Genomic DNA, 72,089 nt, shown 5'->3' with positions numbered 1-72,089 from the left:
TAATAAGTTGAATTGTACCCTTACCAATACAAGCTTGTTATTTGAACCCCTAATTAATTAGTTATTAACATTTACTTGAAGCTTCATTATTCAGTTCGTTATTTTTTTTATTTTCTTTCCTTACAGACAGTGGTATGAACCATTTTTTCTGACAACCAATTTTATTCAAAATATAATAATTATATACTAAACATCATGAATCAGATATTTTCTATCATCTACCTCTGCGTCATTGTATCTGTACTTATTCCATCAGTCCCAGCCCCTGTTCCTCGATGTTCTCCATTTATCATAATCAACAAATTAGCAGAGTTTTCAAATTTAGTTTCGGATTCAAATCCTTATTTCCCTGTTCCACCTTGTGAGTATGGTGGCCCACTAGAGGCAATCAGAGCTGGTGACTATGAGGCGGTATTCGTACTTGCTCGTCCTGAGTTAGTTCCTCGTCACAATTTCTATGAATTGGTTTGGTTCCTCAAGTTTGGAGCTGAGAGACTGGTAAGTCACGTTATAATATTGATATTTTTAGTAGATGCATTACTAATTTTCTGATATATACGAATTTAGGGTCGGATTCTGCGAGGAGAAGAAAAATTTATAGCAGATCAAAATATTCTTCGTGAAGGCTATCAACACTACACTCCGTATGTTCGTACACGCCAAATCGGTCACGATACCTTTAGGGATCCAATTATTATCAATGATAAAAGACTTTATAATCGCATTGTTGGAAGCCGATTACGTTGGCTATTTGCTGATAAAGGTATTACTAGAAGGCATGAGGGACAAAAAAGGATTAGTAGGGAGGATCAAACGGATATAACTTCTCATAGATTAGATTAATTTTAAACACGGGTTTTATCATTAGTCCTTTTATAATTGTTTGCCTTCCATTTACCATATTTTTGTATATCGTTTTTTTATACAGTTGTCCATACTTATTTGAATATATATTTTATTTATTTTTACGGAAATAAAATATATAATATTTATTTTTTTAAATAGTTTTGATTTATTTTATAAATACTTAATTCCACTCCAACGTCTAAAGGTTAATCATTCATATAATGTAGACGATATCTACTTATTCCATAACAATGATAGAAACATTATTTATAGAATAAAATAGTACAGCGGTTTTCAATGTGGGAGGTGCGCCCCCAAAGGGTCCTGAGAGTTCTTGAAGGGGGTTTCAAATAGGGAAATACTATTGATAATGTAAATCCCGTTATTCCCAATTGAAGAAAATAAAATGTGGGAATTATGATAATATAAGTAGAAAGGCTTCAGAGGTGCCTAAACCAATCAAAAGTGGGGAGGGCGGTAATTTCATCATAATGACGTCTGGATGTACGAAAATGAAGTCAGTGATCATGTAACTTATTATGATTATTGTCTTTTAATAAGTGAGAGGACAGTGGCCACTTAGTTGGGCCCCCTTGAAGACAGCTGTTGATTATTTTTTTTATTTTTTTGGAGAGGAGCTCGCTTTACCCAATGTTATTAGAACCAAAATACTGAGGGATATGTCTCTAAGTATCTTGATTAGAACAAGGTTAGTCAACGAGAAAATGATAGGGCAAATACCAAGTGAAGAAAAATTAATAAGACCCTCTAAAAATAAAATTTTAAATAGGTGTTAAAGATTAAATCTTAAAGTTCTGATTATTTTTGAATAGCTTAGATTCTCAGTGTTTGATTGTTGTACATGTTGTAAACAAAAATTGTTTATATGTCGTGATGGAGGCAAGAAGAGCAATCATAGACAATTAATCTGCACCTGGAGGACCACCTCGGACATCATAAAGGAATTACACGTCAGTAAAGCCACAGTCTGTTGGGTAAGAAATCATTTGGCTGATGGGGACAACCTTAAGGACAAACACGAAGTGGAAATACCATCAAAGTGAAGCCTAAAGACGCCTTTAAGGTCAACCCAACAATGAACACGTCAGAGTACGCCAAGAAAAAGAAGGTGTATCTGTCTACTGTAGGCATGACCATCCGAAAAGCTGTAGGAAGGTCGCTTATAAAAATTGAGAGGCAACTTCTGTCTCAATGTCAAAAAGAACTCCGTCTTCAGCGATGTCAACAACTCTTGAATTATCTGAAGCACAACAGCAACTGGGTAATTTTTTTCTCTGATGAAGATACCTTTAATGTTGGTCTCGTTTACAACAAGCAAAATGATTGGGTGGTATGCTTTGGTAACATCATCAGGACAGTCGGAAGGCCAAACATGATGTTGGGGTTGTGGCATCAACTGGAGAATAAATTCTTCCAATCTGGTTTCCTTTTGGATACCTGTGGATGACTACTTGATGGTATTGAAAGTAAATGTGGTCCCTTAGATCACCAAGACCATGAAGAAGTCCAAGGATATATACGTATTTCCGTAGGAAGGGGCTCTGTCCCATACAGCTAATATTATACAAGAGTGAATGGATAGCAACATGAACTTCTGGTCCAAGAACCTTTAGCCCACTCAGAGCCAAGATCTGAATCCACTGGATTACTCCATTTGGTGGGCAATGGAGAAGAAGGCCTGCAAAGTGTTTCACCTATATATTGATCCCCTGAAGACCTCCGTTAACCAGCAGTGGATGATCATGAAAAAAAAACTACGTTGCCAATATGTGCAAGAGGTTCCGGAGGCGGTTGGAGGGTGTCATTGAGGGTGATGGTGGCCAAATTTATAATTAATATACATTGTTATAGTAAAAATATTATAAAATAAAATTTCGTATATACAACATCATCCTCATCATTTATGAGTATTTTAATGACTACTTAGAGGGAAGTCTCAGTACTTTTTCTATACCCTGTACTGCAGATTTACTAAGTAACTATCTTTCTCTTTATAGTGACGAAATTGAAGGCATTTGTTGGGGGTAAATTTAATTAGTGATGGGACGATTGATTGGAATGTGGAATTGGAGAATCGGGTGGTTTTTTTCTAGAATCGGGAAGAGCATCGACAAAATAATGGTTCATTTCCAATTTCGATTTGCATTTATTACTGATATTTAACTATATATCAGTTTTTTTACATATGAAAAAAAATTAACCCCCCCCCCCCCCAAATTAATTTTTTTATTCCATAAAATTTAATTTTTGTAAATAGTAGTGGTTTTTTGATTAAAAAAAAAAAGAAAGAAAATAAGTTATATTATAATTAAAATATTTTTTGATAAATTTATTGTTTGAAATTACTTTCCAAAAAATTTAATTTTTCCAAATTTTTTAGAAAAGGAAGTAATTCAAAAATCCATGGCTATTCCCAAATATTCAATTTACAAAACCCCTCAAATAGTGTATACGAAAAACCGTTAAAAAATGGAAGTTTATCAACATTAACATCAAATCTTACAACTATTTTTCAAAATTTGAAACTTTTGATTTGCTTAAATTTCTTAACAGAACAATGTTTCATAGGGGTCTTCAATACAATATTTATAAAACTATAATATTATAAAATTTGAAAATAACAATTTGAGAATAATAAGTCCAGTTAAATAGATTATCACAGATTCCATGAATGAAGAGAGTGTAATAGGTAAAGGAGGTGGAATCACACAATAATCATGTTCTTCTTTAATCGGAGAACTATCAAACTATTTTATTAAGGAAATAGCTCCTGAGTCTATTTTCCAGGAGTAAACATTATGTTGTCATCCACAGTCAATCAGTTTTCATACCCTCCTTAACTTCATCATGGACAAGAAGCCTTTTTTTACTTGCTTAAAGGGATGAAAAAATTTGGGCTTATAAGCTAAATGTTTTATATTTATCAAGTATAATAAAGTTATCATTTTGGCCTTAATCTGTCATTTCGATTTTTTAGATACATATGTATTAATAAAAATATTATATTTTGTAACTATTAATTAAGAAATAGTTAATCATTATTATAAACACGAGATATTAATAAATATTTTTTAATACATATATTCAGTTTTTGAACTGAATTTTGCTCCATTAAATCAAATATTAAAAATCCATATGAATTTTGATTTATAAAAAGTATAAACGCAAAAATGTACATAAATTTGTTTCTCATCTGTCGATTGATCTACTTTTTTCCACCTTATCAGTGTTATAAACATTGATTGGTTACATTGGAATTAGTGCATGCTAAGTTGTGAACAATTCCGAACAATTATTGAATAATAATTCTATAGTTTGGAAGGATTGGCGAACTACCAACGGATGTCTGTATCTTTTCTACTTTGAGGTCCAAATACATGGGAGTAGTTCACCATTTATTTAATCTGAATTAAAAGAGGTTTTTATTATTATTATAACACTTGGTTGGTTAGACTCTCAAGATGGCTGACATGACATGAAAACACTCTTTAGATTCATTAACATATTGTATCAATTAAACTAGGTATTTGAATATTTTTTTAAAAAAGACAAATTGTCTTTGCTATTAAACACTTAAAATATTACATATCCAATTAATACATACAACAATGGAATTATAATTTATTCTCTAGCTGTAAGTTAAAACTAATAAAATATTGTTACAATATATTTTGACGTATTATCTAATTAATTTTGAAATATCTATACAACAAATGGCTTAGAGGGACTTTATCAACATTTACACAATCATTTTTTTCTAATTGAAAGGATTCCAACATTTAAAGAATCTGACTATATGATGATTGACTTGTATTATTGAGTAGGTACTTGAATATTTAACTCCTTTAGGGGAAAGCTGAAGACACTTTGCTTCTAATGGATTTATAAATTAGAATATATTGACATGTTTGATTTTTGAAATGTATAATTAGAGCATTTAAGATACTAAGGATAAGAAAATAAATCAAAAGTTATCAATAATAAATTGAACAACTTTTCCTAACTTTTACAATGTGACACAAGTTGTTCTACTTTTAAAGTTAAAATCAATAACTTATTTATGAAATTTTATAAAATAAGTTGGTACCACTGAGTTTTTTAGGCTATTATCTTTCAAAGGATGTATCACATGCTCTAATTGGAGTAAATATGTCAATGCAAACACAACAAAGACAACGAATAGCTGATATTGTAGTACAACGGTCAAGTAGGAAGATTGTAGAGATCGTAAAATCAAATATATGGAGAGTCCTGCTTATCAAATACATCTTAAAAGATGGGTAGAAGCATGAAGAGGTTGTCAGCTATTTGAAAGGGGGTGGTAAATCTCATACGGATTATTAGATCCATTAAATAGGATACAACTATGTCCATGTGAAGAAATATGGAGCAAACGTTAACAAAAATCTTATTTTCGAAAGATTTCTTAGTAAATCGTTAACTTTTTTAAAAGATATGACTTATTGACCAAGTCTACAACAAATCTAGTGACAGATACCTGGCATAATCCACAGGTGAAGTTTTTGTTCTGTATAGGACAAAACATCCAGTACAAGCTATGGGTTTTACCTAACGGTAAAGAGAATGAAGACCACAAGGACTCCAGAGTGATATGTGCATATTTATAAGACTATTTCTCTTAGGCGCTTTTGAAGAAGTCGTTGGTGAGGTTTCAGATCCAGTGAGCTAGGAGGACACTTTTCCTTTACCCAAAACATAAATGTCTTAAAAATGTTGGGGTTCTCCGAATCAATCCGGTTTCAATTACTTAATTTGAAGCAACTGCACCAATTTAAAATTATATCACAATTCAAATCAACATAATTTATGTAGTATAATTAGTTATATAATTATTTACGTCCTTGAGCGTGTACCTGGCACGGAGGCAAAAAATAATAGCCGCATAGCGCTCGTAATCGGAGGACATCTTAAGAATTTTATATTTTTTGATACAATTTTGTCAGCTGAATCAGATAAGCACAGATTTATAAACATAGATCTCAGGGTTGTCAGGATATTTAAGCCTAAACATGTTCCGGATTTCAAATTGCCACCCAGTATTTGGCCAGTTGTCTTGGTTGTGTTTACGTTGACATCTTTCATCCGACGGGAACATGTAGGTATGTTACAAAAAATTACAAATTCATTTTTTTCTTTCTTTTAAACCTGTTTTATAGATATCTAATAGATATTCTAAACAACTCAACTTTCTTAAACATTAAAATAATTAAATGACATTTTCAGGAATTACAGAATACAGTATTGTAGAAAAGAAAATACTTTTAAAATACCTGGAATTGAATTGTATAATATGACATTCCAGTATATGAATATCTTCCCAAACGCTCCAGACAATGAATGATAATTATTAAAAGAAAAAGAAAAAAAAGAGAGATTCAAAATTAAGACGAAGTACTTTTTATATAAGATTGAAGGTGTTAATGTCTGATTCAAATTTTTGTATTTTGTGTAGACAGATTGATTAAAACCTTTACAAAATTCTAGATAAATAAATGCTTTAATGCCCACTTTTGCTTTTATTTTATTCATTAAGCTTTATTTGTGATTTTAAAAGGCAATTTTGAGATGATTTATTTTCCAGCAAGTGGTGCGATTCAACAAAAAACAAATTGTTTTTTTTTTTCAATGGGTACAATATTAAAACTTGATAAGTTTTTTTTCCTCTGCGTAAATCGGCATTTTGAAACGGGAACAGATCCCCATACCCCCCCCAACAAACTATCCTCTGGCCTTTAACGCCTGACCAACTACCCTTCTTCCTTTAACCCCCGACTAACAACCCCCCCTATACCCTTTACCCCTAATCCTTTTCTATTTTTATTATTGAGAAGTACAGTTAGTAAATGAAAGAAGGCCAAAGTAATAAATGAATGCTATGGTTGTTTGGAGCGGTTGTTGAGCATTAAAACTTTCAAGTTCGAATCGAAAAGTAATTATTTAGCCTGATTGTTTTGCAATAGGCATGACATATAAGATACAATAAATATATTAAATATTCCTAGCCTAATTTCCTTAAACACATGACAAAAAATTACCAAAAAATTGAGTTTTAATGGATTATTTATAAGATGGATTTAGTGGTAGATTATATTGAACGAGTATACACATTATGTTATAATAAATGCCCGAGAAGGGATTTTCGGATAACTCCTTAAATACGGTGAAATACAGTCATGCATATCCAAAATAAATAGGTTAATTATATATAACTTTTAATATATGTGTTTCAAAATCACAAAAATCAAATAGAATCATCAGAAATCTTCTCAAGTAATATCAACGGTATATTTGTAATGGAAAGATTTAAAATACTGAATTAGATGCATATAATTATTATATCGTATTTGATGGAATATATGAAATCTTCATATTATGAATATGAGAAGAGATGTATAACCTAGAATATCCGTCTTTGTACCCCCATGATTAGAAAACTGGAAGGTCCTAAGTATTAATTGACAATTGTATTAATTTATAATATACACAAGCTTTAAAACTGGAAGCTTCTTGTGATAGTGATAGTATAAAGTGAGCTCTTGCTCTAAAAACAATCTTAATTGGATATCTGACAAATTATTCAGTTGATCAAAGGAGTGAAACCCATCTATTTGTTAATAATTCCAATGATTTCCCGTGTCTTGCTTCTAGAGACTCCCATTTCGTATTTCACCTTTAGCAAGATTAAGGAGTGTGTTTTGTGTACAAATATCAATGGAGCTACATTTATCTTTTTTAGTTTGCTTTTTTATTAGTCCATGACATGTCAAACGATAGGATTTGTTGATAGATAGGTTCTTCTTCAAAGTCTTTATTCAAAAATGTAATGAGCCCACACTTGAATTCTAGTAGGTGTTTAATCATTTATATATATATTTAACCCATAGCTTCCAAGGATTTTGGAATGTTGTTTCCACTACTGCACCTTACGACACCAACATTAATAATTACGTTTGTATGGTTGTTCAAAGATAGAATGTTGGGGGGGGTAGATGGCCTGGGAGTGAAAACCTTGGGCATAAAAGGAGGTAATTGATTGGGGGGGTAAAGGACGGGGGGGTAGTTGGTTGGGAGGTAAGAGCCCTACAACCTTTTATAACATAGATATTGTAACATTTGAAGACTGATAGTCTACGTAATTTAGTCATTCCAATAGTCTCTAAATTCTTTTATAATTATACATGATACTGAACCTTGAAAAAGGGACAACAAATATTTGCTAACCTGTTATATATCTCTATGTATTAAATTAGTTAATTCGTTTCCTGATAAAAATTTTATATAAAATATTAATTAACTTTCTATAAAGAAGAACTTGGGCTGAATGTATTTTATGTTCTTCACAAAATTGATATTTTAAAGGGATGCTTCATATTACGTTACGTATTTCTTTTAAAATTAAAAAAAATGACATACAAAAAATAGTTAAAAAATGACGTCATGTTCAAATTATTAACTTATTTTACTTTTAATCATTCTATTACATTATAACCACGCACCTTATACAAGTTAATATCGGGGGAGTTGTAATCAGGGGTGCGGACTCGGTAAATAAAATGTCCCACTCCGACTTCAACACACAATTTTTGAATAATATATTTTATAGTCAATATAAGTACTATTTAGTCATTTGAGTCTATAAATATTGATCTAATTTATAGGTAGACGTGGTTATTATTTATATGTAGTCAATAATTGTGCCCGATATAAAGAAAATATTTGAAATAAAATATATTTCACGAGATAAATAACAAATGAAATGGATCAAAATCTATCTATTGCTAATACATGCATAAGTTTTTTAACATAATTTATGTACTCGTGACCGAGAAAAAACAACACGAACAACCTCTCACTCCAACGTTACTCTTCACTCTGATGACATTGACCATTCGCAATACAAAGTAATGAACTAGCATGCCCAGTGACTATGCTCAACCCAGCATAATAATTTAGACTTTAAAGATGTTCGGGAATTATGATTACATAAACAATAGAGCACCTTTGAAATTTGTGAACTAAACTTATAAAGAAATTAACTTTCAAGTTTCAAAAACAGATCTTCCTAACCAAACATTCGGATTTAGTTCTTCTATGGACACCTTTGTCCTTCAAGCATTTTTTCAAAGAGTTGAGTATGGATATCCAAGGATTGAGATGATTTTTACGATCTGGACCAGGCCGTATCGCTATGGATGAAGTTAAGTGTGTATGAACATAAGAAATATAATATCGAATTGTACATAATACGTTGAAAACAACTCTAATCTACTACTTTTGATAAATATTAGAGGCATGAACCTAACTTTGGATGATTATGAAGCTTTATAAGGGGTTTTATAATATTGGATAAATAGCTTATTGGTCGAAGGAACTTGTATATTAAATAAATGACTATTATCTAATAATACTTACAATACTTGTAAAATGACGTACTTTATAACTATCATTGATTTGTTCTACTAATTACTTGAAGCCCATTTGCATCTTCTCAATTTTCATGTTTTTATTTGCAATACTATTCTTGAATTAAAAAAAAAAAGTTTTATAAATTATTAGTACTCAATACGTTAAATTTATAACCCTTTAGGAAAAAACTTTACAAACCCTCAATGTAAGCCTTGGATTATGAATTAATTATAGTAATTATTCTAACCGGAGTTGGCACACATGCTCCAACTCCTGACGATCAAAACAGTGCTAAATAACGGTCGAACTCGACGATTTTCATTATATTTTCCACAAATTCGACAATTGACTTTCAAGAGCGTGACATCTTTATCATCAAAATTACTGGAACGGAATCGACGAACCCAAAATTGTATACTTCTGGTTGTACACGGAATGAGGCTCTTAAACACTATTCGAAGAAAAAATGTATAATATAGCGTATTTACTCTATGCTGATGTCTGGCTTTGACTCAGTTCAAACAAAACTTTTTTAAGTAGGAAATTTCATGGAGTTGTAAACCGATCGCACATATACAACGCGTGATAGACATTACTATTGGTAAACAATTAAATTAGTTTTACTACCCCTATTTGTAAACAAAAACACAGAGAGTGTTGCAGCAAAATAATCGCTATTGGCCAATTTTCATCCTGCAATTTCTCCTCTGTGCTACGGATGGACAATGGGGTCAGCAAGATTATATTTTAAGGGGAAGGCTTGGTTTTTGGATTTTTTTCTCGCAGAAATATCCAAAAATTAAATTTCAAATATAATTTTTTTTGGCATTTAAAAAAACCAGCTGTTCACAAAAAAAAATTTCAAAAAATTAAATTTCAATTTTTAAATTTCTGTGGAAAAAAAAATCAAACCTTACAATTGTGTACAAAAGATTAAATTTTTGAAAAATAAATTTAAAAAATCTACAGTTCACAAAAAATTTCAAATATTAAAATTTCAAAAATATACAGCTGGTTTAATTACAAGTAATAGATATTATAGAAAATATAACTTCTTGGTAATAAAATTTGAAAATTAAATTAAGAATTTCTAGTGAAAAGCCAAATTCCTTTATTTATTTATTTGCTTTTATTCGGGGGGGGGGGGTACAGGCACATCCAGGTCACATCCTGCGGAAAACCTTGGATAAAAAAACTTCTTTTTTTTTACAGCTGTCGTTTGGCTGTGTAATGAAAAATTGTGATTAAAAATAACAGGAATAAAATCGTAAGTAAATGCTTCAATAAGTTTTGGGTCCCCACTTTATATTTTCTAGATGAATACATGTCTATTGATGAAGAATTGGAGCATTGTTCAATTTTGTGTTAAATATATTTTTTTATTTATGTGTGTGTTTTATTCCAAATTGTAATACCCAACAAATATAAGGCTTATATTTACAACACGACCTTGAATTTAATATTATTGTATCTTTTTGAGGAAATAATGAAATAATTTTGAAGTTAGAGTCTTTAACATTAATTTTTATATATAAAAATTGATGAACCAATGTATAAATTTTGAACTATATAGTAAACTTGGAATTTGGAGCTGTTAAGGGCATTACAACACAAGTAACTCTCCTCTTTTCAGTCATGTGGTAGCTTGCCTATCAGATTTTAAATCTTATATGTATATTTTGAAGAGGGCAAGGGAGGGGTAAATAATTATTTCATATAAGGAATGTTAATTATTGTTTTTAATTCTGTTATATTTTCTTCTTAAGTGTTTTAACCGTATTAAAAAAAAATTTGTCAACTCAATGCTTCAATATTATGTTTAGAAGAATAAATGGCTTGATAATAATTTTAAAAAAATCACCTCTAGATGAAAACGGGTCATTTATACCCTTAATAGGACACAATGGTAAATTACTCAAGTAGAGACATGATTAATTATTTTAGTCATAATAAACTTTTTATATCTGATAAATTATCCTTCATTTGTTTGGCAGTATATGATAATTATTTTTAGATATACATAGATTTTCATATATGTACATGTTCTTTATATGTAGACTGAGAAGTTATATGATTGAGTGAACTAAATTATATTTTGTATGCTTCACTTTTGGTACATTAAATGGAGTCATTTTCAGTCATCTGATGTTTTGATGGTTGATTTTTTTTATTTTTGCAAAAGTTCTTCTCATCAGAAAAAAAAATCAGATCATGGATAGTTCAAGAGGGTGCTTCAGCTTTTTCAGAAAACGCTTGGATTTGTTCAGTCTCCCTTCCTTTGTATTTTCTGTCAGAAGTTCAGCTCTTCGTATCTTGTATGATCTGTATCACAAATCATCTCACACACACTTCCTGATCAGCCTATCAAAAGAGTAGAAATTCTTCGCAATGGCCTTCATCGATTTGGATGGTTCATTATCAGTGCTTTTTTTATCCCTCTCGCAATTTGACCTCATTTGCAATCAATACGCTATGCTGTTGATTTATAATCACTACCAATTCATTCCTGACTCCTCCAGACAAAGAACTTGTACAGGTTTAAGAAGTTTGTACTCTCAACATTGTCTCGTCTGGCGTGGATCGCAACAACGGCACACAGCCTTGTCCACGATTGTGGAATAAATAGATCATTGATCGATGTCATTTCTTAAACTGACAGAAAACACTTCTGGCTAGCCGTCAAACAACAAGCAAGGGCCACACGTTGTATAACAGAATAATGTAATCAGAAAAACCACCCTCAATGACGTCGCAAGGGATTTATTTACCTTCTTTAAGGTTCGAGAAGAGGAGAGGATCTTGATACTAAATAAGGACCTACACAATACTAATTAGGATAGATGCTACAATCAGGATTGACAAAAGTTTTTCTTCATTTTTGGTAATATTTGTCGAATATCGACATTGTTTTAATTGAGGGAGATTTAAATATTTTCCTACACTCATAATAATCCGTGGGAGGGGGCGGGGGAGGCTCTGTACCATCGACTCTGAGTACTGGTATCCTCGAGCAACACTTAAATAAATAAAAACTAATTCACTGAATGAAAAAGCTTCTATTTATTTAGTATTTCATTATACTTCAATACATTTTTGGTCAAATCCAAATTAATAAAAAAGGTATTGTACGGATAGACATATTAGATATGAACGATATTAGATGGAATAAAAATACGCAACATTTCCTAAAATATTTTTTTAAAATAAAATACCTGTCTTCTAATATATTAGTATATTTGCTTATAGACTTTGCTTAACAATTTATATATTAAATCCTAATGGTAGTGTGTGTGTTCGTCCAGGAATCACGGCCAACTATTACATGGATTTTAAAGAAATTTGTCTTGTATGTTTTTTAGACTTAGAAGATGATTTTGATATTAAAAAAATCCTTCAAATAGCATTTTTCTTTATAAAAAAAATGACAGAAAATCTTCTATTTCACATAAAACAAAAGAAATAAAACTTTTAGAACTATTCTCGCTGCATGTTACTATGTGTTTTGGTACACTTTTTTTAGGAGATTATAAGGTTAAAATAAAGGAAAAAAATGAAAAGAGAATAAGAATACGGATTTTTACGATAATATGGAAGATCAGTCAACGATAGTTCAATCTCAATATTTCTTGGATTCATTGACATTTTAACATTTTGATTGATACTAACAATTTCTAGTACAGAAATTATACTTACATATGAATGATGATGCAATCAAAAAATGTCTTTCTATATTCCCCTACATATTTGATATATAGCTATATAAATATAACATTTCTTTTTTGTTGGAAATCTTTCATAATTGTTTGTTTAAATATTTACATGGAAAAACAATCACATTTTCCGATCCAAGTTTGTGCAATCTTTTTTGTTTCTCAACCATTCCTTCAAAATTAAATAAAAAATCCTTCAATTTAAGAATGGCAGAGGCGTCCTCCGGATTATATTAGGTTTTTTGATTATTTAATATAACAAAATTTATAAATTAAATTTTGGAAATATATTCTAAATATTAAATTTTCAAAAAAAAAAAATCAAAATGTTCAAATTTTTGAACAAAAAAATGCAATTATTAAGTTTTTGGGAAAAACAAATTAAAAATTCAAAGCTATTCTCCAAAAATTAAATATTTGGGGGAAAAAATTGAAAAATTCACAGTTATTCACAAAAAAGTAAATTTTTTTAAACCTTTTTCAAAACAAACAAATATTCACTAAAAAATGAAATTTTTTCTAAAAATTTCAAATATAAAAATTTTTGGAGAAAAATTTCAAAAATATTTAGTTTTTCTCAAATAGTTACATTTTATTATAAAATGCGCAGTTGTTTAAATATTATTACATTTTTTGGTAGAAAAATATCAAAAATTAAATTTCAAATGTAAACATTTTGTAAAAGAAACTTCAAAAAATGCATTTTTTGAAAAAAAATACAAAATTAGTAGTTTTTTATAGAATAAATTGATAGAAAAAGATTTGAAAAATTAAATTAAATTTTAAATATTAAATTTTTTGAAAAAAATTATTAAAATTTTTTGTACAGCTCCTTCATCCTACCTCTTTTGGACGAAATAATAATGTCATTTTATTCAACGATTTAAGTTACTATTTTTTGAGTGTTCCACTGACGTTACATACATTGCTTATTTTACAGAAAACGACACTATATAGAGCATTTTCACTTACGTTATCAATTTTTGTGGCTTACAGCCGATATTTTTACCATATATAATGGGCAAATTTTAAATCAATCTTGATGAAACTTGATTTATTAGCTTCAAGAAAAAAAAAATGTCTCAATATCTTCGTTGAAATTAATAGTTACAAAAAATCCGTGAAAGTTGTTATATTTTGTGTAATATTTTTTTGGAAAAAATTGAAAAAATGAAATATCAAATAAATATTAAATTTTTTCAGAAAAAAAAATTCAAAAATTTATAGCTATTCACAGAAAATTGAGTTTTTTGGGGAAAAAAAATTGAAAAAATATATATCAAACATAATTTTTTCAAAAGAAATTCTAGAATCCAAAAAATATGGGAAAACAAAATTGGAACATTAAATTTTTTGCTCACCTACATAATCTCCATTATTTTTTTAAGAAAATAAATTTTTCATAAAAACCGGTAAAATTTATTTATCTTGATACTTTTTTTTAGGGTGGGAGCTATAGCCCTACAGTCCACCTCCTGCAGACGCTCTAAATTGTTAATTTCTGTATAAAAAATGGAAATAACTTTATATAACGATCCAATAGGAGATGTTTAATTCATTTTCAACCCCAATTTACCAAAAAAAAAATTTTTTTGGTGGTAATAATTTCAAATATTAAATTATTTAAAAAAATAATTGCATAATTTACCCTATTAACAAAAACAATTTCCATGTTTTTTTATGGGGGGAGAGGGGGGACAATTAATTGTAATCGGGTACATAATGTTTAATTTGCGATTTTGATTCTTATTCAATATTATTTATTACTCTTTTGAGTTAAAAAAAATAACATTTCACCAAATTAACGAATTTTTACTTTTTACTTGAATATTTACATTTGAAATTAAATTTAATTTCTCAAAAAATTTATTTTCGATGAATTAATATGTATTTTGGAAATGTTTTTGCTAAAAATTTAATATGAGAATTTTTTTTTTAAACAAATCTTATATTGGAAATTAAATTTTTTAAATTTTTTGGTATACAGTTGGAGATTTTTGAAGTTTTTGTCCAAAAACTTTAATATTTTTTGTGAACAGTTGTAGATGTTGGAAATTTTTATTCAAACAATTTAACTTTTATTTAAATAGTTGTGAATTTAAAAAAAAAAAAAAAAATTGTAAACAGCTGTGGATTTTTGAAAATTTTGGTAGCAAGTTTGATTTTTTCACAATGGTTATCAATGGTTGTAAAAAAAGTTATTATTAAATTGTATATTTGAATTTTTTTTCAAAAATTTATATTTGAAGTTTTTTTTTTCTTAATTTCAACCAAGCCCGCTTCACCCCCTCCTAAAAAAAGGTATATATAATCCTGTGGACGCTCTTGATAGTAAAATTGTATTTTTGAACTATTTTTTAAAATATGTATTAAAAAATTAGAATCGACATTGAAATAGGAATCGGGAATTTTTAGTAGAATGGCATCGAGGTTTTTTTTTTTTTAAATCGTCCCATCACTAATATGTACCATTTTGATTAAGCAAAATATAACAGTTATATCCTTCTAATAATTATCAATAATTTTTAGCAGTAAAACTGTTCTGGGGACATTAATGAGCAATTTATATTTGATTGATTATTAACATACTTGGTATAACTATACCTGATTCATTTTTAGACATGAATGACTTTATAACAGTTACATTTAATGTCATATAACTATTAATCAAGGGATTGCATGTTTTTACATTATTGATTGCTTCTCCATATCGGTATGTATTAGAATTATGATAAAACCATATTACACAAAACAAGACAAGGACATTGAGTGACCAAGATCGATTTTTGAGAACCACATTAGTAACATGTACTTTATACAAATACCTTTTAAAGAAATACGTTTGACGTTATATGACCTATTCTGATATTATTGACATTTGGCATTCAACTTTTATTGAAAGACCACGGGTTTAACTTTATATCTATTTATTAGTCTTTCCTTTGACTTCAATTACATAAAAACTATGTTTTAGGTTGATGCTTTATTTTTCTTAATTTCATCTATAACTTATAAGAAGAAAACCTTAGAAAAAAGATTTATTTAAAAAATATGTATTTTCTAGGATTTTTGTTCCATTTTGTAGGGATCCAATTTTTTATTGGGGTAAACCAGGAAATAGTCAACATTATCATCCTATTTTTTCCAATTTCAATGCCAATTTCATGACGTCATGTCTCACAGGGATTGGCAAATGGAATGGAAGGTGGCCACATTGATTTGTCCCAAAATTGAAAATGCAGTTCCAACCAATCTTGAGTTCGGCGTCCGGTGTGTATGGAGCCCCATCTTGCTGGAGAACGAACAAGGGTTTACTTTCAAACTATGGAAGCACGACAGGTTCTGAAATCCTTAAGATGTAACTCTCCTGGTTCAAACAAAGACCTTTCGGGCAAAAAAACTAAGGGGATATTGTCTCCGGAACTCGAAACTCCGTCCTACACCTTAAGAGCTTGTTAAGAACAGGTATGGTTTTATCGTTCAAGAACAAAACATTGGACTTGTACTAAATCCGATTGTATTGTCTATTGAATTTTTGGTTCAAATCCCATTTTTTTCAAAAACAATTTTCGTCCTCGGCGTACAACCCAACAACGTTTGACTTTCTTCGCTCTGGTACTCGTATTGATGTTTTGACTGCATCTTAACTTATGGAGCATCACCTTGATTGATTTGGGGGTAAAATAATTACTATGAGAGGTTTAAAACTTTTGAACAATCGTGTATATGGACTTCAAAGAAAATTCCTATGTAAGATAGTGTAAATATGGTACTATAATGATAACTTATACTTAATTCTGCAATTCTATCTAAGAAATTAAAATAACATTTATAAGTGATAATAATAATTCCATGCTATTTGACACATTTCATAGTATATTACCACATTGTACTTTTGTGCACAGCGTATTATTATATTATTTTACAAATTTAAGTAGGTTTACACATTTCTTGAACATTTTTGAATAGAAATAACGTTGCAAAGATAATTAGTTATTGATTTTTTCTTGTACATACATTCATGGAACATTTGTCTATATTTGAAAAACACCAGTTGTGGATTTATTCTGGGAATTTGGAACATTAATGGTTTTACATTATTAAAGTAGTTTATTATAATTGTGAGTTCAGTTTCTGAGATCAAGTTTGACGTCATCATTTAATTATACTTAAGTCCACCTCGGCTAATTTATAGTCGTCTTTACAAGTCCCCAGTCCAAATTTTATCATCGTCAATCTTAAAACGTAGTCATATTTAGTATATATTCAATATATTTGATTAAAAAATGTTACGTGAATCGGTTCACATTTTAAAGTTTGTTTTGAATTTATAAGTAAGTTTTCTACGTATTTTGCATCGATTAATGAATATTATTTCAATTACTCAGGAGTTCATGTTCTGGGGGTCCCATCATATAACAAGCTTAGTATTTCCTTTACAGAGCGTCTGCATGGGGTGGGCGTATGGGGTGTGCCCCTCCCAAATCCAGCAATTTTTGTTTTTCATTCGATTTTTTTTTTTTGGTCCGAATGAAATTTTTTTACACGAAAATAGGATAACTTTAGTTTTTTTAAATAATTATTTTCTTTCCATTTTTTTTTGTGAATTGTTATGAAGTTTTGGAATTTCTTTTCACAAAAGTTAAAATTTCAACTTTGATTTTGAAATTTTTTGAAAATTTTGAAATGTTTTCAAAAACTGAAAATTTTGAAATTTTTTTCAAAAAATGGAAATTTTGAAAAAAAATTTTGAAATTTTATTTGTGAATAACCATGAATTTTTGAAATTGTTTTAAAAATAAATTTAATTTTTGATTTAAAATTTTTTTATTTTCAAATTTGTCTGAAAAAAATTAAAATTTAATTATGAAATTTTTTCTAAAAATTAAATTTTCCAAATTTTTTAACTTTTCTAAATAGCTTTTTGTTTTTGAAAAAAAAAAAAAACTTAAATTTTTGTGAATGGTTGTTGATTTTTAAAATTTTATACAATACAACGTATTGCCTATTTGTGAATAAATTGAAAAAAACAACGGACGAAAAACTGTGTTTCTTTGCTAAAAATGAGAGGGAAAATTCAGGACATATATTTTATTATTGCAAATGTGTTACTCAAGTTAGGACTGCGATTAATGCACTGATCCGGAAGGCGTACGGGATTCAGCCAGAAAAATCCGACTAGCTGGTGGCAGCAGCCAAGGAAGGATATAAGATTGAAACAATCATAGCGCAGGTGCTCTTTATAACTTATGGTGCGAGGTCTTCCGGGTCAGCTATGCCTAGAGGGTTGGAAGAGCTAGTGAAGATACATATAAGAATTTTTGGTGTTTTCGACGAGAGAGGAGCAACGGTGGGTTTGGAATTGTAATGTGTAAATTATAATTTAATTAAGCTCTAAGATAGGTTGTGATGGGATATATATATGCATATGTGGACGGTTACTGCATGAAATTAATGATATTATTAACAAAAAAAAAATAATAAAAATAATTTCTGATTCAAAATGGGTACTAACGGTTGGGCCGGTATTTTAAAAAACTCATACTTCCATTTAGTGGTAAATTAATTAATATTTTCCCCTGTAATAGGTTAGTATAATATGCCTTACAGGATATTTAAGTCACATTTTTATTATTATTATTGGGATATTAAACTTCAATCTCTAATTTGATCTGACCTATGTGCCAACAAGTAACATTCAAGTATGATCATAAAAAAAGTAAAAAAATATACTAAGCTATTTACCTAACACATATATGTATGAATGTCCTCTTTAATTTTCCTCATTGATGATAGTATAATCTTGACCTTCCTAATAGATAATAAAGGAATGCTTTACAAAAGTTATTAAAGTCTGACATGGCCTTCACATTGAACATTACTATTACTTACTTTTTATTAAATAAAAATCTTGTTCATTCAAATTTGTTCATCATCTGTGATTATTATTATTTCTACAGCATATGCATTTTTTTAACCAAGAACATTAAAGTAATTTCTGAACGACCCATTTACTCCATGTGTCATATTTAAGTTGAAGATTATCTTTTAAACTTTATTAAAAACTAGTTCGTGAAGCCAGGTGAGAACTAAATTAAGTTTGTTTCCTGTAAAATATAACTGAAATAGAGATTTTTATATACAATATGCCCTCCCTCAGCCTTAATGAGGGCCTCCAACCTTATTTCTTAAGGCGGCACAAACCTTTAAAAACTAAAAATAAAATCTAATAACAGATTTCTAATCAACACGTTGAGTATAACTTGAATTAAAAATTAAAGAGAAAAGATTTTGTTTGTTAACTAGAGTATGAGCCTGCCCGTTCCAAGGACGCATAGGGATGATAATGACAGTGATATGTGAAGTCAATAAACTAACTTACACCTGAAACGTTAAAGAAAAGATTGAATTATCATAAGTGTTCATTCAATCTAAGCCAAAATACTTAGCTGATGCAATCATCCCTTCATGTTACTACCTTAAAAATGATTGAGGAGATTTAATTGTCATAAGTGTTCATCCAAGACGAATTAACTGGCTAATGCAATCTCCCCTTCCCTTCTAATTTTAAATAGTAGAGTGAAGAACAAAAGCTGTTGCTAGGCGGAAAAAACGGAGGAGTAGGAGGAAGATTCAAATGTGTATTTTTGTATATATAATATGTCGTTAAAAAGTCTGTAATGACTTTGTGTTCATGATTGTTAATTGGGTAGATTTATTGTTTCAACATCACTACAATTTTAAGAATATTTTGAATTCAATTTATTAGTGTTGTATTGGTTCTTGATATACGGCTTAAAGTCATTTCAGTCACTTTTATCGATGAAAAACGTTCCAAATTTTCAAAATCCCATAACAAGGCATCCTTTTTACTAATATTTTATACAGGTAATATTAAATCAATTGAATTCCTTCAGTAACATCTCAAGTAGGGATTAATGATGACGGCATGGACTAATATCTATTATACGCCATAGAGTAAAGACTGTTCTTCTTCCTATCGGACTTACTGACGGCGTAGATGATGATCTTGGAGATCCCCCACTGATTTACGCAAATGGAAATTCGTCGATCACGTTCATGTGTCATTATCTCGACTCTATAGCTAAGATTTATTTAGTTTTCTAAATAATTGCTTATGCTTCAATATATCAAAATATGAAATAATTCCAATCACTCATCCTTAATTAATTATTGAATTAGTAAGTGTTCAAATTTCAATGGACAACACAGTATTCCCGAATGTTGTTAGTACCCGGCGTTAGCTCGAGTTATCAAGCACCGTTGAACAGACAAACTTTACTTTGTAATTATATTAATATCTAATGTAGACCTTGCTCCTTCGTTCTGTCCTGCTCCAACTATAAAACCTAAAGTCCACCAATTTAAAAATGAATTAAAAAAATATAGACAAAAGCAAAAATATTATTTTCACCTAATTAACTCATTTTAATTTTTTACAATACTTGGAATGTCCGATATTTAGAGGTCAATATATATATAGAGAAATAGCAAACAATATTTCATTAGGGTTAGGAAAGACATACAATGAATGGAATATTTAGTTAATGAGGTAAAGCTATAAAAATGACGTGTTTAAATATATGTATGCCATTTTCATATACTGTACATCAATGTCAAAATAATAATTTTTGAATTCCCCTTTAATATTTTATGTGTATGAAAGATTATTCAGAGCCTTTTCCAAAAACTCCTGATGATATGAGGCTTCTTCTGTACATCTGTTTATTTTTCTGTTTGATTCGTTCCTTTTTTTCAAATACATGATTTGGATCAGGTCGTCTTTTTTTAAATAATTTATATGACATCCTGAGATGTTTTTTTATTTCTTTTTTTATCAAAAAGTATGTACTTCAAATAAACTGATAGCAACATATAAAAAATCTTATTCATGAAGAAAAGTTTATCTGTATGCCCGTATGAATGTCGATAAAACAGTCACAGGGTACCCTGTACATAGTATTCCTTGATCTACTGGACAAAGGCAGCAAAACCTGGACTGTTAATTAAATATTTATTTTCTCATTAATATGAAAACGTATTGTGATTATTTTTAGATATTCTGTTTCCACCGTCCTTTTTAGAAAAACAAATTATACTAATCATTCAGTTATTTCATCGTCATGAGCTAGCAACAAGCAAAAAGGAAGCACATCTAAAATCTTCTAGATGTTGGAGTTGATGTGATGCAGATTTCAGCTATTAAGAAGCCTAGTTTTTATGTGGACCAAGATGAAAAAAATACCTCTCCATGATCCCAGGAAGTCGAGGGCATAATTTAAAGAAAGATATAAAGTTCTTGTTAAGTTGGAGAAGAATATAAAGGAGAATCACTAAATCGACTCCTTGTGGCTCCCAGGACCATCAAGAGGGCTTTAAAGTACCACTTGGCATTAGTGTCTTTCACAAAGACCCCACGACATCTTTTCACAGAGGGAATGAAAGCCAGGAGGCTCCAGAGGTACAAGAAAATCTTCACATGATCAACCCAAATGTATCAATTGTGAAAATTTTCTTGGACAAGAAGATTTTCACAGTTCTTCAATTCCACAACCACCGGATTGACCGCTGGCTTGTGGAAAAAAAAAAAGAAGAGGTTGAAGGGGTTAACCACACCATATATCCGGCCCAAAAAATGATCCTCGGTGTTGTGAATCTGATAGAAAGATAGTCATCTATTGTGGCTGCATGTGACAACTTTTTAGGGACGAGTTTGTCATCAACTTTTGCATGGCAAACAGGTAACATAAACGTAACGTGTAACGACTGTGATTCATAATGAAGTTGACCATATTGAGTGATAAAATTTTTGCAAAAACCTTTAGTGGATGGTTTGATGACATTATTTTTTGCTTATTTTTGAAAATATGAAATTATTGATGTTTTTCATTCCATATCGCAAGTCCAAATTTTTATATATAACAATTACAGAGGTGCTTGCCCAGAACATTCACAGGGGGTGGGCTAGATGGGCTGTAGACTCCCTCCCAAATACGCAAATACCCAAAAAATTTAGTTTTTACAAAAAAAACACCAAAAAGTTATTCTTCAATTTTTTTTCATGAAAATTTAATTTTTTGGTAAGAACTATCGATTTTAGAAATTTTTTACAATAACTTAAAAAAAATTACGAAAAATTTAATAATTGAAATTTTATTTTGAAATTTTAATGGAGAAAAACTTAGTTATTATAATTTTTTTGGAAAAAAAATGAAAATTTTGAAATAAAAATTGATATTTTTGTAGTCAACTGTGTATTTAAAAAAATATATTTTTATTTATTTCAGCTAAGGATTTTTGGAATTTTTCTTTAAAAAAATTTTAATATTTGAATTTATTTTTTTCAAAAAATTTAATATCACAAATTGAATTTTTGATTTTTTTTTTACAATAAATTTCAATTTTTAGAATTTATTTCCAAAATTTCCCAAAACCAAGCTCCCCTAGGGACACCCTGAGCCGGCTCCTAATTGTTTGGGTGTCGGCTCCCGTCCTTGACTTCAAACAACCGGCTCATAGAGCCGTTACGTTTCTAAACAACACATCAGTAATAACCAGACACAGTTTCTGTTCGTTTTTGTTATAACTCTCTTATGTACAGGAGGTACCCGCATAATGCAGTTTCAAGTACAGCAGATTTCGCATAATGCAGTTCCTTGAATCATTTCTACTCCTTATATAGTGTAGTATGTTCCTTTCATATTTTTTTTATTATATATAATTTTATAATTTTGCATAGGAGGAGGGGCTTTTATGGATTTGATTCGAAATGGCTAGATTGATTGCTTAAGGGCACTAGAATCGCTTAAGATTACGTCAGCTTTTGATTGACGCCATTGTAATCATTAACTATTTTAATAATATTTCATCTTCACAAAATTGCAATATTGTGGTATTTGTAAGTTGTAAGATAGTTATTAATTATTATTATGATTTATACATACGCCATTGTCTTGTGGTTTCCCTGGGTGCTCGAGAGGAGGATCATTTTGATTCCCTTCAAATGAAGGTAAATGTCTTAAATAGCGGATTACCCTGAGACGAGAAGGCGATAATGGTTCATTATGGAGGACATCACCATACTCAGTATTATGTGAAAAACACTTCAAGCCAGAAGATTTCCGAGTGTCGAGATAAACTCTAGCCTCGGTGGGAGGAAAAGTGTATCAACATTTGAAACGAAATTCAGCCCCATCTCTTTTTCCTTGGTCACAAGTTAGTAATAATCCTGTTGAAAAAAAAATTCGCTGATCAACATTGAAAATGGGGCAAGTTGAAAGACTTTAAATCTTCATAAGAAATTTTAATTTATACTCCCATACTTTTTTATAGAAGGGTAATAAAATTAATATCAATGACAACAGCATGAGCAGCATGACTCCTGATCAATATTTGGTTGTGTTAGTGGAGGAAGTACAGACTGAGAACATCAACGAGGGTATTTTAACCCCAACACAAGACGAAGATGACCAATCAGATCCGTTGACCACAAAGGATCAAAATGTTCAAAATACTTGTAACAAAGAAAAACTCCTTCGACCTATGTTCACGATCCAAGACTTTGTTAATAATCCATCAGGTAGATGAATAAAATACTATATATTCTATAGGAGGATATTAAAGTTGCATTTTAAATCAACATCTATGGTTTTTGTAAAAGAAAAAGGATAAAACGCATTTTTTTTCTTTTGTAACGTTTTTTAAGAGGAATATTTATGCATCTTTAAAATATTTGACCTATCCTATAGACTACTATGAATTTGACTGTAAATAATTCAATTCATTTCAGCAATCCCCTACTATACAGGACTGAGTAACTACAGGCACTTAGAATGTTTGTATTTTTTTTCTTGGACTGGCTCTTGATGTATCTAAACTATAAAAATGAGTCCTCAACTCAAGAGGATGATTTTTTCCTTACATTGATGAAGTTACGCCAAAACAAGGATGATATTAAGATTATCATTGTGTTCAAAATGCACCGTACATCCGTTTGAAAAGTCTTTAGAATATAATTGCACTTTATGTATTATCAATTTAATGATCTGTTCTCGCCCAATTACATCATAGACCTCAACATTCCCAAGGTCTTTAAGTCAAAATTCTCAAATACGAGAATGAGTTTGGATATTATCAATTTCTTATCAAATATTTAAAAGAAGTATTGTAATCCTCATCATCTCTTTCCAGATGCACTTCATCTTCTTAAATTATGAAATTGTGTACGTAGGATGGAAATCTCTATTTTTACTAATTTTCAATAATATTATAATATTCAATCAAGGGAGGAAATTAGGTATTAGCCACAACCAATGGATTTTATAATACCCTGATCCAAAAGGATGATGGCTCTCCGTTATTTTGGTGAGTCAGTCCTTGCTCACTAAAAAAACCAGATTCTGAGGATTGAACTTATTTGACATTAGCATCAAAATGAGGAGAGGCAGTCCATACTCATCAAGAAACTCTTTCCGAAGAAAAGGAAACAATTTTCTTGTTCCTAACCTTGAAATAGTAACATTCACTAATAGATTGATTAGTTTTAATGTATTTAAATCCAAATTGTAATTCAAGGACTACTAGCAATTAATACTTCAACTTTTTTTTCTTTTTTGATAAGAGTAAATTCTTGAAATTAACTTCTTGGGTCACTTTAATTCAAAAGACTTTTAATTTAATTATCACTTAATATAAATAGAATCACTTTAATAAGTCTCAAATAATAATGAGTAATAAAATTAAAAGAATTTTGTCAACAAGTGACACAACTTCGTCTAGTTAGTATTCTTTGGCCTGAAAATCCTAATTATTATTTAGGGAGGTTTATTATTTTTCCACAATGTGGCGCTACTCACAGATTGTGTGTTTACAAACGAATGTAATAAATAACGTAGATGCCCTATGAACGTCGTCCGTTTTTTGTAAAGTGTTCCAAAATATCAAGCTCCAAAAATAAAACAACACATATTAAAGTATGAATTCAATAGATATTAAATTTAACATCGCACATTTTTAAATTTAATATAGAGAAGAAATTATATTTCATTTAGTAAAAATGACTCTTCTTAGTGTCAAATTTAGTTGTAATATTATTTTTACTTATAATTAGTCAATGTAACTCCATTTTAACATTTTATGGAATATTTAAAAGATGTAAGCTTAAATCAGCAGTTGCTAGTGCTATTATACAAAAAAAAAAAAAATACCCAGTATTTAATAAAATACCATGAAGGATTTTAATAAATTGAAACATTTTTATGTAATTGATTTTAAAAATTGTGAAGAAATAATATCACAATTATAGTACAAATTATTTAAAAGATAAATAGCTGTTGGTATGATTTACTTATTTGGCTAAAGACCAAATTATTTCGGGTTTTTCCCCCCTTTCTTTTTGGAAGAAAGGTTTCGTGATACAATAATAGTAGCAACAATAAAACTAACAGGTTATATTTTTACTTAGTTATAGAATTATAACTAGTGATGTTTAAATAATCCATAAAGTGGAACTAAATGTGCAAATAAAAAACTCAAAAACGCAATGTAAAATGCAGAAAAGTGGCAAAAATGCAAATAAATTAGGTAAAATAGGATGTATTCTGGTAAAAAAATCAATAGTTAATTAAAATTTCTTAATCAAGTAGGCCCTTGTTCTATTCTATTATCATCTGGTCCCTCAGATGAACATCCGTCTCCTTATACCTCTTATTAGTGAGGAAATCTTTGAAAACACTGAAGGCTCTCTCACAGTCCACGAATATGATGGGGGTACAGCTAAAGCTTGCCATGTTGTTGGAATCCTCTTTCATGCTTGGCAGATTCTCGATAGAGAGCACTGAGCCAATAAGACTCATTTTCTCAAATGCTGGATTTTTTTCCCGTATATCCCCAAGTTTGCTCGAAACTTGGGGATGGTCAGGCTCTAACAGATATTCTCAATGATGGACAAGGCCTGTACAAAAAAAGTTATTTCTAAGAGAGTTAAGTGATACTCTTTTTTAGTACCTTGAAATTCGCTTTAGCGCTAAAGTTGCATAGAAAAAACATTCAGGCACATGTGTCTAAATTTTGTTAACTCCAAGCTCCTTAATGAGCACTGCAGGGTCCACTATCTTATGCATGGTCAATTTAAAAGTTGATATGTCCCTCCGAATGAACTTCAATGTATTGAAAACAAATTCTTATGAATACCTGTTGATATTTATAGAGAAAAAACGGATTGTAAAAATCAAAATATTTTTTGTGTCAAGATGGATATAATATATTTTTGAATATCAGAGTACAATTCCCTGTATAGTTAATGGCGCAAGTGGATTTATCCTTTCAACTTCTTCTCTTACTTCTCCAATACTCGTACTCAATCCTCCAATTACTCTACTAACTGAATATTTTTTTACCTAAAAAGGACAGGGAAAATGCCAAAAAATGTAAATAAGTGCCACTAATTCCAAATAAATCTTATTTGCATAATTTGGACATCACTAATTATAACTAAGTAAAAATTAGTAACTAACAAAACAAAAACAAAAACCCTCAATAACGTCACGAGGGATCAATTTTACCTTCGTTAAGGACCGTGGTCCTCGGTCTTATTTAAGGACCAAAACAACACTAATACAGAAGATTTATTGGGGAGTTTTTTTCTGGTATAGTATTTTTAGCAAAGTTAGTCTGTTTGTCGACGCCTCATAACTCCTAGCAATACCAAGTGTTATTGCTAGTATTCAATATATTACTATATTCTTAGATATATAATCCCAAAGCGATGACGTCACGTGAAAACACTCTATTTAGTGCAGGGTATAACATCAAAATAATAACATTTCATGTGAGAATCCAAATATGAAGATGTTATTTTTAAACTGGGGTGAAGAAACCATATATGTTCATTTACTTGTATATACACCATATATCTAAATGTATTAAATGGAATAGATTTGTCTTCTTATGATTAGCATTTTTAATCAATAGAGCCACCCTCAGTGGCGATGCTGCGCTCAAGGCGAGGTAGGAAGGCGGCACATGTTTTCCAAAGGCACTTGGCGGACGTTGAGGCCCAGGTACTATCCACCGCGGCCATGATGTAGTTCGTATGGGGTAGCAAAATTTACTGGCCTTGGCCTCAATATACGCCTAGATGCTGTAGTCCAGTGGGATGAGGTCAGAACTCTGGGGAGGAAAATTCCTTAGCCAAGTAAGCAATGTTCTCGGGAAGATTCTTGCCGAGGAAGTTTTGGACGGCTTTGGCTTTTTGTGCGAGGGACCTGTCCTGCTGGAATACGACGGACCCCTCCTTGGATAATTTTCAGAGCCAGGGGACTACATCATTCATGAGGATGTCGAGGTAATTGCCAGCCTTAAAGGGGATATCTGGTCGGAAACTAGATTGGTTTAATCTATTTCCCGTTTGGATGCAACGAGACCCATCATCATGGCGTACGCGGCATGCTTTATGGTGGTAACGTACCTGTCAGAATAATCCAGGGGTACGTAGGGTCATGACAATATCCGGTCATTTTCCCGGTTAAACACCAGATCCACCGTGAAAGTCTTCTGAACTGAAAATGTTTGCTGGATTTCGCTTCCTCGCGTTTAAGAGTTTTTTGGCAATCTCAAGCCTCTTGTGACGCTTTTTTTGCGACAATAACGACATTTCAACTCTTCTGAGGGATTTGCTGCCTTTTTTTTTATCCAATTTCAAATAGGGTAAGTTACGTATCGTCGGACACATCGAAGAGGTGTTAATGTTCTTATACTTTATCGTGCGTTATTTTGGGAGATTTTTTTAAATAAACACTTTGATAAATATGCTAGTGAGAAGTTTTGTATCAAAATATTTTCATTGATATATCGAATAAAGAGGTTATTAAAGGTTTAAAAACACTATCCAAAAATACCCATAATTCATAAATTCGGACAAGTTTCAAATCAAAAAATTTAATTTCGGACGTTATTCGAATCATGTTTCTTAATTTCAGACACCATGAAATAGTAAAAATATAGGAGATAAATATACAAAGGAGTGCAAATACTGTTTGAATATTTATCTCTGGTGGGGATAAAATTCAAAATACAACGTACCTACTCTTGTACGCAGGGGACTGCTTCATTATTTGGCAATCCTTGAGATGAAGGATCTCATATTATTTTATGAGAACGAATAGAGGGAGAAATAGACACACGTGACATAAATTAGAAGAAGAAATTATAAAAAGAAAAAGAAGAATCATCACTCTTCCTTTTGTTGTATTAATGATTAATATAATTTATATAGGATCATGTATGTGTTTCCAATTTAGTCCCGGGAAAAAATATAATGGACCCAGTTCTGGGATATGATATGATTGGAGTCTTTCAGAGTCCAACTCGCTTCACTTCAACTCATGGAACCTCGGTAAGTAATTAACTTTGCAAAGATGAGCTATAATTCTCGTTTCTTGTTGGCTCCTATCGTCAACTCCATAAAGTTAAATCCACATTATTTTTGATACGGTGATGAGTTGGAGGGAAGCGACTCGAACTCTGAGTTCTGTTGGATGCACGGATATAAACATGATCCCTTTATTGATTAATATGATTGATGTGAGGCGTGAGGGAGTTGAATGTACCGTACGTCTCTTCCTCCTTTTCTTCTTCCTAATCAACTGATATTTGAACGATTTTCTCTTCGGTATTTAGCTATTTATTTGGCTATTTAGTGAGCTTTTTGTTATTCTATTTAATTTAAAGCACTGTTCAATAATATTAATTTTTAAATTATTTGGTTCATATTACCAGACAACGATTATTTCGCAAATAATATGACAAAAATCCAGCAAATAAATAAGATAGAAGTACTAAATAATTATTGCGAATTAAGAACTTAAGTGTCCGACATTTTGAAACGTCCGACGATGTATAACTTCCCTATGACATTTTTTGGAAAAATATTTTCAAAAATTTGATTAAATTTTCATTATTAAATTTTTTTCGAAAAAAAATTGAAAAATTAAATTAAATTTCAAAGCTTACAATTTCTGACAAAAAAACAATAAACAAATCTTCAATTTTCTAGTTTCAAGCTACATCCCCTCTAGCCCACCTCCTGTGGACGCCCCTGAGTTTCATATATATAGTAAATCTGGAGGACAGACGTATTGAGTTTACATAAAATTTGAAGAAGATGGTGGAGGGGTCCTACCCTCCAAATGTGCCTCTACAATAAAGCATGATTTCCATTGTAAAATATATAAAAATAAGTTCATACTTAAAAAATTACATTAATTCCCATCTAATTAATGACTGAAAGAGTTGAACGTTGATAATAATTCATTTCATTTACTCAAAAAGTGCTACAACAGATTTTTAAATATACAATTAAACATGAAAATATTTAAAAAAAGGACATATGCACTGAGATTTTCATGTTGTAATGCCAAATATTTTTACAGACAGTGAAAATATGTATCGTAAAACCATACTACTGACCTTGAAAATGAAAAATTTAATTTATTTTGCTATTCTAATAATTTCGCAACTTCATTCTTCTTAGGTAATGTTTTTTTTTTTTATAACTCTTTCTTAAAGGTAATTCAAAATCAAAGATCCATGTTCTCAATAACTATTTGATTTTTAGCGGTGTAATATGCTTATTTGATATCAACCATAATTCCAAAAAGATAATGTTTCGGCAAAAGACTCCGTTTCGACTTGGGCCTAGTCTTCTTTTTGCATAAAACATTATACACATTAAATACTTTTCTATGGACAAAGATCAAATAGACCAATTTTCCTGAATTAAAATATAGAAGAGAAAAGTTGTGGACAAGACTGAGCCATACTACCTCATGAAAGGCGTCCGCAGGGGATAGGTTGGAGGGGCTAAAAATGGTAAGGATAAAAAAATTAGTCAAAACTAGGGTTATTTTTTTTTTTTTCTTAAAAAAGACAAAACGGGATAATTATACAGCAGAGCAAAAATTTAATATTCGATTTTTTTTTCTGAAAAAATTATATTTTTGTGTTTAAGTATCGTTTTTTGTAATTTTTTTGCACAAAAATTTTTTTTGTGTTAGGGGTATTGTTTTTGTTTTGTTTTCTTTCAAAAAAATTTAATCTTTTTTGAATATTTATGGATTTTTAAAATTTTTTCACCAAAAGTTTGATAATTATTTTTTTTTTTAAATTGATTACTAAATTTCATTTAAAATTTTTTTTGATAGAATTTAATATTTAAACTTTATTCTGTGAATTATTCTTCAAAATAATATAATTTTTTGTGAACAGTTGTTGATTTTTTGTCCAAAAAAAATTTATTTTAAAATTATTTTTCTACAAAATATATTTTTCTGTGGAGAGCTATTGATTTTTTGAAATTTAGAAAAAAGAAAAATTTGGTCAATTTTTCAAAAAAAATCTATTAACCAGGACCTCCAACATGTCCCAAACGTTGAAGAGGAAGAAGGGCTCTGTCAAAAAGGCCAAACTGGAGCCGGAGGAGTTAAAGAAAACAGCATAGGCCAATACCCTCAAATCCTCAACTTTTGACAGTAGCAATAAAAGAAACCCCTCTCATTTGCAAGAGTCTTTTGAATTTTTTAAATTTTTTTTTACACTTTTGGCCTGATTAAAGGTCTTATGCCAACCCCCTCGATATGTATACAAAATACCTGCAGTGTCTGTAATCCAACCGTGGAGGCCCACAAAGATAATGTCACTGAGAACGGGTACGCCCTCACAGAGGACTAAATCCACAGCAGATGTCAGGCCTTCCACCACCGCCCCCTGGAACCCATCATTGCTGCTAAGGGCGGCTACATTAATGATTAAGTGAGCTCAGCCACACATATATTTATAGTATTAATTTTGTTGAAATTCTATTGTTAATTAATAAATCTTGCTGAAGTTTTTTAATGTATTAGTGTTTTCTTTCCCCTTGTTTTCTTCTCTTATTTTCTTGTATATATATGTAAAGTACAGTCTTTTACCCTGATTTTAAGTATAAATAGTTGTGTATTCTATGTATGTATTAGAGTAGGTTTTTGTTTAACTAATAATACAGATGTTCCTTTAAATAAGTATTGTCTTATTCCTCCACGCCATTCCTTCTCCTCATTTCTCTCGGTCATCCTGCATCTCTCTTCCATATAAATAATTGGAACCTAGTCACCTTCGTTAAAATACCCCCCCACATCTTCAAATATCCAAACTTCCAAAAAAATAATTTAAAATTTTGATTTACCAAAAAAAAAAATATTAAATTTTTATTTACCAAAAAAAAAAAATATTAAATTTTTATTTACCAAAAAAAAAATAATTTTCATTCAATAGCTCTAGATTTTTGAATATTTTTCCAAAAAATTTAATTTTGATTTTTTCGTGAACAAGTGTGGATTTTTGAAATTTAAAAATAAAAAATAAAATATTTTAAATTACATAAATTAAGTTTTTTTCTAAAAAATTTCACAAAAATCTAATTTCTCTATATTTTTTCCATTTTTTTTTGTTAATAAGTGTAGATTTTTGAAATTAAAAAAAAAAAAAAATATTTCAAATGACATAAATTAATTTTTTTTCCAAAAAATTTCACAAAAATCTAATTTTTCTAATTTTTTTTCTATTTTTTTTGTGAACAACTGTGAATTCAAACAAAATTCAAGTTTTTTTATTTATTTCAAAAATTCCATAAACCAATAAAAATAAAATAATATATATATAATATATTCATTCAGACTCCCTGACTATAGATTATAATGTTGCAATTATGTCTCAAATTAAATGTCTATTTCAAGTAGAAAGTACAATTATTAGTCATAGAATTGCAAAATAAATAAATAAAATTCACTGCATGAAGAAAGTGTTTTTATTATATGATGTTAAATACATTCAATGTGGGTGTTCCTTTTTTTTCATCATGGTACAGCAAATAAGTGCCAAAATAGGAGAGAAAACAAAGGGCATTGTAACAGTTTGGTATAGCCTACATAATTTATTGTCATATCATTGAATTTTAAATTGATTCATTTGCAATATTTAAATTAATGAAAATTCTACATAATGACACTCTTGAATTAAATTCGAATTTTAAATGAGTTTTCTTATTAATATATAATACATACTTACACTGTATCAGTTGTCAATGTTTCTTCTTATTTCTGCCTAATCTATGTACTGAAATTGCCTGGTAAATTAAAATGAGCTATTGAGGAACGATTGATATAAAATAACGTTAGTAACAAAATAGTTTTTTTTAACTGAATAATTAGTCCATTCCTTTAATAACTTTGATGTATAAATTAATATTGAGGATTATGTCTATAAGGTTTAAATTTTTCTGAGTGCGTTTTGCAAAACAAAATGGGCAGATACTCCTCTGGTGATTAAAAAATTTGGCTTCAACCTCCAACGTTCTTGAGAGTGAGCAATATTTGAACAACCTCTCAGTAGATGTCAAATATTTACTTTTTATCACTTTGATGGTATTATATACCGGGTGTACTTAGACCTGCCTCTAAGTAGTCATTAAAATACTCATAATTGATCAGTATGATGTTTACATAAAATTTTTTATTTTACCATATTTTTTACTAAACCAATGCATATTAATTATAAATCTGGCCTCCATCAGCCTCAATGACACCCTCCAACTGCCTTCGGAACCTCTTGCACACATTGGCAACGTAGTTTTTTTTTTTTTTTTTTCATTATCCTCAACTAAAAAAAATGAGGTCTTCAGGGCATCAATATACGGGTGACAGACATTGCAGGCCTTCTTCTTTATTTGCCACCAAATGGAGTAATCCAGTGGATTCAGATCTTGACTTTGAGGGACTAAAGATTCTTGCACCAGAAGTTCATGTTGCTATCCCTTCACTCTTGTACAATATTAGCTGTGTGGGATGGAACCCCTTCCTGCTGAAATACGTAGGTGGCCTTGGACTTCTTCATGATCTTGGTAATCTATGTGACCACATTTTCCTTCAACACTATCAATTAATCAGTCGTAGGTAACCGGTATCCAACAAGAAACCAAATTGAAGGCAATTTTTTCTAGTTGATTTCGCAATCTCCAACATCATCACAGAGGCCGGCTGTATGGTCTAGGTGACTGTCCTGATGCTGTGGTCGGCCTTGCCAATGCATACCACACGATCATCTGCTTGTTGTAAACGGTGTCAACGGTAAAGGTATTTCCAAGAGATAAAAAAATTACCCTGTTGCTACTGTGCTTCAGATCATTCAAGAGTAGTTGACATCGCTTTTTAACGTTGGGCCAACAATGGCCTTTCAATTATTCTAAACGACCTCCCTCCTGCCTTTTTAAAACCATTGCCCAGAGTAGACCGATAAACCTTCTTCTGCCTAATCTGAGATCTTCCTCGTTTGGTTGACCTTAAAGGCCTCCATATTGTCTTAAGGCTTCATTTTTGTGGGTCTTCCACTCTTCGGGTTGTCCTTAAAGTTTTCCTTATCTTCCAAACAATTTCTGACCAATTTTTTTCCATACTTTATGTCGTAATTAGTTAAATTATAATTAGCTTTTATTGAGCTTTTAAGGAGTTTCAACAAATAAAGAAATTATTGTAAAGCAGGAGCTTCCGTAGGGGTGGGCTGGAGCGTCGGTAGCCCCCCCCAAAAAAAAAAATAATAGGAATTGTGTTTTTACTATAAACTTTTTTCCTCATTCGGACAAATTATCAGAGCAGAGAAATAAATTTTATGTTTAAAATTATACTTGAAGAAATATAATTTTTTTGTGAATATCTATTAATTTTAGAAATTTCCAAAATTAATTTTTTTCAGTTTTTTGAAAAAATTTAATATTAATTATTTTATTTTAAAATTTGTTTCCAAAAATTTCAATATTAATTATTTTATTTTAAAATTTGTTTCCAAAAAATTTAATATTAATTATTTTATTTTAAAATTTGTTTCCAAAAAATTAAATTTTATTTGAATTACTATGGATTTTTGAAGAAAAAGATCCAAAAAATTAAATATTTGAAATTTTGTAGAAGAAATTTCATTTTTTAAGAATAAATATGGATTTTTGAAACTTTTTTGAAATTTTTTAATTTTTGGATATTTATTTCAAAAATATTCCAAAATCCAAGACACTGTTCCAATATATATATATAAACTTGTGGACGCCCATGCATAGTTAGGAAGAATTGCGTCACTAACGACTTAATTTGATGAACATATACAATATTACATCGTTTTAATTCTTTTAGCAGATGTCAATTATTCTACCTCTTTATTTATTTCTGAACGCTGATTGATTGAATCTGAATTAAAAGTTGTTAAAATATAAATATTTACCTTCTACTAAGAAAAAACTAGTCAAAAAATTGGTAAAAATAAACAGATAATCAACTTATTCTGTACCTTCTGTCTTTCTCTTTTAGAAAGAAAGGTTGAGAGATAAGAATAATATATGAATAAATCATGACTTGCATGACATTTTTTCAAATCAGTGTCCTTAAAGACAATTTAACTTATATTAAATATACTATGTAGATATTCACGCAACAACAAAATATCACTTTTCGCTAACTACTTATGTAAAATAAAACCTTGAGACATTAACCTATAAATGTCTCAAGGCTCCTTTTTATATGAATATTTAGCCAACAGCCTATTAAAAAAAGAAATAATATTTGACCTCAAATATGAAATTATTTAAGCTAGTAAATATATTATTTTTACGCCGTGAAATCCAGATATTAATATAGGTAAATAAAATTAAGAATGTATAATACAGTCTGTTCGTTCTATGCATGGAAATAGGGGACGAGCCCTCGATTAAAAATTGGTACTAATAAGTATGTCTTAGGAATAATTATTCGTACATATAAAAGGTAAAATCATGTTGAGGAATGAAAAAAAGACTGAAATACTTCTGTTAAGTTAAGGAAATTCAAAATGCTTCTGTTTTTTAATATTTAAAAAACAAATAAATGTTAATCGCTGTTGAATATTCAAGTCATGAATAGAGGGGGGATATTCAAATTGGATAATTAATAGTTAATTATATAATTTGTCTCATCATCGTTATCAATAAAACTGATACCCTTCTTATTAGCATTTTGTGATAATATATAATGTATTTAAAAGCTATAATATGATATTTGGATTACCAAAATCCCTCAAAAATTATAAATATCTATTAATATATTATGTAAATTCAACCCTTAAAAGTCAAAACATAGAACAAAAAGGTTGCGTTATTTTTGTAGAAATATATTCCGAGTTAATTATTTCTTACTTTATTAATTTCAATTCACTTGTAAGTACATAGGTGTGTACCACACAAGGCTGTTGAGTCGGATTTTGTGCCTTTTTATGGGAAGTCGAAGTGGGAAAATTTGTAAAGACTTCGACTCCGGCTACAAAAATTATTATAATTCATGTAACTAAAACTTATTTATGATCTAAGATTTAAATTGAGTGTTGTTTAAGTTTTTTCATAATTAGTTGTAAATTATACTTGATGATTACTATTAATTTTTGAAATTTGAAAGCAAACAAATTTATAAATTTATTTTACATATTTCAAACATAGATCACAATTCCCCAGTATTTATAAAGTCTAAATTATTATGCTATACTAATTCAATCCTTAGTCTAGTGAATTAAAATTGTCGTCAGAGTAAAGAATAATAGTGACGTGAGAGGTTGCTTGTATTGTTGTTCCTTGGTTACGAGTGCATATATTATGTTCAGAAACTTATGACTGTTTAGCAGTAGATAGATTTTGATCCATTTCATATATTGTTCATCTTGTTAAATATCTTCTATTTCAAATATTTTATTTATATCTAGTACAATTATTAACTAAATATAGTCAATCATTGAACAATAGTTCCGTAGTTAGGGGAATTTGTCTAACTACTAAAAGTTTTTGGGCATTATTAATTCTTTCTTTTTTGAGAAATTTTTTCTGATACAAAAAAAAAAAAAAAAACAATTGCGTAATGTAATAAAGGTGACGACATGACCGGTAGGGTACAAGGGAAGGGGTTAAAAATTGCATAAACAAGCTTTAATAAAAGAGGCGTCTGCAAAATTATATTTTGGTAGGGGCTAGGTTTTTGGATATTTTTTGATTTTTTGAATTAATATTTCAAAAATTAATTTTCTTGGACAAAAATTTCAAAATCTGTAGCCATATACTAAACATAAAATTTTTTGGAATAGAATTTAAAATATTAAATTAAAAAAAATAAAAAAAAACCATAGTGATAATCAAAAAATCAAAATGATTTGGAACCGAATTACAAAAATCTACAGCTGTTTACAAAAAAATAATTTTTGGTGTAAAAGTAAATGTATCAATAAATAAATTTATTTGGAAAAAAAATTGGAAAAGTTTAATTAAATTTCAACTATAAAACTTTAAAAAAAAAATTAAATTGTAAAATTTTTCTAGTAAGAAGCAATAATTCCTGTATTATTATTTTTTTTTTTTTTTGGGGGGCCCTCCAGCCCTGCTGCTGCGAGTTTCCATGAATAAAGTACGTACATTATCTCTACTAAATACAAATATAGGGGGAGTGGGGCACAAAAACCCACAAATTTGCGTCTTTACATTGTGAATGCACCTAATTTTAAACTGGGACATTCCAAGTCTACCACTCAAATATCCTAATTTAATTACTTTAGCATGTATATTAATTTTACTTTGAAATAAGAACATAAATTAAATATTTATAGTTGAGAAAAAAATAGTATTGTTGTACAGATAAAAACCGGGCAATAATATCAAAACAATGTAAGCCTTCAAACATGTCTTTAATTCATACTTTAATATTCATTCAATTATTTTTAAATCCAGGGTTGATTTTATCTAGTGTTACACATTTTATTATTTTCAATCAGAAGTAGGTCAACAAGACATCTGATCTCTGAACAGAGGAAGCTAATACGGATGGAATGAATAAAGAAGTATGGAAATTTTCGCCTTTTTAGATGAAAAAATGTTCTCTGTTCATGCCACTGTGAATAAGAAAAACAGCCACTACGTCACAACGGAACATCCATAAAATATCTCAGCTTCAGTGAAACGGGTTTTTAGAACAAAAATCTAGTGACGAGCACAGATAAAGTCCATTCCATTTCATTTTTGTGGAGAAGAAGGAACCGCTTAACGCAGATGCTTACATCCAACTTTTGGATTAGAAAGTGATACTTTGGGCTAGAAAAAAAGTTCAGGAACAATTTTGTTTTCACTCAGGACAGAGCTCCGTGTCATTGCCTTGCTAAGACCAAGGCCGTCCTGAGATACAACTTCTCGGACTTTTGGGACCACAACATATAGCCCCCTCCTCTCCAAACGTAAACCCCTTGGACTATTCTATCTCGGTGCGTCTGGAGGAAAGGGTATGCGATACTCCTCACAGGAGTGTCTAGTCTCTAGAGGCTTCCATCAAGAATCCGTGGCCCACGCTCGAATCTGACTATATAGTCATTGTTTGCAAGGGATTCAGGCTTCGTATTGAGGCAATTATTAAAAGGGAGGTCTTACATATTGAATAAAACCTGTAAATTTTAAATAATTTAATAAAAAATAATAAAATGTGTACCATTAGATAAGATCAACCCTCTAAAATAAGTTTCATTTTATTATTATAAGTAAAATTTAAAAATATTTTTGTATACATTTTGACAAATTTTTGTTTGTTCCCATTATAAACCCTTCCTTTTTTTTGTTCATTAAAAAACCAAACATAATTCAAAACTCCTACAAATTTTTAATTTATTTCCACTTTTTGTTCATATCTTATTCAAAATTAATAGTCAAAATTAAGATTACAAAAATATAAAAACATCTTTCATTGATTTATTTTTGTAAATAAATCATTTCAATAAAAAGAATATCCATTTATTGAAAATTGATCAAGAGGAACAGAAAAAATGACTTCTGAAAGTTTAATAATGAAAAGATTTTCTTAAAAATTACGGAGTCAAAAAAATGTATTTTGGTAATCCCATGGATTTAAAACTTTACCGTTATTATTTTCAAAGTATACTTAGAATATACACTGAAAATTATCAATTTTTGTGACAAGAGTGGCAGATTCATTACACACTTGACATGAAATGCCCCATTTTGTAGATTGTCGTTATCGAAGTTCAGTCATCAAAATAGTTTAATTTTTAATACGGATCCTTGGACAGATTTTTACACAGATTAGTTTTTACAAATGTAGTTTATATTAAAGGAATTCCCCCACAATGTAAAAACTATGTGGTAAAATAGATTATGTACATCTAAAATAACACACTGATGTTCTACAATAATCTTACTTGAGTCATTATAAAATTAATTGATTTAGAATAAACTATGTTTTTAATTCGTTAAGACTTTATTTTTGTTCTTCACTTTTCTTTGAAAAGTCATGATGATAAGTTGAGATGCGATCAGAAAAGTCACAACTCATTATTTTTTTCTAAGAAATTGTTTGAAAATAAAATTTGCATAAATAAAAAGACTAAACTAAAATTTGCGTGACTAAGAAAACTAACAAATAAAAAGTGTTATCCGCAAATGGTATGACTTTCTGTAACTTCTGGGGCCTGTAGCCTCTACCAAATTAAGGAATTTTAGCTTTTTACTAGAAAATTTAACATTTTAAATATTATTTTTTTTTCAAAAAATTTAATTTTCTATGAATAGCTGTGGATTTTGGATTTTTTTTTTAATAGCTATGAATTTTTGAAATTTTTTCTCAAAAAATTTAATCTTTGCAAAAAGTTCTATTTTAAAAAAAATAAATTATTTTTTTTTCCAAGAAGTTTAATTTTTTGTGAATATATCTAGATCATTGTAATTTTGACAAAAAAATTTAGTATTTGTAATTTAGTTTTTGAAATTTTTTTCCAAAAAATTTAATTTTCCCATTTTTTTGAATTTGTAGATTTAAAAAAAAAAAAAAAAATGCCCTGAACTGGTTGTTTGAATAATGGCACATCCTCTGAATAATTTTTACAACGGCCTCCATGTGAGATACGTATAAGTATATGATGTTTTTATTGAATAATATTAATAAGAAGGGAGTTGTATTATTTTGCCCCTAGATGACATCCTTTTTGTTACATTGTTGAATATACGTAAACAATACTCATGTTCCGTTGTCTGTGACAAGCAACACCATGATCAGGGCCAATTGTTTGTTTTTTAAAACTAAGATTAACACGCCATACTTAAGATATATAAAAATATTAGTTTAAAATTTGTGTCTAAGACATTTAAGTATGCTTATAATTATACAGAATTTTGGGATTTCCACAATTTACTTTTAGTAATTTCTGAAAAGGAATGAAAAAAATAGTATGATTTGAGTACCATGTATATACATTGTTATTTTTTGTGGAACAATAACTATTCAAATATATTTAGTTAATAAAATAGATCATTTAAGTTTGAATATCTTGAATCTAAGAGTGATTTTTAGGTATTTATATTATCATATCTTCGCTTATCTCTAGTGATGTGTCAGTTCTAAAACTTTGACATCACATCCGATCCCTTCCTAAATTTTAAGGAGTAAATTATGATTCCAACGTAGCTCAGCGAACAACAGGCACAACAATGTGCGTAGGTTCGATTCACAGTCGAGGAAGAAACATACGTAATATATATTGACTTTAAAGACATTTTCTAGGTAAAATGCAGTAATTTTAGTATTATAGCATTTACTTATACTTTAGAATGTCATTTTCGTAAATAAAAAATAAGCCCGAGGAGAAGGTAGGAGCTAGACTTATGATCAATGATGTAAATCCGGTGTGTTTTTTAGATTGCCTGTTAATTTATAATTGGTATTATAAAGAAGAAATATTTATTTCTTTAGCAGTTGTCATTATCATTTAATTCCTGAGCCGTGAATATACTTTCCAAAATAGATTAAATTATATTCCAACCCTGTTGGAACGTTCGTGTAGGTTCATCAAAGACAAAGTGTAACCCTAAGGATGGGTTGCAGAGTTGTTGGAATCAGAGTAGAATTGGGGAACGACATTGGATTAATTATAGTACATGTCTTCGTTTAAATCCTTTTGTCCTTCCTCTCTTGTCACAGTTGCTTGTAACTGATAAAATGAAACGTCATGAGCATTATTCTTTTCCCCCTTCAAAACATGCTTCAGATTGTTAGGGATACCATGTTGATTTTTTTAACATGTACTTACTGAAGTTTCATTATTGCTTATAATATAACATTTTTAATATCAGTGCCTGTAATATAATTTATGGGAAGAAAATGAATTACTGCCATAAAGAAGATAACTTTTTACATTTAACATATTATTATTGCAAGGGAAATATCATAATTATACGAATAATATTTTTAATTAATATTTTTACTTACCTTAACTTATCCCACAAATTTGAATATATAGCCTATAATTTACTCAAATATGTCTATCAAATATATGAAGTAAACAAAACAAATTGGGATTTTCTTGTTTTTTTTTATTTTTGTACAAGATTGTTTTTATGTTGTCGAGCCACATATGTTATCCTATCTATATAGTGGTGTTACTCAAGTAGTATTTAAATTTGAGTTGTATTTTATTACAGATGTTGATTTTTTCTATTCGTGTTCCTTATTATTAGTGTCATGAACGTTCATTTGTTGAAATTGAATTATTTTTTGTGAGGCTGTGAACATCTTAACTTAAATGAAAGACGTCATTAGTTAAAACATCGTTTCCTCAGAAACATAAAAAAATTTAGACTGTGTTTTGTTTTTTTTGCGTTCTGAACCTTGATTGGTTGTATTCAAATTAACTCATATTAAGCTGTGAGCAATGATATGTTATATTTAAATAATATTTTTATAATTGGAAAGAATTTGGTAACTACAAAAACGCTTTGTTGCAAGATATACACTGTCCTTCTATCCCTTTTAAATCCTTGGACCCTTGAAGTAATCTATAAAACTATTGTTCATGAATTCCAAATATATATACTCAATCTTTAAAACAGGAAACAAACAATCAAACTAGCCTTTAAAGATCTTGGTAAAGTTCATTCGATCATCAACCCGGAGCAAAAAACCATTTCGTACCATATCATTTGAATAGTTTTGAGTTTTAATCTATAATTATCAAAATTGATACATCTGGTTCTTCATCAATTCTATATTTACTCAAAAAGGTGTGCGTGAATTTTAACCTCTTCGTTTAATTTAAGGTGAAAACAAACTCATGTTTATTTATTTCAGTTCCAAAATCCTTTTTTCTTTCGCCGACTCATACGAATCAGAATGAATGAGAAACTATTTTCTCTCTTGTGTAATTATCCATTGTTCAGCTCATAACACAAAGTGATCAATGTGAGTTTATTGTACACACGGGATTTTGAAACAAAAGTTCATCAAAATATAAAATAAACATACTTCTTAGGACTATAAAATATCGTTACACCATTAAAAAAAATAATTTCACCACAAATGTCCGAACCCTCAACTTTTCTTCTTCATTGCATATCTCAACGATTGCTCCTGACAAAAATGACGCAAAATTAAGGTAATAAATTTTGATCCTCCCAACTGTTGGTCTGGGAGGAGGGGGGTTTCTTGGGCTTAAGAATTTATTTAAAAAAAAGAAATTATTAGACATAAATTTCAAAAAATAAATTCTTTGAAAAAATTACGAAATATTAAATTTTTCTGAGAAAAATTCTAAAATCTTCGGCAATTCACAAAAAAATACTTTTTTTTGGAAAAAAAAGTCAAAAATCCTTAGCTATAAAAAAATGAAATTTTCGGAAAAAAAATAAAAATGTATATTTATTCTCAAAAAATTAAGTTTTTTTGGGGAAAAAAATCAAAATCCACAGCATTTCACAAAAAAAATTTAATATTCAATTTTTTGGAGAAAAGTTTTAATTATTAATTTTTTTTGGAGAAAAATTTAAATACTAAATTTTTTGAAAAAAATATTCAAATATTAAATTTTCTACAAGAAAGGAAAAATTCCTTAATTTGGAATTAAGTACGTGGACTCCCTGAGTTAGTACCACTTATAAAATATTCCTTCAAAATTTGAAGTATCTCTTGGAGTGCCACCTTTTGAAAACTACTGGTCTATATCATAGACAGCTCACTGACTCAGAATACTACTCAGATACACTGGGCTTTTATCAAGATTTGACTATAGCTGAAATATATAAATATCGGATAAAAAAACCTATTTACATTATGTTCAATGAATGGATTAATAATTATTAATTATTAAGGATGAATGAACGCACCATTTCTAGTTTATGATGTTATTTCATCACTCTGTTGATTTTCAGATCCCCTATCTACTTTCTACATATTTACATATGTAAACAAAATAATAAAAAAACACTTCCTATGCATATATAATCTACCAGGATGGAGATTACTCTTTTCTATGGCGAATAAACGAAGTAATAATCCCTCAGTGAATATGTTATAATTTTAATATATATTAAGTAACATCGGATATTCATGTTTAATTCATGAACTATGGATTACATATAGATGGATAATGCATATCCTTACTTATAACATGGAATTTTAGACATATGCAGTTAAGCTTTTTTGTATATTTCCCTAACGTCGTTACCTTTATTGTGCAACGCAAACTTTCCTCTGAAAATAAACAGAAAAAAGGCCCAAAATCATCTAATAGTTAGCCAAATAAGTCAATTTTACCAATTGTTCTTATGTACTCCTAGACTATCGCCACCATATTATTTCTTCACAATTTTTAAAAGGATATAAATGTATATATTTTGTAATATTAATTATATTATTATACATTGTATATTACTATCGATACTATGTTATAAAATTGCTTCGTTATATCCTTTTAAAAGCGCAGCATAAGTACAGAATAAAATATTACAGTGGCAACCTCTTTATGTACTAAGCACCGTCCTCTATACAGATAACTAATAACTAATCGTATGGATATATATATATATTTAAATTAACAGATTGATAATAAATAACATTAGAATATACTTTTTGAGTAGTATAATATCCCTAAATTTGTGACCCCGACGTGGTCCAATTTATGGGTATCTTAACTACTCGAAAAATAATACATTATGAAATAGCCATGACGTATCAAGTGAGAGGAGGGAATCGGTAGCTCACAACAAAATACGTGGGGTATTTTTGTGTTAGCAAGTTAACACCGTGCCCCTCTTGAAGGAATTGAGTAAATTGACGTTTACACTTTTTTTCAGCTCATCATTCCTTTTATATCCCCCTCATGTAGGCGTGAAAATCCTGCGTGATTATTCCAAGTCTCTAAATTCCATGCCTATAAATTAGGTATACAGGGCCTTAAAATCAAATCTCTGCTTGCGTCTACTAGTGATTTTGTTTTGACACAACTGTAAAATAGTAATTTTTTCCACATCATACTTTCTCTTTCTATCACAAAATTGGAGACGGCAACAGGGGAAATTTCAAATTCAATACTCGAAACCTCGAATGATAATAAAGAAATAACTTTATTAATGAAACAATCCAAAAACTTTATTATTGGGCTTGGAAGAGTGGGACTAGGAGTCAATCCGTGGACTGAGGATAAGGTCGGAGGAGATTCGATCTCATTATGTAAAGTACTAAAACTATTTCCAGCCTACTTCCTCAGTCTAGGGATCGACTCCAAGTCCCTCTTTTCCCTCCTCCCTGTATACTTCATATGTGAGAAACTCATAACTTTCTCCACATAATGAGACCCTCCATCTATTTTCATGATCCTCCAAAGTGCTAATTGTCCAAATATCTCGCAAAAATTTAGGTGCCTCTCCTCCTACACCAATGGTGATAATAAATTATTCACTTTTCACTTTGCAAAATTATTTCCTTAATATTTAAAGGGTTGAGATGAGGCAAACTTAAACAGTCTTAAATGGTTTATTTTTTTACTGGCTGAAACGTTTTTATATCAAACCATATTTGTGAAGTATTGTTCATCATAAAGAGAGCTGCTACGGATATAAATAACATTAAATTTAGAAAGAGGAACGGTGTTCCACTGTGACCATGATTTTTGTCCACAACAACGTAGATTTCAAAAATTGGAGGATATCAAACGTGACTGGGATCCCAATCCGGACGGTACAAAAGATCCGTAAGGCTCTTTTGGAGACTGATGATCTCAGACAGTATGCTGAAGTGTTTGAATGACTTCATGACCCCCAACAGCATTCTGGATGTTCATCCGTTGAATTATTTTGTCTGAAGCTACGTTTAATCTAAAGTAAATGGTGCATTTCATGCTATCAAGGGATCCCTCATTGCCTCCATTTAGGAGACAATGATCAACATGCCAAGGAACTACCTTGCCAATGGATGCTCCTCCTTTTTGCCCCGTCTCCAGGCTGTGATTAATGATAGAGGTGGATACAACAAATGGGCTCCTAATCAACATTCAAAGACACATTCCGGTCAATTTTAGGCTTGATTTTCAATTTCTTGGATGAGTTGATATAACTAAGAGTGTTAAGTATAGTTTGAGGACTTCATTTGATGTATGAAACTTCTTGGGTCCCCTTATGGCCCCTGTCAAATAAAATATATCAATTTATAATAGTTTTGAAAAAAAATTCAAAATTCAATTTCCAAAATAAAATATATATGTTAGTTACTTCATCCTATTAACTTAAAAGAAAGTGTTATATAAGCATAGGTTTTAATTCTCAAAAAAATTATTTTTTATGTCATATCCAAGATGGTCAACTTCCAGAATCATAGGTGTAGGAGATAGAGGGCGGGAGCAATTGTAAATTCTAGTATATTTTGGTACTTAGTTATCCAAAGAAATATCTTATAATTCTGGAAATACATTTTAAAAAAAAAAACATAATAAAAAATTTATTTATAAAGAAAAAAAGTCAATAAACAAAATTATAAAAGAAATATATTTTATAATAAAAACATAAACAGAAACGCCTGATAAATAAGGTCATTTATGCAGATAATAAAAAATGTATATTTAAAAAAAATGAGACTCCAAAATTTATATTGAAGTAGATGCAATTTTTGCAGCTTGTATTGGCATACTTTTTACAACCATCAATATTTAATGATAAACAAAATTCAAGTATCGTAATTATTTAAAAGAAATAGAACATAGATACTCACAAGAAATAAAAAAAAAATTGTCAAACTACCAAATTTAAAATATTTGTTGAATAAAAGTGATTTTTGATTTATTTTCAAGTTTTTTTGTAAAATATAGCAATTGGTACAGTTCTAAAAAAGTTATTTTCTTTTGTAGTATGCTGTGTATATACAGTTTAGTGTACTTTTGCAGCTATAGTGTTTACTTTTTTTATCTTGGAAGTCGATAAAAAGTCCTTTTTAAATAGTTGGCACTTAAATTGTAGGTATAAAATTTTTAATCACACAATGAGGACCCAAAACTTGCAGTAGTATTTAATTACGACTTTTTAGTTACGAGATTTTATTATTGAACCAAACGATAGATGAATAAAAAACAAGTTTTGTTGTATCCTATGTCTCTAAGTGTTAAAATCTTAGAACTACAACAAAAAAAGACAATTCGGGTGCAATCTCCATTACGCCGGGATCAGTTATGAAAAAGGTTGCAGAGACCGTTGCTTCCCTATCCGAACTGCTTCTGTATCAAGAAGTCAATTATAGCCCATACAATAAAAAAGAACCAACACTTATGTAACAACAATATGGGTCATTTCTTGCCTGCCTCCTAGCGGCCCTCCTCTAACCATGACCTCAAGCTGTTATACTTTACAGTTTGGAATGTCTTGGAGAATAATGTCTGCCACACATCTCATAGAAAATTAGATGCGCTCTGAGCTACCATAACGACAGCGTTGTATGCCATAGAGACAGCTTTTACTGTCAGTAGATGTCAATTTATTTTCTGCGTGTTGAGGCTTTTATTCTTTGTGAATGCAAAGATATAGAGTAAGAAAACTTAGATTTATATTGTATTTAAACACACAATTAATTAGATTTGAGTATTTTTTTCTTGCTTCTATAAAAATCACGTTTTTTATGATATAATTATCCTACTGGAAGTTTGATTTCCGACTCTAAAAATATTCCAGAAAAATTCAAGTACTCCTCCGAAAAAATTACTATTTTCTACGTCTAGGTCCAAAAAGATGCTATCACGTGAAAGTTCTCCATTCTTCATTATGATTTGGGATACACTTAATTTACACCTATCCTTATATTAAGAGTAATTCTGAAGTTCACATGGAACAACAATTCGAATTATCCGTAATGTGATCTATATATGCTAATGAATGATCCATCTAATTAAGGAAATTAAAAGGAATATGATAACCTAGAGAGAGAAAGAGACTATACAACGTGGATTAACAGCATCAAGCGGAGTCAACAGTTCCTACAGTGCAGAATATCTCACTCTTGGGGTCGTGGGGTCTCTAAAAAACCCTTTTCGGAAAATAAATTTTATTCACTTAATCTGACCAGGTATGTATTTTTTATACGTTCATAAAGAGTCATAATTTTTACGATGGTGTTTTATGCACCGTTAAAAGCTGTTATAATGTACTCAAAAAGATACAAAGTACGATTAATAATTATACAACTATAATTACTCGGATCATTTGTATTTTAAAATGACAGTCAATAAAATTTGCATAGTTATAAAGGACACGTTCAAGGTTTGATTTTTCTCATGGTTTATATAAACTGCATAACATTTAAGCCTCATCAAATTTCATTAAATTTATAGTAATTTACAACTGACCATAAATACTTCAATTATAAAAGGAATTCAAAATAATAAAAACCAATAGTAAATATATTTTTTATAGAAAACTATTTTCTAGAGACTAATACTCGAGTCCATAGGGTTATTAAAGATTCGAATCACAAATGACTAGATAGACTGCCAATTGTGACTAGGGTAAACCCGAGTATTTTAATAGCCACGGTGAATTTGTAGATAAATATAATAATTAAAGTAACTAAAAAATATCATCAAAGGTACAGAATAATGCAGTTAAGTATTGCACATTAGTTACTGGTAGACATATCAGGTAATGCAAAAAAATTTGAAATCATTTTTAAAACTTAATAACTCATTGTATACTACAACAGTTTCATTCTTTTTCATAGAGCCCGAAAATCTCTTCTTTTTGTTGACGTTAAATTAAAAACAAGTATTTTAGAGAAGCCCATAGGAGTGGGCATCCAATAAAATTGACTACAGAAGATATGAGTATAGTCAAACCCTTGGAAAAGCAGTCGGATCTCGTCTTGATAGAGATGGCCTTGACGTTAATGTCACAAGACACATGTTAAGACGAAGTAACGAGTCTGTTGGTGTCTCTCTACGAGTCTAAAAAGTACCACTCATGAGGAGTGAGTACGCAGAAAACAACAAAATTGTAATTATATGTGACGTAATCGTAAGTATTTCTTAATCAGCTTTCAAGACAGATGGTGAAGTCTCAAAAAATACTTGCTACTTTGTTTGCTCAGTCATCCATTTTACATATGTACTTGTTTAAAAAAAAGGGAAATGCTCGAAGTTCCTCTCCATAGGGATAAATGTATGACAAAAACTCGGCCAAGAACAAATAACCATCAATTATATAAACCAAAATACATCTTTTCTCAAAAAATTAAATATTTGAAATTTAATTTTTGTTTTTTAAATATTTTTCCCGAAAAATTTAATTTTTGTTTGAATAACTATCTATGTCTTAAATTTTTTCTCCAAAAATTTAAAATTTATTTTTAAGTTATTTTTCAAAAATTAAATATATAAATTTTTTTCCAAAACATTTAATTTTTGGATTATTTTCAAAAAAATTCCAAAAACTAAGCCCCCTCATAAAAAAAAATATATGTGTAATCCTGTGGCACCCTTTATAGCAAAATAGTATTTTTTAACTATTATTTAAATATTAAAGAGTCGGAATCAGAAGTGTAATTTTTTTAGAATCGTCCCAACTATAAAAAATATGGGTTTATGTATAATGTGAAAAATAATCTGACGTTTCTCCTTTTTTTTTTTTTTTTTTTTTTTTTTTTTTTTTAGGTTTTTGTTCAAGATTGTTTTTGTCTTAACTCCCAATATGTATTTATAGGAACGCCATTCGTATTTACTTTTATATTAATGTGTGCTAACCATGGTAAATAACTTTGTTTCAAAGTTAATAGAGGGTTCCAAACAATGGTATTCTTAGTTATCCAAATAATTACTACACGTGTGATTTAGAACTCTGTATCCAGCACCTTTCACGACTGTAATTAATGTGTACAAAAAATGATTGACTGGATTGTCATTAAATACGGACATAAAAATACGTTTTTTCAAGTGACGTCTATAAGCTTAGTTGTCATTGGGAACTTTTTATATTGAGAATGAACAAATGAGTATATTCACATGGTAAATTAGCACAATCAAACGCATGATAAATATACGTCTGCTACAATCTGCAGCCATTGATTTAAGAACCTAAAATATATTCTCATTTGGAATGGAAATCAATTGGAAAAATAAATTAGCTCCAACACCAGCTCCAATGAAATCTGAACACATACTAACTCAATAATTAATTAAGGCTGAGTGATTGAAATGAACTTATATTTTGCTATATTAAAGTATAATCAATTAGTTACAAAAAAAAGCATACCTGAGCTCTCTTGTTTACGTAAAAGTCCAGAAAATGAGACTTGAACGTGATCGACGAATTTCCATCCTCGCACTTCTTGATACTGGGTATCTCCAGGAACACCGTATGCGCCGTCAGCAAGTCTAAATCGTTGGAGATGAATGAGAGTTTTGTCAAAAAGACCAAACAGGCCTGGATGAGTAAAATAAAACGGCCCATCCTAATCTCCTCAATTCTATGAGGACTCCTGCAAGAGATCTCAGGTTTTCAAACCGAGATCTAAAGAGGCTATCAAAAAAGTGGGTATAAAAAGAGCCTTGTGAGAGTCGAGAGACTACTTCTGACACAAGTAAGCAAAGATACCCACCCCCACCATTTTTAGACTCGTTTGAGCACTTTGGAACCATCTTTTGGCACTTTTGGTCCCCCTAAGGACCTAATGACAACCCTCTTGACTTTATATCAATGGTGCATGTCGAGAGGAAGCCCTGTAGTATCTTTCATCCAAACACCGAAGCCCTTATTACCACTGGGACGTGATGACAGAGTACTATATCTGCAGTGGGTGCCATTGCCTTTCGCCACCGCCTAGAAACCATCATCCCCACTAAGGGCGGCTATATTAATGATTATGAAGCTTGGACACACATCTATTTATTGTATTAATTTTGTTGTAATTCTATTTTAAATTAACATTATATCTTGTGCAAGTTCAAAATTCAAATTGTTCATATAATTATGAACCACTCGGTTCAGGAAAAATTGAACTGTTTATCTATTTAAAGAGTAAAACAATTCATTGAAAATAAAATTGCATAATTTTTGTTTTTAGATTGATTTTATGTTGTCTCGTATATAGGTAAATTATACGTATCGAGTTATTATAAAAACACATTTAAAAAATATAATTTAAATATTAACTTTGAATTAGTTATTATTTGGATATACATTCAAAGATTTTTGTTTAATTCTGACATATTATTGTAAAACAATAAAAGAGTTTAACTTTCCAAGGAAATAAGGAAGCCATTCCTTTGTAAGCTTCTTCAATTAAATAGATATAACCAAGAGTTTCTTATATGGAAATGAAACTTTTTATTGAATCAAACTTACATTTGATCAATATTTACTTAATATCGTTTAATAAGTTAATTAATTGAAGTAATTTGTCGCTTTAGAAATCCTTAGACAACATCAAATTAATTTTCCTCACATATTAGTTAATAACTATCAGAAGATTTTCAAAGAAAATAACATTGATTAAGTAAGGATCGTTAAATAGAATTAAAATCAAATAAATAGTTAAAAATTAGTGTATGTGTTCCGTGTTCGTGGGATTTATTGAGGCTTTACACCTACGAGTAAAAAAAATATTCCGAAGCAAATTTCGTATTTAGTTATTCAATAGAAAATCTTCCTATATTTACTACGAAAAGTTGAATATATTCATTTGGAAGGTTAAGCACCTATGAATATTCTCTAAGAAATAAATTTTTAGTTATAAAGTCACTCACTAGCGTAGGAAACATAAACTAAGTTTGATTCTTTCACAAATGTAGGAGTAATCAGGGTCCACTTTTTGAAAAAAAAAATTTAAATATAAATTTTATAAAAAAAATTTCAAAAATCCACAATTATTTACAATAAATTAAATTTTTTGGATTTTTTTGTTCATAAATGATATTTCTATTATAAATTTTTCTTATAAAAATGTTTAAATATTACATTTTTTTATGAAAAAATTAAAAAATACATAGCTACACATCAAAAATTAAATTTTTTTTATAAAATTTAAAAAAAAATTCAAATATTAAAGTTTTTAGACAAAAAATTCTAAAATTTAATTTTTTGGAAAAAAAATTAAAAATTAAATTAAATTTTCTAATAAAAATCAAAAAATCCTTTATTTGGGGGGGGGGGTCAGCTCTTCTATCCCACCTTTTGTTCTAATACAAGCTTATGGGTTCATGTTTTCTTCATAAAAATAGGAGATAAATTATTTGAATTTCAAAATATTTATTAGTTATCTCTCATCCTGGAATTTCGCTGAATTCTGAAATTTAAAAATTATTTTCTCTGGACCTAAATGAAGAACTATTTTCCGGGAAATTAAAGCAATAAACAGCTCACAGATAATGGATTGTATTGTAATATGTATTGTTATTAATGCAGGTTCCATATTGTTTTACAATTCAATTATATCAAACAATCCTTGTCACTGACTTGCAGCTAGTACGCACAACATCTTTCAGAATTTTTGTATAAAACCAAAGACCAAAAATATCCTTTTTTATAATATAGTGTGTCGCATTACCACTTGAAAAATTTTAATGGGCAACATAACCTATTAAATTAAACTTCATGAAAAATACGTTCACAATACAAAACTATTAAAGACATATTTATTTCAATTTTAGGGCAAATCAGATTCTTTTAAGGTCAAAAAGCTTTAAAAAAAGCCGATAAGGATTTGGAAATTAAATCCTCAATACACTTTTCTATATACGAAAAAAAATCTCAATGTTTGTACGAATAATGCCCGTTCTACGCGTTTTGATGATATTGTGACAATTTTGCTTAATAGTACAACTTGAATTAAGAATGACTAGTAAGCCAAAATTTAACATTAAGCGGATTGCAATACAGCCTGAAGGTCATGAGTTGGATATCCCTGCCTTAGACCATACCCTATATTGCAAAATCAAGGTGAAGGAGATTATTGTTGTTTCGGCTATTAGTTAGGACCGAAGACCGTAGTCACGACCTGTGTAGTCCCTCTAGTTATTACGATAACGAAATCTCTTTATACGTTAAAAATAATGATAATATTTCTGAAACATTTTGTAAATGTATCTGTTAAGAGATAGAATGTTTCTTAATTCTTAGGTGTGCATAATTTTTATAACTCATCTTTCTGATTTAAATAAGAATGTAACTTCCTGCAATTTTCACGCACAACGTTCATTGTTCCATAGGATATCTACATACGCCAGTCAAAAACTCTGGAATGAGTATAAACTCTTTCCTGACTTTTGAGGGAAAATGAATGATTTATGAAGGTGTTAATTGGTAAAAAATGTTTGATAGGATTTAAAGTTTTTGTTTGTGGGAATGAATGTTGATCGATGAATAATTAGCGAATAAAAAGTCATATTGTCAAGAAGTTAGTTAAAATTATATACATACCTCTATTAATTAATTTGATATCGAATCAAAGAAAATCATAATACGGTTTTTCTTCAATTTTTAATTTGTGCTTTACTTTGACAAATATACTCATCTTTTATTTTGTAAAATTATATGTATAACTAGAAGGTAGTACTTGCATTGCAGGGCTGAATAGAAGGAAGTAGAAACAAAGATTGAAGGTAGAGGAGAAGAAATAGAAAGACAATAGAGGGAATAAGTTTTATTCTGGTCTTAATGACCTTCGGCGTTCCAATATATCGAGTTTATGTTAACGCACAAATATGTTTTTTCTCAGCTGTTTATCTCTCTACTTTTGCATCTTATTATCTAATAATATCTTGCACTATTAACAATTCATAAGTACTTTATCAGCTATTGATTACTCAATTCTTTCCCAAGGCCGGTTTTGAGGAGGCAAATGGGGCTTGATTTGAAAAATAAGAGACTTTTAGGTAATTAAAAAACATATTTTCTAAAAAAAAAGAATAATTGGATAATAGTTTCGAATGTACAGCATTCTACGATAAATATAGAAAATAGGGCCCTTTAAAAAACCCATAATTCGAAATTAATAAAAAAAAATCAAAATATAATTTCTTAAAACAAAATTCTAATTAAATATTGCTAAAGAGTAAACATGTCCCCTCTCTTAAATAAGGAATATACAAAGAATAACCGTTTTATTTTAGATCGATTTTTGAAGGAGCAACGGGAATATTTTAACTATGGTTGATTGCCCTATGGACCTTTCCCAATCACTAGTGTCGTTTGTCTTTAGTTCAATTTTTAATGAAGTATTGGGAAAATAGGAAATGTAGAACTATGAAATCATACAAAAGTACAAAGTATTGGTAGATTATATTAGAAAGGCCTTATTGGGATCAAACTTTGTCTCAAAAATCAAATGAAAGCTTTAAACTAAAGCTAATATTTTGATTATCTCAACTTATCCGAGAAATATCCAAATTCTAAATTCATTTATTGTTGAGGAACCACATATATGTCATTTAATTGGTGCATTACTTTATTTTCATTTTCTCGCAATATCTTTACAGATAGTGTGGCCACAAAAATAGTTTTCAGAGGTCATAGAGATCATAAATCATGCACATCTATTTCAAATTTTCATTATCATGCCTTCCTAATGATCCACTTAAATATTTTACTGTGAGATACAAATATGATTAGAGTTTTTATATGTAACTTTAGCTCAAATTAAAAATCTACTATTTTAGATGGTTAATCTTGAAATCAGAGTAGTCTATAGTGAATCCTGATAGGCTTAACAAAGCTACAAAAGACAGAAAATATTATTTTGAACAAACTAACCAGTGTCCATACAATATAAATGACTTCAGAAAATGAAGAGAAGTCCATTAGTTTAAAAATAATTAATTAAGTTCAATAAATATTTTAACAAATTAAAAAGACATAAAATTTATCTCACGGGTCTCAGACACTATCAGGTATCTCTTTTCGTCATTGTTCCTCATGAAGCAACCGCCTCAATTAAATGATTATAAATTCGGACTTGTAAATCCGTCATCGTGTGAAACTTTTTATTGATTTACCGCCAATAAATTAAAAGAAAATGAAACTACAAAAAAGAAAAAAAATTAATCTGGGTTAATACACGTTGAAAAAACTCACAGAAGAAGACCATTGACAAAAGGCAATAAATCAATGAACTGTCGTTTTCTTCTATTCATTCATTTATTGTCTCTAACTCTGTTCGGTTTATTTAATAAAGGTATAGAATAATAACAATTAGTCTAATTAAGAATCATTTAGGAAGAAAAAAAGTGGATACTTAAGTTAGCTTAGTGGGGAGCTTATCGATGATGCGTAATATAACGTAAAATTCGTTTCCATCATTATTGTAGAGTAAAAAAATGAATTTAAAATATATCATCGTTTTGAGGTCAAGGATTTGATAATATGTCTGTTAGTAAGTTATATAAAACTTATTTCTAAACCATTTGCCGATAATGTTACGTTTATATAATCTTATAGCCAATTATAATATATTTATGTTCCTAAAAGTACTCAAAATCCTAAATGACCCAGAGCTTCCTTTTTAAAATTAAACTTGCTACAGTACCTTAACCACAGTATTTTTATCAACAGATGGATCTGGTTCGAGTGACTATGGGGGCAGCAGTCTTAATATACCGATAATTACTTTCAATAAAAAATTAATGGGGGACCAAGCCACCCAACAGCCAGTGTTTACGGTATTAAACAATTATTAGTCTATCAATGTTCTTAGGCTAAAACAGTGGTTTTGGACTTTTTTACCCTCATTAATACCATTTTTCACCTCTGCCAAAAAAGTTGAACGGGGCTATGATTTGTTTGTTTGCCACCAGAATTAAGGCAAAAGTTACTTATCAATTTTGATCAAGCTAGGTACGAAGATTATATATGGTCGCAGTAAGAGGCCATTAAATTTTGAGGGTTCTAGATCAAAGATCAAGGTAATACTAAACGTAGAAAATGCATTATCCACCATAACTTTAAAAAAATAAATTATATTTATGTTTTGTTTTTAAATGAAATTGAAATTCTCTTCACCCAGAGGATCCTAGAGAACCATTGGTGTAGATGAGGCTAAATGGGTCTAGTAGCAATATTATCAAAGTAATAGAGTAACTGAAAATCCGGGGCCTTTACTCAAAATTAACTCGCCAGTCTATTTTACCTTGAGCAGAGTTTGTATTTAATTCCGAATTGAATTTTTTTTAGAAATACCCAAACAGGGTTTACCCTCAGCAAAAAAACCAAGGTCTCTGGTTTGAAAAAAAAATTGGTTGTTTTGGATTCCAATGCCCTTATCCCCTTCTAAAAACATGAGCACCTGCAATATTATATTTTGGGTGGCAGTTTAGGTTTTTGAATTTTTGTAATAATTTCAGAAATTTAAATTTTTTCTCTAAGCAAGAATTTGATCAAATTACTTCTTTTTTTTCTTTAGGTATTGAATAATTTTTCCTCCAAAACGATTTTTTTCTTCACCCAGACAAAACAAAAATACAAGAATAATATTCAAATTGTATCCCTTACGCACTATTCTCTTACGTCACTTCAACTGATGTGAGATTGATTGATCTTTGAGAACAAATAAAGAACAAAACTTTTGACCCTAACCGATCCTTTAATTAATAAACTAAAATATTATATATAGTAGATATTTGTGAATAAATAGACACTTTACATTCATTTCGCCAAATCATTTGCAAAAAGGTATCCACATACATATGTAGTACAGTCAGACCTTGGGTTACGATTGTTAAATCTGTGTGTGAGAAGTGCTCGTCATTCAAAATTATCTTTAAATTGAGATTGCTTCTGAACTGTAAATGTTATTCAGTTGAATCACGAGTAGTTGAAAACTTATATTTTCTATACATGCTTTACGAGATGATCCTTTATTGTCAATTATAAGTTAGAACGCTGGTAAGGGAAAAAGAAGTAGAAACTTTACAGCTGACAATAAAATAGAGTGTAAATTTTATTATGTAAGGGAGGTAACTTTGTGATCAATTAATATAGTATAATCGAATAGTACATTTCTTTTTTTTAGCATCATGGGATAATTATCAACCAACAATATCATAAAAAATTCTCATGAAATCCAAGACACCCACAAAATAGAACGGAAGAACATAAGAGCTATAATTACATATGAAATAATTGTATTTAACTCAAAATGGAGTTCCTTTGTTTATTTAAAACAGATTTGAATAAAGGAGTGGCAATCACTTTTTGATTATCTAATTAAACACAGTGTATCAAAAGAGAAACAAATGAAGATGTTTATCTTTCTTTCATTCTTTTTTTTATCTTGCTCCTTTTTTCTTAAAATTGGTCCATGTTTATTTGTTTCGAGAAAGAGGTGCTACATTTTTCTGTTGTTCATAAATTGTAATGTCATTCTGAAGATATTTTGATGTTAAATATAATAAAAAAATATATTTAAATATGGAGTTTGTATCAAATCCGACACAAAATTCGTTACATAGATTTTGTTACTAAACGAAATCATCATTGATATCCGCCAATGACATAAATCCTCTAAAGTATTCTTATATAAAATTAAAGTTATTAATATAATAAAAACGCTTCCATTGCCTTTACATAAATATTCTTATAGTTAAAATCTTTTCCCTACAAAATTTTTGAATCACTTTAAGACTGTCCAACGAATTAAAAATAAATTGAACGGAGACTGAGTTGTTGGGTGAAGCTTCAATTTTGTGTACATTTTGACTTGACTATCAAAAATCTTCAGGGTCTCAAACTGTGATTTTAATATAAAAACATAGATCTAACGGAAGACGCGTTCCGTTAAGACTAAAATCTGGTGGATCTGTATCTAACATATGTATAAGTCAACACTTTTTGCAAATTTTGACTTAAGAAAATATTAAATGAGATTCAATGGATATTTAAATTGTTATCTAATTCAAATGTTTATCGTTTTGGGGGATTTAAGAATTGGTATTATATAATTACTTTAAAATGGATGACTTCATCCAAGATATTTCATGTGATATCTTGAATAAAAAAGGATTTTAGATCATTCCAAATCGTCAATAAATTTATTAATGTATTTTGAAAAAATGGACAAAAGTGTTATTGAAATTGTTGTTGTTTAATTTTCATCTTGAAACAAAACAAAACAAATATATAAACAAACACTGAACCCCTTGCAAAAAAACAAAATGAAAAAAAAAGTAATTGGTAGTCTGAAATTAGGGCGAATCTGTAATTAATTTAAAGGAAGCATAATCAAATTATTCCTTTCCAACAGGAAATCGCATTTCCGATTTGTGTCCGTAGGAGTTTCTTTTTCTTTACTCAAGAACCTTTGAATGACCGGCGCGCGCGCTTTATACATGCCCCCCTTTTCTTCAAGAGAGTTGAAATCTAGAACCATCAAGTCAAAATAAAATCAGTTGATATTAAAGTTTAGAACAATACACACTTGCTCCAGATAAATAATTCACAAAATATTTAAATATTATAAAATGTTAAATTTGGTGATATTACTGATTGTGTTAAATAGGGTCGCCCTTGGCTACTGGTAGGTTTTTGAAAGCATTTTTTTTCACTTGCAAATTGTTTTATATTCATATTTTTTTTTAAATTCCTTTGTAGGCTTTCTAATAATCAAGTTTTCTCAAGTGACGATTCAGATTCCCCAAGAATGGTAAGAATTCATTTTATTTCATATATAACAAACTATCATAGAATGATTAATTTTCTTAGCATTTTTTTTTTTTTTTACTTTTTCAATTACCATTTTTTAGATTATGTTATATATATAAATTTAATCTTCGTTTTTAAATAAGGTGGAATTTAGCCTACTGTATGATGTAAAAAGTTATTACAGTTTTCATGTAATTAATTATTTTTTTTAATCTCTTTTAGAAAGGATTTATTTCATCCTTAACAAGAAAAAAAAACTCATTTCGTAATTAATTCAAATTGGTATTTGTATTACCATTGTTCAGATCTCTCAAAGAATAACCGACAAAAATAATAATTATTATAAAAATGTTTGTTTTGAAATTAACACTCTTCCATTATAATTCAAAATAATTTAATCATTACTTTTGTGTTGATCTCTTTACAGAAGACTATGAATGATATTAACACCAGCGGTAACAAAATTAGTATGCTCACAGAGCTAGCCTCCACAGGGGCGATTATTGGTGTAAAAGAATGCGAACATCAATTCCGATTTGAAACCTGGAACTGTCCAAGAAACTCCTTTGCGTCTAGCATGAGCTCTAATGTTGAGAGACGCTCCGGAAGAAACTCGGTCCCTTGGTCTGTTATTCGTGATAAAGATGCTAATAAGGAAATGGCGTTTATTCAAGCCATCACGTCTGCTGGTGTAACATATACTGTGATACGAAATTGCTCTCAAGGCAGTATGGAAAATTGTCGCTGTGATCCCAAGTACTCAAAGTCAAGTAAGTTTAATTGAAATGCCTTTTTTACTCAATTGATTCTCATAGTTTTTTTTTATTTACTATCAACAGAGCAAGGCTGGAAATGGGGCGGCTGTAGTGATAATTTCTCCTTTGGCGAAAAAATCTCCAAACTCTTTCTTGACAACACTGAGCCCGGTACGAGTTTAAAGTCCCTCACTAATTTGCATAATATCAAAGCTGGACGCATTGCTGTTCAACGTACAATGAAACGACTTTGCAAATGCCACGGTGTTTCTGGTTCATGTACTGCACAAACCTGTTGGAAGCAATTATCCGAATTTCGCTCTGTAGGTGATCATCTTAAAAAGATGTACAAAAAGGCCACTCGCATCCATGCTGATCATGAATTAGTTGACGACTCATCTAATCAACTTTCCAATCGAGTTGGATCCTCTGATAGCACATCAGATCAAATTAGTAATAGTGGACTGGGCAGTGTGAGCATGATTCTCGTCTCCGGAGGGAGAAATCGACGCAGAAGAGTGACTGAGAAGAAGAACGGTATTGTACCCGGTTTGAATGCGAAGAAAGTAAAAAATAAGGAGTTGGTATATTTGCAAGACTCTCCTGACTATTGTCGGCGTAATCCCATTACTGGAGCCAATGGTGTGCTTGGAAGAACCTGCTCTACAGAGCCTGATAAGCCCGAATCAAGAATTAAAGTGAGGGACTGTAAGAAGATGTGTCTACACTGTGGATATAAAGTAAGTTCATAATTTACTTCCAGAACTCATTTCATTTACTAATACTTGGTGTTTTTAATATAATTTACAGATTCAAAGAAGCGTTGTGGAAGTGTACACCTCATGCAAATGCCGATTTCAATGGTGCTGCAACGTCACATGTCAAACATGCAAGAAGAAAAAGATAAAAATAACTTGTGTATAAAATATCCATAGAGTCATCAAACACTTAGCCAATTGTTTAACGGATACAAATTTATTTATTAAACTCCTATACAAATATATATTTATAAATTCACATACCTACATATAAAATTTCATTCTGACAGATTTCAATTGTTATTTAACGTTATGAATTATCTATTACATAAATATAGAAACAGTATTGTTTATTTCTTTGTGTCTTTTGAGGTGGTTTCCCATCCTCAGAGGAAGAGAAACCACCTCATCTTCCTTTTCCATTTATACATATGTAACTCTTCGCCTTCATATTGCTCTGAATAAAAAATAAATATTGTTGAAAAAATTTACATGAAATATGCGATTTATTTCATTCATTCCCGTAGAGTCATCATTTCATTCAAATTGACATCCTTGAACAAAGTGTCCGAAAAAGGGTGAAGAATAATAAGAAAAGAAAAAGAAATTCCATGCTTTCATCTTTGGAGGTGGTGTGCGTTGACTCAAAATGTACAAAAATCAAAATACAAAAACTCGTAACTGTTTTTTTATATATCCCTTGAAATCAACCCTTTCCCAAATGAAAATTACATTTCCTGTAAAAGGCTATATCATGATTATCCTTTCGGTACACATACAGAAGTATATACTTTGTAAATTTATAAATGAATATGACTAGAAACAGGATGTGAAATTGGAATAAAACCAAAAATCTTATATAATTTGATTCGTGGTTGAATGTGACAACCTTTCATAGAAACTTCAGTGTGGCCCGTGAATACTAAAGCCAAATGGATTGTTTTCTCCTCATAATTGACCCTTACATTTTGCATTTCTTGACGTATTCATTATCTTCCATTTTTCTACATAAATAAATTGCTAAATCCTTAGAAAACGCTGTGAATGAAAGATAAGTTAAAATTCATCGACACATTAAAATATAATTGGAAAATAATATATAACATACATAGGTGTGGTAAAAATAAATACATTACTTTTCCAATATATGGCTTTAGTAATGTGGATCTGGCCTTGTTGGAAGTAGAAATACAGTTTTCTGATTGTTTGAGCGCACTTTAAAGAGGTATACTAACGAAGATAAAATAAGCCATATTTGACAGTTTTTCTTCAATGAAGGCGAAAATGCAAGCCAGGCTGCCGAAAATGTGGTGATTATGTTCCTGATACTGTAACAGCCAATTAGACACGCTTTTGGTTTGTGGTTCCTGTAATTTTTATGTCCACGCTGAAGAAGGTCAATAGCCGAAAATGTGGATAAACAGAGGCGTACGCAGGGGATGGGCTGGAGGGGCAAACAAAATTAAGGAACTTTTGCTTTGAATTTTCTGTGAGCAGCTGCAAATTTAAAAAAAAAACCCAAAAATTCGATATTTGACGTTAAATTTTTGTGATCAACTGTGATTTTTTGAAGTTCACTACCAAAAATTTTAATTGTTGAAGTTTTTTTGGAAAAAAATTAATTTTGAGTATACATCACTAGATTTTTGATATTTTTTCCCAAAAATTTAATTTTTGAATTTAAAAAAAAACCAAGAACCAACCCTTCTTCAAAAAAAAATGATATATATATATGTACATCATTCTGCAGACACCACTGATAACATTATAAAAATCGTCGAGTCCGACCGTCACTGTTTTGATTGCCAAGGAGATAAACATTTATGGAAATGAATTAAAAATAATGGATTACTTTTTACTACACCTATTATTTAAGTCACATAAATAAAATAAAGATTCCAAACAATAGTTTAAACTCTGGGGTACTTCAACTTATACAGAAGAAGTTGAATACCAAGTCCATAATTTATTGAAATATATTTATGAATTATTTGGAAGGTTGTATATTTAGATGTAAGGTAATAAATTGGAGATTTCTCCATTTGTTGATTTTTGCTCAAGATTGCTTTTGTGTTAACTCATCTCAAATCCTTCATTGCGATTTACTAACATAACAGTTGAGTGCTTCTGAACACATTCAATGATGGCTTCCAGGCGACTGCGAAAGGCCGGGCACCCACTACAGATGTAGTCCTCTCTCATGGTGTCTGAGTGTTAGCTGACAGTACCTTTTGATTAGAGACACTGCAGGTCTTCCCTCGACACACACTCAAAGGGTGGAGTTGAGAGGGTTGGGATCAGGGCAGTAATGGGCCAAAAGTTTCAAAAAAAGACCTCAAAAGACTCAGTCAAAACTCATTCAAAAGAGTCTTGCAACGGAGGAGATAGTTTTCCTTCATTCCCGAAGTCAAAAGTAGCCTCTTCTGCCTCAATAGGCTCTTTCCACCTACTTTTTTGATAGCTTTCAGGACAATCTGGTATGAACCCCAATATGTATTGCATGTGTCCTCATAAACTTGAGTGGATTGGCCTGTGCTGTTTTTCTTTAACTCCTCTGGGCCTATTTTAGCCTTTATGACAGATACCTTCTTCCTTTCCAACGTTTAGGACTTGTTGATGATGAAGATGGTGCCTCTGGAGACGCCCAGCTTCTAGAAATGCACAAATGGAAATTTGTCGATCTCGTTCAAGTGGGATTTTTCGACTTGTACGTAAGCTGGATAACTCAGGTCTGTTTTATATTCTAACTAATTGTTTATGCTTTAAAATATCGAAATATGAATTAATTTCAATAACTCCACTTTCACTAAATTGAATTAGTGGGTGTTTAGATGGAACATGGACTACCCACATTCGTCTATTATAAGTTTAGTTTTTCAAATCACAAATAGGTTCTGTAATTTCATACTTATTGATGCGTACATACTTTTAAATATTTTGTAGAAATGATATAGTTAACATAGAATGAACTAATTAGAATATGGAAAGATGTTGTCACAGGTTTTAAAAAAAAGTTGTCAAAATTTTGCAAAAAAAAGAAGTATGTAGGGAAATTTATTATGTTTTAATTCGGAAATACCTTAAGTCTTTCGGGAAAAACAATGGAATTTGTGTTTTCTTTACTAAATCAATTCTTTGGTTTTGACTTATAATTGACATAATTCATGTAGGATTTTTAATTGTTTGTGGTTATATAATAAAACCACTTTAGAAATAAGTTTAACGGCAACGCCAGTATCATGCCCCCATCTTCTTTGAGTCAAAAGAGAGGGTGAGGGCCCACGGGTACTGTGTACTCCAGTTCAACCAAGAGATACCTTGGATGAAAGCTGAGAGCAATGGTTGTTAAGTTTTTGTTAAAACAAGACTCGGCCCATTCTTACAAGGTCGCAAGACCCAAAAATTGTTGAAAGAAGAGAAGGTACCTTTTTGGGACTCCAAGACATGATCCTCTAACTCCCCCCGATATTAATCCTATGGATTACTTCTTTTAGGGGGAGTTAGAGGGAAGGTTTCGGCCAATTCACACAACAGAATCAACTTCTTGAAGGCCTTTATCATCAAGTTCTGAGAAAAAGTTTCCCTCACAGACCTGGCAAGGGTCTGCAAATCCTTTAGGCCTCGTATTGAACGAATTATTGGTAGAAATAGCAAACACGTTAATAACAAACTTTTATTTTGTATTATTAAAACTTGTAAATAAGCTTTCTAACAACTACTGCCTTTCCATTTTCATCAGGAGGCTGTTAAAGTTGATCCGGATTTACCTCATCGACCATGTTAAAAAATAACCCAGAAAACACATTTTAAATATTAAAAGTCTTGTGACTTTTAAATAATAAAATATTTTACGATATTCATATGAATACTGGTTTTTTAGTTACCCAGAACATGTTATAATATATCAATATCCTGCTAATTAAATTGTGAAAAGAACAAAACGTTGGTTAATTGAGGTAAAAATCTTGAACAGTCTCGATTATGACCAAAAGGGAGAGGGGCCTTGTTCTTAATTTTTTTATGTACAAAACTCGAATAATTAAACTTTTTTGGAAAAAAACTCCAAAAATCCACAAATATTTAAAAAATAAAATAAAAAGTTAAATTTCAAATATTGAATTTTTTGTACAAAAATCTCAATTATCTATAAAAATTCAGAAAATTATTTTTTTTAGAAAAAATTCACAGCTATATACAAAAAAAAATCAAAAATCCACAGTTTGACTCAAAAATTATTGTTTTTTTTTTAAATTTCAAAAATTGAATTTGAAATATTTAATTTTTTTAGTAAAAAGCAATAAAACCTTAATTTTGGGAGGGCAACATCCCCTCTAGCCCACCCCTTCGGACGCCCCTGATAACATTCCAAAATATTTTCGAAATCAATTACACAGACTGTTAGAGGTAAAAAATTTTATCTATATATACTGCATACTGCTGAGAAATATATATTATTTTATTTCAAATTGTCTGTCAAATATTATATTATGCGAATAAAAATAATAATAATTAATCATCTTTCGGCGTTGCCTCAATGTCTCACAAATATATAAGGAATATATCGGCAGTACATTTGAAGGTATAGAAATGGTCTAAGAATTTTTAACATAGTTTTCATTACACAGGGGCGTCTGCAGGGGTGGGCTAAAAGGGCGTATACGACGCCCCCCCCAAATTAAAGATTTTCTTCCCTTTACCAGAAAATTTATTGAATGATTTTTTTCTCAAAAATTTTATATTTGAAATATAATTTTTGTGAGCAGCTCCAAATTTTTGAAATTTTTTAAAATAATTGTGAATTTTTTATAAATAGTTTGCGATTTTTGAAAAAATTTTCGAAAAAATTTAATATTTAAAGTTTAATTTTTGAATATTTTTTTCAAAAAATTTAATTTTGGAAAAACAGCTATAGATTTTTGAAATTTTTTTGCAATAAATTGAACTTTTTTTTAACAACAGGGAAATTCTGAAATTTTTTTCAAAAAAAAATCCATAAAGTTAGCCCCTCCTAAAATATTGTTTCTAGGGACTGTTATAACACTTTGTTAATAAGATTGATGATTTTATTTCTTTGAATATATATTTGAAAAAGAGTTCCAGAGACTCCATGAATTTGTAACTCAAGATACTTTGAAGAAAGTGGGTGCAAGCATATCAAAAGAGGGAAAAACATACCACCTTTAAATGTTACCTTTCAACACAAAATGATTCTAGAAGTCTTTTTCTCAAAACCTTTGTTTTCTAGGAAAAAATATCGTCTATTTCAATCAAAAAGTATTATTTTTATTAATCCTGTGGAGGTATTAAAAATTGTAGGTATGTTACAAAAAACCGATTCACAGAGAGGGGAAATCTTAGAGGAGGCATGCTCGAAAGTCTAAAAAATGTTTTTAGGAATCACAGATTTTGATGCTTTACATAAACACTATGTAAAATGCCCTAAAATTTCGATGATAAATTGGTTCTAACATCCTTTATATTGACGCTAGAGACATGATTTTGTCTTTTTCACCAATATTTATTAGTTTAAACAGGTTTAAAAGAAAAACATTGAATTTGAAATTCTATGTATTATCCCTTCAAATTGCACTTAAATTTAGCCAAAATTGAATGTTACATTAAATATTAGGAAATGGACATATTTTATTTGATATGAGCCATATCAGGCCTTATATAAGTATGTAAAATCAAATAACACTTCTAAAATATAGATAAATTATTGAGTGTCTCAACTCATCCCACAAATTTGCATATCAAATATTAGGCTGAATGTAGGAGGATATATGAAAAAATATATATAAATTGTGATTTTTACTTTTCTAAATTTTTGTTTAATATTGTTTTTATGTTGACGTACTATAAATCAGATAGATTTTAATTTATATTAATGTCCTAAGTTCATATTTTATCTTGCATCATAGTTAAAGGAAGGGGATTTTTTGACGAGAGAAATTATAGTTTCATTCTTCTTTAGCTCAACAAAAGTTTCATGCCTAGTCATTGTAATATCCTATTACTTGTTCAAGGTTGCGTGAATGACTGAACAAAATTTAGGTTCATGGGTTTTTTGTGTTTCATTTCACCTGTTTTCTCACCTCTTTCCTTAGAGTCTATAAGGCATAACTAGTGAATAAACATAACTTTTTTCTAGTGTTCAATTTTCTGAAAATTACTCAAAGTTTCCACTTTCCTAGAACTCAAATTAACATAACCCGAAATATTCGATTAATAATTAGTCACGGAATTATAGATACACGAAAGTCTATCAACGTTATTATTTCAATCTTTTTCTTCCTCACTTGAGTCATAGATCCTGCTTCTGATACCGAGTAGTCTATTAAAATCTGAATACTTTGAATATTAAACTTCAACAAGATATAATTTATTAACTAACAGTAGAATTTTAACAAAATTAATACTGTAAATAGATTTGTGTCTTAGCTCTCTGAATCATAAACGTAGCCTAGCCAATAAAGGTGGCCAAAGAATACATAAGATTACTAAAACTCTGACCAATCTAGATCAAAATAATACTAAGATCCACATGTGGAATCCTGAATTTACGGCTCAGTTACAGATTTTGGCAGGTGTATCTCCTTCTATGATCCGTGTAAAGACTGTGAGAAAATGTATAACTCGGTCATCTACATATTTGCTGAGTGCCCCGTCTGGAAATACAGATACTATTTGTATCTGTAAACACGAAGGTTCTCATAAATACAAAGGTAAGTTATCTATCGGCCATTATTATTTTTGGATTATCCGGGAGAAGGAATGCGCCTCCAAAAACTAAGGCACTGTTTTATGGACTTTTATATTACAATGCATATCGTACCAAAAAAACTCACTTTGAGAGAGCCGAAAAGATCAGAAGGTTTTAGAGGCATATTAATCGACGCCCAAATGATGCTTTTAATACCAAAATACCAAGAGTCCATGGAAAGTTATGGGATTTTGCCTCCGACATATTGAGGTGCATACCCACTGAATCAGAGCGTCACCTGAAAAATTAATAACATATTGTGAATATTTTTAGAAAACATCATCGTCTCACAGATAAGCTATAGCTGTGGAAATTTTTATTAATGTAATTTTAATTATAACTTTTATTGTTTTCTTCGTATTTGTGTCCATTCTTTCAATATTTTTGTTAATTCATTTCATTTTACCTACAATATTATTAAATGAACACTTTGTTTTCAATAGATTTTTTTTATAAATTGAGACATAAAAAAACCCCGATGAATTGGTCTAACCCTGGAGGTCTAGTTTTAAACTATAATGTTTATTTTAATGCAATTTTTATTTAATTATTTAGTGTAGTAAAAATGTAATAGTTAACCAAAAAAAAGGGCATCGCTTGATAATTCAGGCCAGGAAATTATATAAAATAAAACAGGGCCATAGCTACCTTGTACTCAGTTTGAGTTGTGCCCCAAGTTCCAGTAGGGGCCCCGAAAACTAAGCTTCCTTAAGACAACGGGTTTTTTAAAGTGGGGCCGTGAGGAGAGGCTGGTTGGAAGGGGGGGGAGATTTCGCAGAAGGATGCAGAATTAAATATTGATTTTAGTCTACACATACAGAGTATACATGTTTCGTTAAAGGTGGCCTCAGCTAAAAATATATCAGTGTATGGGGGTCTTGCCATAGTAAAGTTTGGGAAACCCCAGATTAATTAATATTATAGTAATCATATTATAGGGCCCGTCAAGCTTAGTAGTGGACCCCGATTACACCGTCTTGTCCCTAAAATCCCTTTTACAGATCCATAAGAAGCCCTTAGTTATTTGAAATTCAGATACACCTGTATCACTATGTTGACGTAAAAAAAAACATTGGAAAACGGCTTGGTGCAATTGCACAAAAAAACAAAAAGCTGAAAAAATTGACTAATTGATTAAAGCTAATTTATTTTTTATAATATATATTTAATTTTCTTTATATATTCTATATAGGAACAAAAACCACCCAATAAGCAATATGTCGCTGTCTTTGTTCAAATTTGTCAGTTCCGGTTCTAGTGGCTCAAGAATCTAAACCACTTGACCGATAAAGGCTTAATTTTGCTTTGCAGCAATAAAAAAGTTGGGAATCACGGTTTAAGAGGGGTGAAAACATTATTTGAATAATAAATTTTCCCCGAAAAATTTAATATTTAATAATTTTATCCATAAATTATTTTATTTGAAATTAACTTTTAGAATTATTTTTCCAAAAAAATGAATTTTTCGAGCAACTCTGGATTTTTGAAAAAAAAAATTGACAAAATTCATAATTTTTTCATAATTTTTTTTTTTTTAATTTTTTTTCTAAAAAATGGTTTGTTTGTTTTTTGAAAAAAATCCAAAACCAAGCCCTCCTCCCCCTCCCACAAAAAAAAAAGAAGAATACGTGTATATATATAATCCTGGTGTATACATATTTTGAATGAAATTGCTGGGGTTTTTAATTATTATTTACATAATTTCTTCAGAACAATTAGGAATTAAAGGAAAACAAAGTGAGTGGGAAAGATTACACCCCCATAATTTTAATTGTATTCCATCTTTTTTACCTCTCTCATGTGGGCTTTTCCTTTGATGTTTAAATCTCAAGAGAATTCCTACAGCGATATTCACACCGCAGAATCATTTAAAATATTTTAATGAAAGACTAACGCAAATGAATATTTATTTTAGAATCAGATCGGTTAATTTTTTTTTTTTAAATGAGATAATATTATTTTATTTTCAACTCTCTATTTCTGACCATAAGAATAATGCCATTTTCTATCAATTTATTCAATCAATATATAATAGTAATGGGACGATTAATCAGAACCGGATATTTTTTCCGGTATCGAAATTGGCATAGGGAAAATAATGTTTAAATTGCAATTATAATTCTTATTTATTACTTCTCTAAGTTATTAAATAAAGATCTCACACCCCCAGATTATAGAACTTTTGCTTTACCGGGCCGTACAGAATTATTTACTTATTTTTGTTCAGAACATATTGCGGACAATAATGACATTTCGAATGACTTGAGAAACAATTTATTCATACATTTTTAGAATAATAAAATAGTTTGTGATCAAATTTAATCAATGTAGCCACCATTTGACTCAATGCCACTGGTCAGGTGACGTCTGAAGCTGCCAAAGACTTGCTGGATGTAATCGGCGTCCATGGAGGCCCAGGCCTTGTGGATAGCAGCCTTTAAGGCATTTATGTTCTTGTGTCGTTTTTTCAGGCCTTGGTCTCCACGTGCGCCTAGATAGAGAAGTCTAGTGGGTTCAGCTCTGGGCTCTGAGGGGGCCAGTAGTCCTTGGCCAAAAGTTCATGTTGTGCTTGAGCCACTCCTGAGCTTTCTTGGAAGCGTGGGCGGGTGCTTTATCTTGTTGAAAAACCCAAGGAGAGTTGCCGACTATGGATTTGATCCACGGAAGGACCTTGGACGCCAGAATCTTCACATAATCCTCTGCTGTTAATCTGAGCCAATGGGAACTATACCGGCTTCATGGCCTTCCCGTTGGATCTCCAAACACCTCCAAAAGCTCACAACACGGTCATTTTGCCTGTTGAAAACAGGATCGACCGTAAAAGTTTTCTCATCTGAAAAAATGATGATGCGTCCAGATGAGCTCTTGATATCATTCAAGATTTTCTGGGCACGCTCAAGTCTGACTTCCCCTGACGTTCAGTTAGCAGAGGGTGTTCAGTACGCCTCAGGGACTTTCCTCCAGCCCTTTTCAATGCCCTTGAAACAGTTGATGTCGACGTTCCCATCTTTCTGGCCATGTCGGCAATGGACCTGTTGGGAGTCCTCTTGAACACTGCCTTTACTTGCCTTGTTGAGACAGTGGGCTTCCTGCCAGCCCCAGGGGAATGCTTGAGATCACCCCCGGCCTCAAAGAGCTTGGAAACGTTGTAAATTGTCTTCAACGAGGCCCCAACCTGTTCCTAAAAGTTGTTATGAGGCACTCCCGCTCGGAGGAGGGCTGCAATTTCGATCCTCTTTGTTTCCGAATTGGACATGGTGTCACGTGTGGAAGTTGTTACGCTCCCACAGGAAGGATTTTTGATTATTTTAACAGTAAAAATACCAAACAATCAGATTGGTTGCCACATAACCTCTTAAAAAGTAAATAATTTTGCACGGCCCGGTATACTAGAATATTTAACATTTAATTTTTTTTTCACAAATTTACTTTAAATTTTCTGTGAAAACTGAATGTTTTTTCAAAAAAAAATTCCAAAAAATTTGAATACTTCACCTGTAAAAAATAAAGTTGGTATAAAATATACAAAGGTTTTATCATACTATTATTCATAAATTCATAAGAAAATTTAAAAGATGAGCTTCTCAATATTTTTCAATAATAAACATGACCGATGCAAATGTATTTTATAAGTCATTATCACTTTTTTGTATAAATTAATACGTAAATTATTTTTTATATAAAAGGAAGATTAGGTATTAAAATTATAATTTCAATATCTAAACTTATGAATTTAAAAAAAAAAAAATAATAACCAAATTTATTAATATAAAATATTAAATATACCTACCTAACCGTGGATAAAAATGTCCCAAACCAAACTGCGGTATAACCCCGTACCGTACTATCTAGAATAGCTATGAAATGAATCCCCGACAGATCTTGCCCTGTTAAGAAACAATGCTATTTTAAGATTTTCTTTGAATGTTTATTTTTTTAAATATGAAGTTTTCATTTTATATGCACAAATTACATAAGAAAAAAATTAAAAAAAACAAAGCCTATTCATTTATATTTTTAAAAGTTGAACAAGTAATATAATAACGTCATTTAAATTTTGTACCATTTTATCAACTATTCAACCCATTTTATCAACTATTCAACCCATTTTACACTTGTAATATTGTGCTCAAAATATTTAATTAAAACACATAAAAACTCTATCCTTATTTTTGAAATAATTCTAAAAAAATGAAAAAGATACAATTTGTTATTCCATAGATTACTTAACATCTGGATAAACTAGTCGCTTTCAAGATCACGCAACCTCTCTTTTGGAAGTATTTCTGTTTTTATTCAATAATTTATATAAAATATTATTTTATCGTGAATTAGTTATAAATAAATTTTTTTATTTGCAATCTTCGTAGACGTAAGATATGGCTTTAAATTGTGTGGTTCCTTGTTGCCCACTGGTAAAAGATCTCATGGAAAGGTAAATGTTAATAGAATAAAAACTTCTTTGCATAAAGTTCCAACATCAAACATTGAAATTCTTAATAAATGGAAATCAGCTATACCAATAAATTAGATACCTCTTAAAAAATACTATAACGATTATAAACGATAATTATTGTTTACATAGATTGTAAAACCCATTGATAGCTCCGAAATAGTCGTTTTCTCTTCATTTTAACCATGAAGATTTTGTAACAGAAACTAAATGAAAAAATGGAGAACTAAAAAGACGTATCTTAAAAAAAAGTATTACACCATCTCTAGGATTAAAAACAAAATTGACAATTAAACAAAGGACCAATAATGTCAATAGTCAAAGGTCAATGGCTCAGGTGAGTCGTAAATGGAAAAATAATGAAATAGAATTAAGGGTGCAAAAGTTTATAAGAATAAATTACTTTTCAAATTTGTTGGAGCTCAAACAAAAAATAGATATCAATTGTGTGGCTACAAAAAAAATAATAGATTGAATGGAAGATGAAGTTCAATTTCTTTACATATGAAAATCAGATTCAGGAAATTTTCACAAGACACAAAATTAGTCTTTTTGAGAAGATAATTTATTATTATTTTGATTTAAAAACTAAATTTTTATTTAATTAATTATTGTTAACTAGTTTTAATTCATTTTAGGTTGTCCAGTTATTGGATTTAGTGTAATTAGTCAAAGAGGCTTGAAATATCAGATGTGAAATAGTGCAAATAAGTTTTTAATCAATGAAATAAGTCACTGGTGGTAGAAGAGCGTAAAAATACATTTAGCGAAGTTTTATATTTACTTGCTTTTTTTAAGACCAAGTATGAGAACGTTACCGAGTCATTATTAGAATAAACAGCCGCAATGAAACCCTTCCGATCAAGCTCAATTAATTTTCTATGAAAAAATATTGAGTATTTCCGAGCAATACAGGGTGTCCACGATAAATTGGAACTACTTAAAACTTCATGCAGATCCATAATGTGGATATTCGGGGTTATATCATACAAATATAAAAGGTTGCGTGAACAATACACTATAACTTCCACAACAATTGTTTTGACAACAAACAATAGTCATCATGGAACAAGTAAGGAGAGACGCCATCCTCGAATTGGCTCGCGTGGGATATTTAAACAGGGCAAATGCTACAGCATAGATTAAATCTTGCAAGAATATCGTCCAATGGACTGTCTGACCATTATATTCTTCCGGCAAACATTGGGCAAAATAAAATGAAAAGGAAAAACTCTAGTATGTCAGGTAAAGTCCATTTGGCAAAACCTGCCCCAGCTGAACCAAATTTTTTGACTTCAGCCTCCAGTTTATCTTTGAGAATATGATTGTTGTGTAAACGCAGGGACAAAAGCTCCAAGAAGTTTCCTCGATTGTTTTCATTAGATTCCATCAACTTTTCTCTTGTTTCGGAATCGCCCCTAAAAGCCAATCCTTGCTTTGCAAGGAACCCAACAGTTTGGAAAAGAAGCTTGCCACTTCACGACTTCCTCAGCATGTTGAGACTGAACATGGCCGAGAACCGAGGTATTCTTTCACTTTGATGTGAGGAAATTGATCCACTTTTCCATCGACAGTTTGTGTTTTTTGTTGTTAGAATGAACTTTCAACGAGGAACTGTTTTTCCATGTTTTGAACTCAAATTTCCCAAGGTTGGAAATGAAAAGGTCAACGTAGTCGAAGATTTTACCAACAAAAAAATATATCATTGGGGTACATTTTTTTTTCTTTATGATATATTAAATAATTGAACAAGTACTTATTTTATTTATGTTTACATATTTAGGCAGAAAATTTATTCTGTTCAAATTATGTAATTCTTTAAGTAAATATATTTTCAAACAAGTATATTTATATTTTTTTATAATATCATAGATATAAATAATTTCTAATTACTTATTGTATGTTTTTGACAAATACTAATGACTTATTCTAAGTATTTTCTTATTTGTGTTGGGATATATCCTTAGGTAGTCTTCCACGATTCGTAGAAGACATTGAAATTGTGACTCGTCATTTGTTATTAACCCACTATAATCTGTGATGAGTGCCACTCTTCTTTCAGCAATATTAATGCATACGTATACGTGGAGCGAAGCAAATTTTTCTGATCCCTCCATGTAGTCTTCCATATCATTCCAAAGTGTTGGGTCAACTTCTAGAAAATTATCAGACAGCTCCAAAATTCCCTAAATTTTTTTTTTTTTTTTGACTTCTTCCTGACAAAGTCTTCAATATTTGTCTGTACATAATCATTAGAGACGTTTTTCCCTCCTATGCTTAACATTGAAAGAACTAAGCTTTTTTCTTTTTTTTGTTAAACT

General features: G+C 30.1%; 2 protein-coding genes and 1 long non-coding RNA gene across 3 annotated transcripts in view; 2 read left to right on the top strand and 1 right to left on the bottom strand.

The window, feature by feature from the left end:
• The window catches only part of LOC121116490 (uncharacterized), a 6,183-nt gene extending 5,181 nt beyond the window's left edge, over nt 1-1,002 (top strand). Inside the window, exons 2-3 of the mRNA XM_040710745.2 lie at nt 127-498; nt 568-1,002. Of these exons, the coding sequence (XP_040566679.1) occupies nt 196-498; nt 568-843 (579 nt within the window). The 5' untranslated portion in view covers nt 127-195 and the 3' untranslated portion in view covers nt 844-1,002. The remainder of the gene's footprint in view (nt 1-126; nt 499-567) is intronic.
• A 24,601-nt stretch (nt 1,003-25,603) lies between these two features.
• LOC121116917 (uncharacterized) lies at nt 25,604-28,263 on the bottom strand. The gene is made up of 3 exons (XR_005863980.2): nt 28,107-28,263; nt 26,031-26,216; nt 25,604-25,977 (listed from the first exon to the last, which is right to left on the bottom strand). It is a non-coding gene; the product is annotated as an uncharacterized lncRNA (long non-coding RNA).
• Nucleotides 28,264-56,804: 28,541 nt separating this feature from the next.
• On the top strand, nt 56,805-58,960 carry LOC121116299 (protein Wnt-8). The gene is made up of 5 exons (XM_040710539.2): nt 56,805-56,914; nt 56,989-57,040; nt 57,467-57,809; nt 57,879-58,534; nt 58,605-58,960. The coding sequence occupies exons 1-5, from the start codon at nt 56,859-56,861 to the stop codon at nt 58,716-58,718; spliced, it is 1,221 nt and encodes a 406-aa protein (XP_040566473.1). The 5' UTR covers nt 56,805-56,858; the 3' UTR covers nt 58,719-58,960.
• Nucleotides 58,961-72,089: the final 13,129 nt, after the last annotated feature.

This window comes from Lepeophtheirus salmonis, chromosome 4 (assembly GCF_016086655.4).
Source record: "Lepeophtheirus salmonis chromosome 4, UVic_Lsal_1.4, whole genome shotgun sequence".
Taxonomy (NCBI): Eukaryota; Metazoa; Arthropoda; class Copepoda; order Siphonostomatoida; family Caligidae; genus Lepeophtheirus; species Lepeophtheirus salmonis.
The sequence above is the reverse complement of the archived record's forward strand: the minus strand, read 5'-3'. Positions and strand labels throughout refer to the sequence as shown.

Coding starts and splice junctions, on each gene's coding strand:
- LOC121116299 (XM_040710539.2), top strand. CDS start 56,859: ATGTTAAATTTGGTGATATTACTGATTGTGTTAAATAGGGTCGCCCTT. Junction 57,810..57,878: donor TCCCAAGTACTCAAAGTCAA/GTAAGTTTAATT, acceptor TACTATCAACAG/AGCAAGGCTGGAAATGGGGC. Junction 58,535..58,604: donor GTCTACACTGTGGATATAAA/GTAAGTTCATAA, acceptor TATAATTTACAG/ATTCAAAGAAGCGTTGTGGA.